Here is a 72,089-nt window from a genome sequence, read left to right on the forward strand (position 1 = left end):
TCCTTTCACAACCTTCATGGACTCTCATGAGAGTCAACAATCCCTTCAACAATAGTGGGGTTGTCACCTTGTTTATCTTGTCATTACTATTGCATTAGCCATAGGTTATAGAGTGTTATCATTCATTGAGGTTAATACATTGTATTTCATAAGGATTAGTTTTATTTCAATTAGGAAGGCTAATGTTGAAACCTAGACCATCAAATTCACTAAAAGTAATCCAAGTAAGGAGAGAATGCTCATACAAAATGAACGCCAAGGTTATTAACATATAAATGAAACTCAAGAAATAATAAGAACTTTTAAATTTAATTAGAGTAGTCCAAATAAGGAGTCATACAAAATGAAGCATCAAGATTATTAACATACAAATAACACTCAAACAACAATATGACTTATCAATTGTCATTTGGGGTGTTGTAGTGTCATAAATTTTACATCTTCATTAGTGTGTCCAATTTCACACTCTTAGCTCAAATTTTAGTATTTCCCTTTTCTCTATGCATTATATGACCTTTATCATAATTAATTAATATTTAATTCAATATGGTGGTTTTTATTCCACTTTATTACACCATCACACTATTATTTGGCCCCTTGACTCTAGGTGTGCCCTTTATCCCTTTTTATCCCAATTTATCGTAATCCTACACCAATTTCAACTTTCAAACCGTATTTCACATACCTATGCATTATGGTTTGAGCCACAAAACTAGAATCAGAATTAGAACTTCGTTATATTGCATTCCTTGAAAGTCAAAAAAGTTTTGTTGGGACCAGGGTGACCTACCACTCTAGTCCCACACTTTTTTCCCTAAATTTCAGGAGGATAAATTGGTAGTCTTACCTAATTCAAATTCTTCTCTGTATGAAAATATATCAAGTCTGTGTCAGCCTACAGGTTATTTCAATTATGAAATCCCTATATAAGGCATCCTTCTCAATTCATTTTCATAATCTAGGATCATCTTATCTTATGCTAACATTATCATCCAATTCAAGAGTAATTTTTCTTCCTCAAGAGTAGATAGATGATTCAAGGAGCAAAAAACTACATCAAGGCATCTTCCATATTATTTCCAATTATGATTTCATGATGGATTTTATGTGATTTATCATGTTATTGGATCAACACATGGAGAACTTATCCTAAGAACATTGCATCACCTATTGAAGGTATAATCATCTACATTCAGGCATTTCAATTTTAGATCTATCTTGCCCTCAAAAGAAAATCTTTCCAATTTAATTCATGTTCAATTTTTATTTCAATCAGGGTTAATTCCAGACTTGGGGTTTGACCTAAGGCAAACCCCTATCCACAACCCCTTTTCTTTCGTCTTGTGTGCAGCTATAGGTACCCAATGGAGCCAAAAGACCTTAAACAACATCAAGAGCTCAGTACAGACCCAATCCCAAAATTTGGACCTAGTTTTCAAGGACCAAGGTGTTGAAGCATCCTTGTCCTAGGACCAAGGCACTAGGGCACCTTGGTCCTCAAAAATTTTCAGTAGTTTTCAAGGGTGGATTCCAGACATCTTCAGCTTCTAGATCTTTCAACAAAACCTCAACCTCGGAAGACCAAGGCATTTTGGCCCCCTGGCCCTACCATATCAGCATCAAATTTTAGTCATGGTTGCACAGTCAAATTATCCTCCTATTTATGTGTCTATTCTTCTAGTTCTATAGTTGGTCTATCTATTACAGTAGCTTTAACATTCATTTTCCTCCATACCTTAGCCATAGTTTTGCATTACTTTAACATACCTCCATAATTCATTCACTTTTGATAAGAGTGAAGGAATAGATACCCTAGAAGTGTCACTTGACTCTCTTTTACAAGAGTTAGTCAAATATGACCACTCCTCTAGCTGATTTTGTATTTCAATGTTGGTATGAAAGTTGATATTGGTATTATGTTCTACCCAATTCCATAAGGAGGTTATCAAATGTGCCTATCAACATAATGTATGCAAATACTATCAAGGCAGTTATAAACAAACAATGTTGTCCAACCCTATCCTTAACATCATAATTCAATAAATATCAATATGATGGGAAATTTTGGAGCTTAAAGTTAATCATGTATCTATAGGGTGGTCAAATGCATGGTGATATCAATTTTAATATACTCCAAGGACAATCATAGAATCTAAGAATACTATAAGGGAAATGGTGGATACCCATTTATGTCACGAGGTTGTATAGATAGAAAGTACACTTACATCCCTAAATAAGATTGTCAAAAAACCCTACCAGATACCATAATAATATCCTCATAGTTCTTGGGGTTGTCACCATGTTAACTAAAGAAAAATAGATTCATTGGGGTAGCCTATAAGTACTTTTACAGTTGATCTTCCTAGAAAGTTGATGCCTCACTATTCTCATGGTAAGAATTGAGCACAACTATTAAAGGTAGGGATTATTTAATTATAATTATTGATTAGACTTCATAACAGTTTGTAACATCTATTTAATGTAATAATTGAGAAAAAAATAATCTTCCAATGCAATAGCATAAAATAATGAACATATTGTTAGAATTCAAGTAGACTGGAGCAACTAAACAATATCAATATAATGCAGATTACAATGCAAAAAGAACAAGAATTCACAAAAACATGTTTTTTTAACATGGTTTAACCAATATGGGCTACATCCATAAAGTAACAACTGTCCAAATTTCTACTATTATCCAGCAAAAAACATATTACAATCTTGTAATAGAAAATATTCTATTGAGTGCTATATCAAAGCACTCATACAGGCTCAAATATACTGGCTTTCACATTCCACAACTACTTATTTATCAATCCTTTTTTATAGTTTAAAAAGTTAAGTTTACATTCCAAACTAACAACTAATTCTTTTATTAAATAATAGGGTCAAAACAAGATTGTCAAAGTCACCAAAATTGAGCAATTGCAACATACCAACACATACCAACACCATTTTAAATCAATGGAGCTTTTTTTTCAATACCATTTACTTTGTTTGTACTTTCAATGCATTTTTTACATTAAATGAAAAAAGAATATTACAATACGAAGGCAACCAACAAGATGCCAAGAAAAGAAGGAATAACATTACAATAATCCAACAAAATATAGCAAAAGATTGCATGAAACACTCCTAAAGACTAAAATAGAATTAGATTCCAAACTTTATCATCCACTAGAGTTATTTTCATCATATAATATCTTCTTTATGTAGCTGAATATTTTTCCATTGATTTTGTCCAAGTGATTGTTGATATTCATGTTTTCTTTGGGAACTCCTTGTAGCTAAGAACATAGAGAATAGTTTGAAAAATAATAGTAAAATCTTAGCAATTTTTCTTTTTGATAAACATTATGGTTTGAAAATATAGTGTGCCTCAAATTTCCCATATATGAAATAAAAATGTTCACCTCATAGAATGAACAAAAATAATATTTTGTAGACCCACGTCAAAATGGCTTCTTTCAAACATAAAACATAATAATAAAAAATAGCAAGAAGATAAGTTTAAAAAAGCATTCCATTTATTTTTTTCCCACAAATAGTCCCAAAATATGTGTTTCAAACTTTCAATGTAGGATTTTTAAGCCAAAATTTGAAATCTAGATTGATCATAAGAGCATTTTGGTCCAATTGTTGGGCCCATTCTATTATTACCCAAGCAAAGATGAGGTTACTTTTCACCTAGAAACCTAGTTTCTTCAACTTGATAATCTCTTTCACAACCAATTCAATTTTTCCATCTATTGATTTAGCAATAATTTTGTAGGAAGTGTTAAGCAAAGTGATGGGACACAAGCTATAAATAGGGCCCTCATATTTTTATTTCAAAAGGAGTTTAATGAACCATGTATTTATACTATGGCCCAAAGAACCTTCCTCCAAATCCTCTTAGTGTACCATATATAAATCATCTTTAATATAATGTCACATTGTTTGAAGGCACTCCATTGAAAGCTTGTCAACCCTAGGACTTCTATTAGAGGGCATAAAAAACAACAACATTCTCTAAGTCTTCCATGGAAATACCATAATATGTAAACCAAGTATAATCAATCTTCATGTGGATAAGATCTACATTCATGTCTTCCAAAATTGATTGAGCATCTTGCCAATGAGGATATTCTTTAAAAATTTCCTCATAATAGTTCTAAAATAAAACTTTAATCTCTTTTATATTGGTATAAAAATGTCCATTATCATCTTGAATAGATCCAATAAACTCCTTCCTATGCTTATAGTTATGATATTTGAATAAGTATATGGAGCCTATATTGCCCTCCTTAACCTATTGTGACATAGCCTTGATTTTAGCTCCCTACCCCCTATAAATATCCATTTTATAAATTTGAGTTTCTAAGGCAGCCATCGAATTTTGAAAATTGATATTATTTGGATTAGAACTTTGTAATTTTCTAGTGTGTTCAAGCTTCCCTTGAAGGGAATTTTGTTTACATTTTCATTGCCATGCCATTCTCTTACCAAAGACTTGTAAGAAATCAACACATAGAGAAATAGAATAGTTCCACCATTCTCTACATTAATCCCCTTCGTTTAGCTTGAGAAAGGAACTAAAAAGCCAAATAAATGAGAAACATTAAGCTTGTAAGGAAACATAGAAACCTCTCTATTATTTTCAGCCACTATAATAGTACAAATAATATGGAAATGGTTTGAAAGAGTGCAAGAGTAATCGACTTTGACAAAAATCCTAGAGAGGTCTTAAAAAACAAAAAGATTAGGGGATATATAGAATAAACTAGGTCTATTGAGCTACCTTCCATACCCACATCTAAAATTTGACCAAATATATAAATTATCGTCATTTACAACCATTTTTTTATAAACAAGATCTAACACCAATTGTATTATGATGAAATAAACATTAATCAAATTCTTTTTTATTCAACTTGACTAAGCCAACTATGATCAGTATGGTGTTCCACTATATGAAAGTCTCCTCCTATAACCTAATTAGCATTGGGAAGGTATTTAGAAATCCATCCCCACAACTCACATTTGTCTTTAGCAAAATTTGAAGCATATACCAATCAAAAACCCATAAAAACCATGACCCCAACATAGTTGTGAAAAGGGTACTCACCTTTATCAATTAAAAAAATTGTAGACCCAAGGAGAAAATCAATGACCGCCCTTGCCTTCTCTATGGTATGTATGAAGAAAAAGAAGCATCTTTTTGCACATTAGATAAAGAAGAAGCAATATAGAGGTTATTGATTTTAATCTCCTAGAGAAACAAAATATAAAGTTTTCAATTAGCAATAGCATCCCTTATACCATATTTACGATGAGGGAGAGACATCCCTCTTCATTACCAATCAAAAATTTGTAATTCATGGTAAAGATGAGATAAAAAGATTTATCTTCTTTTGAGAAAGCTCTAAACTAATTAGCCAATGTGATAGATGGATTAGAGGTACCAAAATATTTTATAGTAGAAGGGGACCTAGGGGCTAAAGCACAATTTTGTGTCGCACTTGAGGCCAATTCAATAAGTTCAGTTGAACTTAGTTCGCTCGAACCTATGTGGTAGTCGCGTGGCGCCTAAATGGCACAACAAGTTTGGTTGAAATTAGTTCGGTCGAACCAATTTTCAAAGAAATTGGTTAGGTCAAACCTAGTTTGACCGAACCTGTCTATGTGTCATGCGATGTGGCAACCAAATCACCATTTCCTCTGCATTTCCAAAACTTACCATTTCTGTTGTATTTTTCTTCGGGCAGAATATTTTTTTACAAAAATCAAAAAATACCCTTTTGTAGATCTCGAAGTCAGGAAACTAGACATATAATTTTATTTTATTTTTAAATTGATTAATCTTACTATTTTTTATTTTTTTAAACATTGCAAGTATGTTTTTAAAGTTCGGAAAGAGGCTGATTTGAAATTTTTTTAAAAAAATTAAATGATATTAAAAACATTTACAAAATATATTTTTCACTAGATGAGAGAATCTTTTCCAAAAGGGTATAATTTGTTTTTTGATAATGATAAATTTAATAGACAAAAGGTGATGCCAAATGAAAAATACTAAATTCAACTATGTTGGACTTAAAAATTTTATTACGAGAAAATTATACATCAAAATTTAATTTTTCTTTTTTTAGCACTGCATATATGTGTCATCTATTTGGAAAAATAAAATCAGGAAAAATAAGTTTGTTTTCATTTCTTTGGTGAGGCCAACTAGAGCCCCTAATTTTCAACATTTTTCATCAATAAAAAATCTCTCTTTGAATATATAAAGAAAATATAAATTTAAAAAATAACAAACATAAATTTCATTAATATTTCTAAATTTCATCAATTTACATCATTTTGAAATTCAATTTAGAAATGTCACTTTTATGCGGTTGAAGTTAAAAAGTTTGAGTGGTGTTGGCCACTTCCTTTATAAAAGTGTGACACAGGTTTATGCTTTTACCCCTAGACCTTTGCTTCATAGAAGGAGAAGGTGAAGTAAAAGAACAACCCACTATACTTATTGTTTTGGTTGGAGGAGGATTGATGAAAGCCTTGGGACAAAGTAAAATCATCCTGACTTACAATAGATCTTGAAGGTTTCTTTCTTTTTCTTACAACTTTCCATCTATCCCTCATCATAAAATCTTTGAAAGATGAGTTATTATGATTGGAGGATTATTATTATTTTGAGTTTTTGAAGGGGGTTCTATCATTTTTTGTGAATAAGAACTCTTAGGCAATGCAAAACAAATAAACTAGTTATTAGTTTTTTGTTGGTTGAAAGATGTTAAAACATGAGATTATACTAATTTGTTTCTTTTGGTAGGATAATCTCTAATCAAATGGACTTCTTGTTAATAATAAAAATAAGAATTAGATTTGTTCAAATATACACTGGTTGATAAAGCTCAAACCCAAGTCCAATAAGTTTAATATTTTCATGCAAGTGGTGGTTTAAATCCATTTCCACATAAACCCTAGTTAGCACGATTAGATGGGACAATTTGTTTGATTTATTCTTGCACCAAAGAACCTTTCCAAGTTGTGAGATATTTTACCACAAGAAAGACCTAAAATAATGGTTCAAAAATGGAAGTTCCACCCACATGGGATAATGAGATCTAGAAGGGTCTTTCAAGTAAAAATCTAAGGTCCAACCTTGTAAATAGTAGACTTGTCACATATAACCCAAGTACCATAGTGCAGAATTGCTTGAGTATGGTCAACTAATTTAAATTTGCAATACACATATCCTTTGCCTGACCCCCTCAAGGCTTCAATTTTTCAAACCTTGTTTTCCTAGTTTAACTTTTTCCACTTGTAGAAGCCTAATTTAGATAGAATGCCTGTAAAAAAATAAAATAACATCTATTATGTTGACACTCAACAATATAGTCCAAATATCATCAGGAACATAAATTCTAATGTTTTACCCATTTTCTCACTACTTTGTTCTTCCATTAGATTGATCTTGCCATCATTTTAGATCTATTGGGTTGAAAGATTTTTTTAGAGCCAACCCTACATTCTCTACATTGTTCTTAGTTTTCTTTGCATTAAGGTTATGCTTCACACCTTCTTTCTTACTTGGACCCCCTCCAGAATTTGTAGCTTCTAACTTGAATCTTGTCCTAAAGAACTAAGGCAATGGCTTCAATAGCAACAACATGAAAAACACGGCTAGTGTTAAAGATATGGGCAAATGTTTCTTTGCTCTCTCCCATATGCTCACTCCAAAATACTTCTCTTTTGTATACTTTCAATGCCTTATTTTTTTCTTTGATATCCAACCACCAAAAATTTTAGCAACAATATTAGTGTTATGTAACTAGAAATAAGATATTATAAGGTATTTAGGTGGATGGAGATGAAAGGTGGTATTTCTATGAAGGCTTACTCGACTTCTGATATTAATCGCTCAACTCATGTGAAAATTGTCGTAATTAATTATAGTAGGAGCTAAGTAGACCTTCATTAGGATTTGGCCTTCCATTGTATCATTAGGAGGTGTAAATAAAAGAAGATGATTATCATTGTAAGGGATATATGTGTGAAGTATGATAATGTATATAGGATCTCTTGGTGATATAGCATGAAGTAAATTTCTCTATAAGGAGTATTGTATGGTGTTACCCTACTTCAAGGGTTTATTATATTTTTGTATATATTGGATATTAGGGCATCTAGACGGGCATAAGCATCTCTTGTGTTATATGATATATATCTTTTGCAATATATTATTTCTATTATTATATATGTGGTTCTTATCAATTAATACCTTCTGCTAAAAAATCAATGTCATCTTTTCATGAATATTCCTACTTTATTTTATATTAAAATTAAAATAGTGTGATATTTCAAAATGTCTTTTTATCACTATTCTCATGTTAAACACATATTTTAAACAAATAAATTGCCAACAATTACTTTCCTTTCCACAAATAGCTAACATCTAGGGAGATGCCTTAGTAGTTAAGCATCCTAACTTTGCACTTCTCAAAATCATATGTGGCATTTCAAATCTCTCTCATTATTTTTTATAGTAGCTTACTTTGCAAAGCCCTTGCTTATAACTAAGATTTTAGGTCTACATCATAAAATATTAAGCCACAATAACATGTCTTTTTGTTGAGGTGTCTAAACAGATCTTTAAAAATAGGCTCATAGTTTTATATTAAGTTATAATAGTTGTGTATTAAGTCATAGTTTGTTGGTGGGCTAATATGATATCACATGGTTTGTTACTTTTAAGATTTAAAGAATATATTTCATTCAATTATAAGTACTCATATTCAACACTAACAACTTTGAAGTCAAAACTACTAATGCTATACTATTAAAAATGTTGGACCTTAAATTCACAAATACATATCATAACTATTGGACCATGTTTAATTGATCATGTCCCCTAAATATTTTATAAATATTTATGTATACAATCCTCCTCCTAATTGGAAATGTTACATATTTGTATAAGGCACAATTTTTTTTAATGAAAAAATGCTAATTGCATAGGACACAAATTTTTGGAACAAAAATTATTGTAAGGGGAAAAAGGGTTATAAAAATGTTAACACATTATGTATAAATTTGAGCACAAACTTTAGGACCTTCCATATCTCTACAAGATCAAACATGAAAATAGAATAGAAAAATTATTCAGAACAACATAAAATACCACACATTGGACACCAAAAATCCCCATATCAGACATAGCCTAGTGGCTTAAGGTCTATGTGACCTTAAACACGGTCCTTCTCCTCGACATCTAGGTAAAAGGGGCTAGTTGAGGAAACATAAAAGGAGGGTGAGAATGTAGAGGAAATAAAAGAGCAGGATGTGATGGATGTCAATGGTACACAGCCTAGAAGGTCTAATGGCCTTGCGGGCCAATCTAAGACCAGTGACAAGGAGGTTGTGGTTGAAGCCCTGTTCATGAGGGGGGAAATCTACAAATTAATTTTGGGTTGTGGGACCAACCATGCACAATATGATGAATTGTGCCTTGTAAGTTTAAAAATAGACTATCGCCATTATCTATCAAAAAGAAATCGAGGTATGCATATAATCATATACATGTTTAGAAAAAAGAAATGTCTATATTGGTTCAAATTTCTTATCATTTATTTTGATCACATACTCCAAGATCTTAAGAATGCACTCCAAACTCCTTCGAATAAATCTACATCTTAAACATCTAAGAATTTGAGTTCCTTCATTCTCAATCATATCAAAGAGTCATGATAGTACTAATCTTCGTTTATCTCCCAACTTCACATATCAATAATACACTCATAAAAGATAATACATAAATATCTCTTTAAAAAATGATTAAATATAATATTCATTAAAAATAACTAATATTATAACTCTCCATAAAATTTGTCTATCCATTTAAAATTAAAAATATTCATTTATATATTACTAATAGCAAACCCTTACACATTAGATTATGATTACTAATTTAAATTATTGTTTTGTTTGGATTGGTATTTTTTGTTTAGTCGTAGAGGTGGTGAAATGTCTAAAGTTTATGCCACCGCATGGTTTCATTTGTTCAATGTCAATTTAATATAGGTGGAGGATAAACATTACTTGATGATGAGGCCAACAATTTAATTAAAACAAACACGTGATGTGATACCTAGATTAAAGTGCGTTCACACGTACTTTCGATTCTAAGAATATGTTTTCGTGTCTTCCAATAAATGTCAACCAAAGATGCAATGTATAATTATTTTTTTAATTTTAGATAAGAAATCAAAGATGTAAGTTTTGTTATCTTCATTATGGTAGTTAGCATCATTATTACTACTTCATTTACAAGAATTATAACTTACTATATTTTTTATTTGTGGTTAGGAGTCACTATAAACCACCTCTTTTTAATGAAATTCAATTAGAGTGAGGGAGACCCCCATGACATAGGATTTGAATCATCAACCACACATCAACAAGCACTCAAGAGTTGATCTTTAATCTACTAGTCATGTCTAATAAATTAAATTTTAATAGATATGAGAGTATATATAATCAATTTAATTTAAAGTTGTAATTAATTATATGAGAATTTTTATAAGTTGGACATTAATATAAATAAATGTATATTATTTATTTTAGTATTTGATTTATAATTGTTTATTATTTCGATTATAATTTATCAATTGTGACTTAAAATTGTATGTTTTGGGATTTATTGGAAGGAAATGATAAAATTTCGATTGGGTTGTTCTTAGAATTTGGAGATGACTGATTTCATGGCATAAAATTAACTTGGATTGAATATGTGATGCACCCTATTGAACTGGTTCAACATTCGAATGACAAATGAGACTAATCTAAAGGTGTGGGGCCTTGTAGATGAGATTAGACCTCTCGAGAAGGTCGACTACCTCGCTAATCTAGATGCAAAGTGTTGATCCAACTCAACATTAACAATATCCAAAATCCTAATCCTATTATACCGATTTTTACGAGGAGAGGGAAAGAAGGAATGCATAAATGGAAAAGGTGATGCACCAAGTATTAGAAGTGTTTCTTTCAGTCCACAATAGCATAAAGAATCAATAAGAAATTCCAAGATAACCTAAATGGTTCTCTGCTATTCCATTTCCTAGAGGTGTGTGAGGAGGTTTAGATACAAATTAAGAGGGGAGACTAAATCCATAATTAGCCTTACAAACCTAGTTTACATAACACACAAACATAGGAAATGACAAACAATCATTCATACACAAAGGTAAGAAGGTTTTACACAAAATGCATAAATTGAAAAGAGGTGGAAGTGGCAAATTTTTATTGATACAGAGGCATGAGATGTTTTACAGTTGTATAATATACAAAATTGCATGTAATATGTTATAGAAACGAAAGGAAGAACCCTTTACAACAATCACAAGTTGTTATTTATTATTATGTAGGGTGCAAGATAGAGAAAGGGCATATGGTAGGGGATAAAACCATACCCCACATCTTGCTAATGAGTTTCAAACATGTATACTTCGAAAATTCAAACTAGAGGCATGATAAAATATTCTTGACACCATAATGATGCATCAACATTGATGAATCCATGAATGAAGTGTAGAAAATCTAGCAAAATTTACTAACCATTAGGATGCATGGATTTGACAACCATTAGGATGCATTAGCTTAGTCAAGCGAAACTTTGGTCAAAATATGGATAACTTCAGTTGACCTTGAGATTCCTACAAGATCTTTGAGACCCTAAAATTCTTGCTAGATCTTGGAGACCCTATAATTCTCACAAGATCCTAGGAAAATGCTCCCAACTAACTAGGAATGTCCAACCATACTTACCTTTTACTTCCACTCCTCCTTTCTCCACACTTGGAAATGGTTCCTCTTGCATAATAAGACTTGGACTTGTATTGAGAACCTATCGAAGGTTCCAAAGGTTCCTAGAACCTTTAAATCCTCCAATTACTTCCTCTTCTACTCCTTTATCTTTTATCTTTTTTATTTTAATCCTTGGTGTTTTCAACCTCATGTAGTTAATTCAATAAAAAAAACCTTTAACTCGCCTTTTGCTTGGATTTAAATCCCTACAAAAAGTTTCAGAGGTTCCCCTTCTTCTTATGGTGCTTGTCCATTATTTATCTCCTTTTTCCTTAACTATTGAGGCCAAGGGACTCATTAGGAACATATCAGAGGTTCTAAAGGATCTTGGAGTCTTCAAATCCTCCAATCCTCTTCTTTATTGTTCTTAAATTTTTTGATCCTTTATCTTCTTTTCTTTCTATTTGGTTCCTCTTAAATTATTCATCTCGCTCCTTATCTTTGATCTTCCTTAGGCACTTAGGTCAAAGGTTCACCTAAAACCAAGAACCAATCGAATTTTCCATCAGTTCCTAGAACCATAAGAACTTTTAACAAATCTCCATGTTTGTTTCTTCTTTTATTATTCTCTCTTTGGTAACCTTCTTTGCTTTGGCACCTCTTAGTGGGAATTCTTGAAGTTCTAGGAATCCATGTAACTCTCAATTTTCTTCTTATGATTTGTTCTTTGTTCTTAGAATATTGCTTTGATGCTTCCCTATTTTCCTGATTAAAAATTCTCCCAGAACAAAGAATCAGCGAAGTTTCTTATGATTTTGGGAACCTTAAGAAGTTTTGATGCCTTTCTTCTTTTCTTTTATCTTTAGTCCTCTTTGCATTGCCACCTTCTTTACATTATATTTTATTTTGGAGGAAAAGTCAGGAGCATGAACCTTGTCGAGGTTCCCATGGTAACTTCAACAACTTGTCTTTTGTTTTGTGTCATTTTTTCCTTTATTACCTTCTATTTTCCTTGATGAGTTCCCTTTAGCATTTGACCCCTTTTTTCTTACCTTTTGATAGAGGATGAGGTACAAAATCAAACTTGTTAGACATTCCTATGGTTCTAGGAACCATAAGAAGCTTTGAAAACTTTCTTCTCTTCTTTTGCTTCCACCTCTTACCCTAAATATTTTTTGTCAGGGGTTCCCATGATTTTAGGAACCATGGGAAGCAATGACACCACATGAAAATTTACTAAGCCATGAGGTCTAGGTCAAAGGAAGATGAGTGTCCAAGAACCAATCGAAGGTTCCTATTATTTGGAGAACCTGGCCAAAGGCTAATAAGGTTCCAAGGACCAACCAAAGCTCTGAATGCCTATAACTTGGTCATTTCTCACCTAAATTTCCCCCAAACTTGAACTAGGAATACCCTTTTGGGTGCTCTACAAGATGGGAACCTCAATAAACCCTTACATTTAGCCAATTTTAGGATTTTTGAATTTGGGAATCAACTAAGGACAACAAAAAGGAAAAAACCACCACCAAGAGCACTTTTGTAAAATAACCCACATAAAATTCTTAGATCAATTATAATAAGTGGGGAATAAAAGGGTACACTAAGTGACAATAATGTTAATAAAATCTTCAAGGACTTGCTAAGTAGGGATCATATTATCCTCAATCAAAACCCTAAATAAACCAACTAAATGACTTATGAATAAATATTTAAGACAATAATAAACCATACAATTTGTCAATTTCTCACTAAGTATGCAAGGAGTAATGTCGTAGTGAATGCTTAAATATGCTTCTTGAATGAGAGATAGCTTATAGATTCATAACGTGTTAAATGAATGAGGGGATGTCCTTTTATAAAACACCCTAGAATACAATTTGAAATGTTTCATACTTTAAGTTGGCACACAAGAACTAGTTGAAGGGAGATGACATGGGAAAAATTGAAATTTGAAATTAAAAAGGTTGGGGTTCATTTTGCATTGTGATTTGTATTATAAAAACATATGTGAAAACATGTCACTTGTGTTGGTACTCCAATCCGCTTTTATTAATTTCTAAGAAGTAGTGATTTTCTATGATCAAAACCACCGAGTAAAGACCAACAAATGAGAAATGGACAAATCTTCATTGCACTTTAGGCTAAATACAAAACCTAGGGGGCCTATCCCTATAAGTACACATTAGGCTCTATATGGAATGTAATAAGTTTATCAAGTGAAAATTAGATAAAGTGTTCAATAAATATAGCGAGAATTATATGAATATTACAAATTCATAAGCATATCTCAAGTAGGTCCCTACTGCTCGGGTGTGAATAATATATGTGACATAATAATTAGGCTTTTGAATGTTCTCCATTTTTTATGTAAGAATTTGGCTAGGGAAGTAAGGGTAAATCATTGCTAATTCCTTGGAATGTAGAGTTTGAAAAACTATTTCACAACCCTATACTAAGAAGGTTAACATTGAGGTTTAATTATCAAAACTCATTGCCTTATAAAGGTTGTCATTTACTGACAACAACATAAACCTACAAATGTCATCTAATCACAAAATCATCCTTAGTTATCCCTTAATAATAATTCAACTCCCATTTACTACTTTGAAACATTTCTTGTCTTCCTTGATTCTGTACTAACTAAAATGCCAACTCTTACAAGAAATGTGTAAGCAAATATTTTTAGTCTTCCTTGAAAGTATTCTTATTTTCAAGAACAAACTAAAACAAAGGAAATAACTAGGTTGAAAAACCCTCATTTATATATAATAGTTGAATAAAATCATTCATAGCAATCGAGACAAAAATATCATATCTTTATTCCTTTAGAAAATGACTTACATTAGGTGAATGTGAGACTTTCCCACATATTTCTCTTCTAACAACTCTCAAATTTCAATGTCCCCATCAGTTATGGAACTCCCAACCCTTAAAAATGTATATGAACTTCTTTTATACGACAACCCTATAGGGAACCATAACCCTAGACGCTTAGTCTTTTGCATGCCCAAAATAGGATACCAATATTTTAACTACTTGCAAACTAAAGATGAGCCATTGAGAAGAATATCAAGGGTTGTTTTGCCATATAGGATCTCCATAATCATTTATACCAAACAATACATAGACATTTACTTTGAAATGATTAATTTTGTGCAACATTCAAGGAATTTTTTAGTTGGAATTGATTGGCTTTTTCTAGGCATATGCTAGAAAATCCATTGGTGGGATTCTATGGTTCATTGAAGTTTTTTTTAATTATTAATGTTATGCTATTTTTTCAAACTCTGTAGATATGTCACTTCTTATCTTCTTTTCTCCTTGTAATGAATTTTATTCATTTGCTATGATCATTCAAGTTGAATCAACCTTCAAATCCATCGTGACAAACTGTGTAGTTAATTTTCATTATTTATTCTTTTTGGGGGTTTTGGAGTTTCTTGGAACATGCTTAAGGAAAGGAAAAATAGGGACCTTAGAACATGCTTGAGGAAATGTGAAAATTTAGGGACTTTGGAAATGTCCAAGGAAATAGGGGAAACCAAGGACCTCGGATCATGCTTATATTATTTCAAGGGACTTTATATCTTATCTTCTTTTAACTATACAAATTATTAATTACTATTGACTATTTAAAACCTTCCACTATTAGGGGAGAGGGGCCAATAGTTGTGCGACCTAACTTTGTGAGCATGTAGTGGGTACACAATTTTTGTAGGATCTTTATTATTTAGAAATAGGATATGGAATTCAAAGGCCATTTTAATTTCTTCAAAAATTAGTCATTACCCTATAAAAATATAAGAACCAACTCAACCACCCAACCTAAATAAAGGCTCTTCAACTTATCCAAGATAGAAGAAGACTCAATGAACCAAATAAAAATGGACTCTTGTAAACGAACCAACATAAAAAGGGGGCCCTTCACTTATCCAATATAACTAAATAAATAAATCAACCAACCTAATAAAGGTGGACTCCCCAATACAATCAATCAAAGAGGACTCCTTTAGTAGTTAACCCCTTCATTACTATTTGACAACTCATCTAGCTAAGATTATTACTTCTCATAAAAAATTGTGTGGTTTTTTAATAACTATTTATTTTTTAACTTTATATTATAAATGATAATAATATAGTATTCATAAAAAATGGTCATAGAGAGAAACACACACAAAGTCTATCTAGACCAAGTCCAAAACAAACATGAAAAATAAAGTCTAACATGGAATGGAGAAATGACCAACTCCAAAGAGGAGAACTTTCTTGAGTTGGGCTAGACAAAAGCATCACCACGCTTGTGAGAAGAGGCATGAGGTAGAATGGAATACTAGGACTAACCACCATAGAAATAATTCTCTCTACAAATTAGAGACATAAAACCATGGGATCCATGAGAGTGGAGGCTTCTATCACACATGGTAGGATAGATTTATCCATGCTAATTCTCTTGAGAGGGAGAGGAGTGATCAAATGAAACTCTAGCAATAGTGCAAGGGGCATTCCCAAAATGGTCCAATAGCTCTTAAAGATTCACAACTTTAAGTGAAAATATACTAACTTGCACCTAAATTTGCATAGGAACATTAGAACAAAGCATGACTTTAATATATAAAGAAAAATGAGAATCAATAAAATAATATAGAAAGGATCTATATTTCTATCTTTGAGAGCATTAAAGAGAATTTTCACCTTGATAGAAAGACAAATATGGGTATAATTGAGTGGGAGATAAGACCAATCTCCAAGGAAAACCACATGCCAAGAAAATGGAGTAGATATAAAAAGGCTTGAAGAAATCATGAATCCAATTCCAAGATTCCTAAGATTTGGGGCAAAACATAAAAGGTGCTCAAGAAGTTCTTTTTCTATCCAAATAATAGACAATAAGGATTTGGAATAATAATATGAGCCAAATGACCACTTAGAGGAAGCCCAAGGTAAGCAATGCACTAGGAAAAGTGGGCCAATTTAGGCTCTAGAACCAATGGCCAAATGCATTTGAATTCATGATATTAGATCTCAATAAAGGATTGAAGCTACCACCTAATATTTTATTTGATCCACCATAGGAAGATGGGGAGACAACCACAAATATTAATTATAATTCTTGCAATTCTAAAACAGTGTATATGGGTACCATTTCTATTCCTCCCGAGTCTTATGAAGCATCTGGGGGGAACAACATCAAACACAAATTGAATAGTCTATTGGTCTTAGTTAGAAAGCTTGAAATTCAATTTGAATTCAAGTCAAGAAAGAAAATTTTTGGTGGCTCTATTGATGAAATTCAACAACACAGACACCTCTCTTAAATAATGTCAAGGCATTGATCTATGGGACTTTAGCCAATGGGTGGTCCTAAAAAGAGAGAATCAAAGACCACCAAATATATTGTTGATTAATAGAAAGGTTGTTAGTGAATATAATTCTTCACCCAATGAAGCCAAGGTTTGATAGCTTATTGGTCTTTCCAAATACACTTGATACCAAAAGCTCCCTAAATCTTGACAATTTCCCACATGGTGAGAAGAGTAGTGAATTTCATGCTCTTCCAAATCAGATGACATGTAAACACTCTAGAACTAGTATAATGCTTGATGAGAATATTCTAAGCTTCATTTCCCTCTAATAATTTTTTAAATCATTTAGCAAATAGGTCAATGCCTTATCTATGGATGGAAATGAATATTAGACCCCTATAGTTCTGAGATATGCAACATAAATTTTAGGTCACATAATGTAAGCCTTGATGCCCTTCATTAGAAGCCTAGAGAAAACCTATGAGGATTTTTTAATTGACAAAATTAAATCCATGGACGGAACCTAGTAAGAAGAGTAATACACATGCATGTCATCTAATTTTTTTAAACCTAAGTGGAATTTACTAGCCAAACAAAGAGGCTTGGTAATCCAAGAACTAAATTTTTTTAATTCTATCAATCACACCTTGCCATAGTATAGAGGGTGAGGCCTAAAAACCAAAGGATATACTAAGAAAAATGAAACACTTCCTCATGGTCAATCCACTTCCAACCAAAATAGTCAAGTCAAATAATTTTGGGAAGAAAAGATTGTCAATATAACTCAGTCTTTTGCCATTAAATGCTTGAACCAAAAGCTTGAGAAAAGATATCTGAGTATTAAAGGGCTTGTGTGACATAATTTTCTTCTTCAATAAGATTGGGAAAAGAGTTATAAAAAATATGTCCACTAACCAACTATTGGGAAGATTTAGGATGGGTTATCCTATTAACTATAGATTGTGAGATCACATGAGCTAGGAGGTAAGAAAAATGTTTAGCAACAAGAATATAAATCCCTAGGGCAAGAGGCCAACCTTGATAAATGGAATTGTGAATCCCAAAAGGAAAATATTGTTGGCTACAAATAGTGATGCAAGTTTAAGCTTCCACAAACAAAATCTCCATAGATTGGATGAAATGGGGTTCAAACCCAAGTGCTTGAAGCATGACAAGGATAAACAACCATTCAATGCAGAAATAGGGTGGGATTTTGAAGTGGCAAGCCCATTCTATTCATTCCTAAACATAATATTATCCAAAATAAATACTAATTTAATGGAACTTGTTTATTTAGGATGAAGAAGTTGAGAAAACATAGGGAGGAGCTTGAGAACCAAATATTTGGTGATGGTTTTGTAAGAAATTTTCAACAAAGTGATTGACCACCAATTACTAATTTCTTCATAATCACTAACTTTAGGTATCAATTTAACATTCTCGTTGTTGATTAAATTTCTTAAGAAATTGAAATGAAATGGTTTAATATAGACCAAGTTATGCAGGTCATCTCATATAGTAGCCCAAAAGGATTTATAAAATTCACAAGGGAACTTGTGTAGGCTTGGAGCCTTGTCATTCGACATTGAGAAGACAACTTTCTTTAGTTTCTTTGGTAAGAAGTTGGTCATAAAGAATTTGCTAGGAATTGGAAACTTGGTAAGGGACCACATTGATGCATTGTTGTAAAGTAAAAAATTGAGTTGGAGTATACACTTAGGCAATAATAAATTACACTTAATGCCAGATGATAACTTAAATAATATCAAAAAGCTCTTTCAAGAGCCATTCCCCTTCTCTAATATATTTGATGGATTGGGAATAACGACAAGCACATAAGGCCTGGAAAAAATCCTTCAAAACTCTATCACCAATATTAAACTAGTGAAGCCTAGCCTTGATTTAAGTCCCCTTGTATGAGAACCTACAACTTGTTTTGTGTGGTGAAGGTAGGCCATATGAAGCTGGGTGATAAAATCAAATGGATACTGTAGACACTCAAAATTGGTCATCACTCCTGCCTCACTAACCTAATTTTTAACATGTCTTCTATGTCACATTTGATCTTCATCATATGTTGACATTGTGTCATTCTTCTAGTTTGAGTTCATTTTGAATCTAACCCTAATCGGTCTTGTTCATTTGCATTTGGTCCTAAATCATTATGATTGGCATTTTATCATTTTCAAATCATTCGAAATGATCTCATCTTGACAATTAGAATTAATTCCCTCTTTGTTGATAATTAATTAGTCATTAATTATCAACCTCTTTATCAATCAATTTCAATCGGTCCTCTATGACACTCTATTTGCCTTTCATGACACTTTATCAATCGATCTTATCAGTCTCTTATCAAAATCATTATCAATCTTAGGTCTTTTTTGATCTTTGTCCTATTTTGTTGTCAACCTCAGTCAATTGTCATTATTTTTTATCAATTATTAGCCAATCAATCATCAGTATTAGGACCTAATTCAACAATCGAATTGGTATCTTAAATTATTCAAATCATTTTCCCTAGGTTAATTAATTAAATAATTAATCAATCCCCTTTTTTAACTAACATGTCCTCCCTTTTGAATAAATAAATGAATATGTATTTATTCTTTCACCTTTTTCCTACAATTAATATTTTATATATTAATTGGCTAATTTGATTTATTAGTGGAATTAATAATTTTAAATTATTAATTCCACCTCATTCAAGTTTAAATGGAATATTTGGAGTGCAAATAGAAACTTCCTTTTTTTTTTTGATTTAACTCATTTTTCTCTTCACTTCTAATGGCAATTTCCCTTTTAACTCATTCTTGCACAAAATCTCAACCGTCGGATTGAGTTGATCTCATTCATTGATTCAAAATGCTCTTTTCTATAAATTGAGCTCTCATTGCTCATTTTCGACAACCACACTTTGAGTATCCTTATGCTGCAATTTTCATCTTGTCATCTTGCTTGCTTTCACTTGCATGTGCAATCTTGTAGATGAGATCCACAAAAATCCCATTTGAAGGTGAAAGAAGGACAATGGAGAACCATGGAGGAGGCACTTTGCGATTGGTTTGTGTTTTATTTCAATGCTTTGTCTTCATATCTTTATTTATTGAATTAGGATTTCATTTCATAAGCTTGTTAGTTTTTGTGGGTAACTAATTGTATGCTTTGATGTCTTTTCCTGAATTCCTAGTTACATTTTCTGGTGAACCTGACGTGAACTGACTGGTTTTCTATTTTTTTTAGAGCTTTTGAGGTGTTTTACAGGTCCAATTTGTAGAAAAGGAGCCTTTTTTAGGAGTTTCAAGCCTTATGTGCCTATGTGAGGTACTTTTGCGCCTATGTGAAGTACTTTTGTGCTTGTGTGAAGTGCTTTTGTGCCTATGTGAAGTTCTTTTGCACCTGTGTGAAGTACTTTTGCACCTGTGTGGCCTAGACTTGCGCCCGTGTAGCCTAGAATTGCGCCTGTACAAAGGCAAATGCTAAGGTATAAATCTTAATTTTTTAATGCAGATCATGTCAATTACTTTTTGTCCTACTGATTATTTGTGCAGCAACTTGGCGAACATTGGTGAAGACTTAATCACAAACTACTAACGCATTTGGTGCAGGACGCAGTCAAAGAATTCTATCAAAAACTGAGTGTTTGTGATTTCTAGGATAGCTCACACTTCAATTTCTTAAAGTTAATGAACAAGTGCTTGCTTTGTTTTCAAAGATAATTTGTGTGTGTTAATCCTTCAATTTCTTAAGGTTAATGAACAAGTGCTTGCTTTGTTTTCAAAGATAATTTGTGTGTGTTAATCCTTAGAGGGAATGCCTCTCGAGTAGCCTATAAGTTCGAGTGAGAGGGAACGACCCAAGTGGTAATAGGCTAAAGCCAAGCCCTTCCAAACCATTATATAAATAAATGTGTTTGTGACAAAACTTGCAAGCGACGGGTGTTACATGATGTCATAATGGTGTTATGTCTCCCTCAATGTTTGTGTGGCACGTGAAACCCTATAGAGTGTAACCTCTGCATGTTGGAAGGCCTCCTTTAACAGAGTGGAAAACGTTGTTGATTATGACCACCCGAATGGATGCCTTGATTAAAAACTCTTTTTTTAAGAATCCAAAAACCTCCTAGTTGTTGGTACAAGAGGTTGAACCACTGATGACATCTCACGTCCTTATGATTCTTACTAGAGATACAAAGTTCGCCATGGGGAGTTATACTTAGATGCCCCAGAGAAGTGAGTGTCGTGGAGTTGAGCCAATGGGGTCAAGCATCTAAGTATCCACTTTGAGAAAGTGTAGTTGGGGAAACCCAAGTGAGATCCAACAATAACTGTCCTTGCCAACCATAGGATTCATTATTGAAGGTGCATGATTGTCTTGTGTCAAAGTCAAACAAACACTTTGTCTTCCATGTTTGTCAAAAGGTGAACAAGAACAATTCTCACAAGTGGTCATAAACAACCTTGATTTTTCAAAGTTCAAACCAAGAGTCAAAATTTTGTCCAAGTATTCATCCAACATTTGGACATGACTTGTAAAAATATTGGATACCCTTGTTTCAAAATTCATGTCACTTAGGGTTAGGTTTGCATAGTTCAAACTTAGGTCTTAGGACATATTGTCATTACCCTTCATTTTAGTACATTTCATTGCAAGCATCCTGATTTCATTTTTCTAAGTCTTCATTGAATTATCATCATTCCAAAATTAGGTCTTGGCTTAGGTTGCATTTTACATTTCCAAAGTCATTGGTCCTCACATATCCCTATCACATTGGCTTTTTCATTGCATAGTCCAAACCCTAGGTCTTGTCTTAGGTTAACATTATCAAACATTTGCATCCATATCCTCGGTTCATATCATTTTTTCATATCATATCATATTCCTAGATCATATCATATTTTGAGATCATATTCATATCATATCCTTAGGTCATTTTCATTATCATTGTCCTCTTGCATATTAGTCTTAAAATTAGATTTGTCAAACTTGCAAAATCAAAACTTTAGATTAAACCCTAAGATGTTGTTAGGAAGTCTTGACCTTGTCCAACATTTTTTGTCCAAATCTTGTACTTCTATCAACATCATTTTGTCAAACCTAGCTTAGTATCCAAGTGTATAGGTGAGACATTGTCATCATCCTATCATCATTTTGTCATTTGTCCTTTTGTCAATTAAGGTCTTGACTTCATTTTAATTTCCCAAGGTTGAGTCTTTAGGTTTGCATTCCAAGAGTTTGTCCAAACCTTGAAAAGTCAAAAAAAATAAAATAATATATATATAGGTTGCATTCTTATCGTAGATTGCATTATCATTTACTAAGATTGCATTTAGTTGCATATCATTGTAATTACAAAAATTCAAAAAGACCAAAAACATAAGTTACATTGTCAATCACCTACGTTGCATTAGTTGCATACATCATCCTTAAAATCAAAAATACCAAAAGCGTTGCACAGTGATATGCCTACTGAAATGAGATCCCAAGTTTCTTATGAGACCATATCGCAATTAAACAATCAATAATGTCAACCCAATCTATACATGTCTCAAAGATTGGATCAAACTTTTTATGATGAAACAAGTCTCCAAATACAAAAACTAGAGGAGAAACTACTTCGAGAAAAAAGAGATCTTGGAACAAAAAGTGAAAAACCATGAAAAGATTAGGTCCCAAATGTCCAAACTATTTCAAAAATTTCAAGATCCAAATCCAAATATTGAGCCCATTGATGTAAAAGCTCTCATTGAACGATCAGACACACCATCTCTCCTCGCACAAATAGAGATGATGAAACAATTTCAAGCAACGAGCACAAACTTGAACCAAGCCCAAAATCAAACCTTGTTCGACCAAATCCCAAGTCAAAATTTATTCGATCAAACTCTATTCAATCAAATGATGAATCAACAACCAATGGTCCAACATTTCAAACCAACACAACCAATCATCCAACAACAAATAATCATCTAGCATACACAACCAATGATCCAACAACAATAAATGATCCAACATACAGAACCAATGGTCCAACATTTCCAACCAACACAATCAATCATGGCACAAATTCAACAATGTGTTCAGCCAAACACACAATGTCAACAATTTGTCCAACCAACTATGGAGTACCAACAACAAAATCAGTCAACAAATCAATATCAACAACTACAACCAAACATTCAAAAATAAAAGTTGCAACTAACATTAGGTCAAATTTCAAACATGTAAAACCAATTCAACCAAGTCCAAAATCCAATCTCATTCAACCAAAAACCAATTCAAGATCAAAGTGTAACACCAAATCAAAACCAAAAACTTTTCAAACAAATCTAAAATCAAAACCTCACAAGGATTCAAATGTGTCTCCAAAGAAAGGTATTACAAATCTCTTAAAGAGAGTCCTAAGTGATTTTTCTGAGAAAGATTAAAATAATGCACCTATGTCTAGCAATGGCTCACTCCCACATGAACAAATTGACTTTCCAATGGTCTCTATTCCTACACCTTTTAAGGCTTCTCAAGAACCTCCCATATCATCTCCTAAAGCTTCATATGAGAAATTTCCACCATCGCCTCCAAATGAACATCAAATAATGCATCGTCTATAACAGAAATACATGCTAATCTATGTCTTTATACAAATCCCTTGTACTATTTGGAAATGCAATATTTAATGCCACCAGATGCTTCTCTTTTAGAGAGTCTCATTCAAAGTCCATCTCCCTCATGTCAAAGTATTTATTCCTTGCCAAAATCTCACACGCATATTCAGAGTATGTCAAGAGGATGATTCAAAGCACGAAGATCAAGATCCTAAAACCTTACCATTCCATCCAATTGTTGACCAGGATCCCATCTTCCCAGACACTCATGATGATTCCCCTATTCTTGTCCATCCTATCCAAAGTCTTGTCGACACTCTATTCCCTAAGCAAGACCGTGATGTCCTAGTCCATCCTATCCCAAATGATCCCCTTCCACATCAAGAACACAATGTCCTTTTAAATCCCTTTGACATTCCACTTCTTAAGCAAGATCAAGCTATCCCTTCCATCCTTTCCGATGATCCCTTTGAAAGTCAAGAGCATAGCACCTTTAAAGAGGAATTCAATGATCTTCCTCCTTGTTAAGATCAAAGTATCCTTTAGCTTCATGTCCTCCACAAGATCCCCTTGTTCCTCCATCTTCATGTCCTGATCCTCCATATACACTCCAAGATCTCATTTATTTTGATGATCCCATTATTCCTTCTATTCCATCTCATTAAGATCCTGTCATTGATCCTGATCCCCCTCATGAGTCTAACATGTTGACACAAGATGTTCATGAATCCCCTTTGGGCCATTTTGATCCACTTCATGATCTCATTATTTCCATCATATCATATCCACCTCATAATGGACTTGCGTCTTCTTCCCAAAGAAAAGAGTATCCTACGGGTCATAAAGGAAAAGGGGTAGACCTTCATAAGAAGGAACCCCTCCATATTAAATAAAATCCTAATGGTCATGGCCTCAGTGACATTCCTCAAGATTTTGGTATCCCTACTAAACCTAAATCCAAACATATGCCTTCCCCTTCATCCCTTCCATCCATTTTAGGTCTTCATATCCCTTCTTCCCTTATGCAAGGTCAACAAAGGCACACATCTTCAAGAACCTTCCACCTATCTGAAGACCTTCATATCATTCCTATCCATCCATGCATTCGTTTCCTTCTCCAAGCAATTTGGATGCCAATCATAAAAGTCGTAAGTCCAAAAATCTACATGTATTCAAGGATCAACATGTCCCATCTAATCAACATGTCAAAACAAAGCAAAATATAATCTAAAAAGAAAAAGAAGTATCCAAAAGGCCACAAAGGCCCATTTCTCAAAAAGAAAAGTCAAAAGCTATATGGGTTCAAGGAACCACACAAAAATGAAAAATTAAAAACCATGTGGATCCCTAAGCAGCTCGTTGAAGCACAATGATCTAAAGAAAAATCCAACTTGGCATCCAAAATTGCTACTCCTCCATCCAAATATTTCAAATATATTCATCCATCACCTCCTTCATCCATTTTGGGTCCTTATGTCCCAAATTCCATGGCCTTTCCTCTATCAAAATCTCAAAATTTGAGATCCACTTTCCCTTCATTAGTTCACTACCCCTCAAGGTGTGTTTCAATGTTGATCTTGCCAACATTTTTATCTACTCAAGCCCAATTCCTCCAATACCCTATCCATTATCCAATGCATATTTTCCATCCTTTTGTCCCTCTAATCCAATCTTTTGCATAAATATTTGCCTTAGTCCCATTTCATTTCCATGTCATTATCCTGCCAATGTCTTTGAGCATATTTTTAATAGTCATGGTCCATTTTAATGGCTACAATACAAAAAACAAGATGCTTGAGTCCTTCTTCCATTCCCTCTCATGTGTCCATTTTCTACCAAAAGTCAAAAATATAAAAAAAAATTGAAAAAAATAAAAAATGTCAAAAATAGTAAAGAAAATTAATTAGCCCTCTAGTGAAAACCTGGCAAACAGGCACTTTGGCAAGTACCATGGTGAAAACCTAGAAAACAGGCACAACGTGTAGCCAGGTCATCGATCCATCGTCTATCATGATTCCCTATGTACATAGCACAAATTTTTACCATGCCTATCCATTTTGATTTGACCCAGTGTCCTTCTCCAAGCTTGTGATTGGTCATCATCAATTCCTTTCTCATTTGATTGCCAATCTTTGTACATTTATTTTATGTCCTGGTCACGGATACACATTTTGGACCTTAATTGGGGGCAAATCCCTTGTCATGATCAATTGACGGAGTTATCATAGTGAACAGCTCGGAGGCTATGGCATGTACATAACTTATAAAGTCTTGAAAAAATCCCTAAAAATCAAATAAAGTCTTGAAAAATAAATAAATAAAAACAATCATAAAATATCCTAAAATAATTCCACAAAAATTCATAAAATGACCTGAAATAATCCAAAAACATCATAAAATGTCCTAAAAAGGCACAAAAAAATAATTCAAAAACCCTAAAAATTTGAAAACATAAAAAATCCAAAAACAATCACTTTCATTTCATTTCACCAATAAACTAGCCCCTTTGTACATAGACAAACATTTGAGTGGAGGTTAGACAGAAAACATGATAAACATTGCGCTTAAACAAATCATGTATCAACAAATAAATTGTTCAACCAACCTATCATTCAAACTGATCGAACTTGTCTTATCCATCAATCAACATTAAGATTATCAGTCCTTTGTCAACATTATCATGGATCTTATACAAGGTGTGGTACACTCGAGACCAGACTGTGTCCTATCTTAAGACAAGGTACTACATTCCCTAAAACCAGACAACATGATTGTCCTTTAAACACAACATTCTCACTTTTGGCAATGAAGATCAAGATGTTTGTTTGACTTGTTTGAACTTGTAAATCTTATCTTTCTTTGATTTATCTTTGATCATGTTCCTATGCTACTCAATGATGTCATAAAGTGATTTAGAGTAGTCGAGATGGCTCATGATTGTTTTTGTTTTGTTTTCTATTTGTGGAGCGTTTCATAAACTTTTGGGGCACGTATGTCTTGGGTGTCTGTGATAAGTGTGTCCGCTTTGTGAACGCTGCACATACCAAGTGACCCTTGACACACGTCTTGTCTTAGGTTATTTTTTTACTCACTCCTTGTCTACAACGTGTATGTTTTATGCAAAGGGATTGCATTATCGCCCTGGCCTTCATTGCCATGGTGTGCCACATCCGTTTTACCATATCAAATAAAGGTTCTCACCTACTATTTGCATTTGTGAAAGCAAGGTTTCATCACACTAATCATTCTTCACTTCTCACTTGCATTTCTTTTGGCTAACATTTCTTCTATCCCATCAATCCTTCTATCTATTCATCAAATCAATCATTCTCGTGCTATCTATTCTATCTGATCAATCGAGAATTTCTTCATTTGGTATTAATCAACCCTTTTTTTGCAATCCATTAACATTCTTCCCTTCTTATTAACGTTTTTCTCTTTCATCATATTTTCTCTTTCTAACATTTCTTCTCTTCTTTCGAGAGATCATTCATTTATTTCATGCATAAACAATCTCTCAAGGGGGCATCCCACCTCTGTCTCTCGATCTACTGGGGCATGATCTTTTTAATTATTCTTTGAAACAACACTCATAATCACATTGTCTCAAAGAGGGGAAAAATGTAGACAATCAAAATTGGTCATCACTCCTACGTCACTAACCTAATTTTTAACATGTCTTCTTTGTCATGTTTGATCTTCATCATATGTTGACATTGTGTCATTCTTCTAGTTTCAGTTCATTTTGAATCCAACCCTAATCGGACTTGTTCATTTGTATTTGGTCCTAAATCATTATGATTGGCATTTTATCATTTGAATTAGTCTCATCTTGACAATTAGACTCAATTCCCTCTTTGTTGATAATTAATCAATCATTAATTATCAACCTCTTTATAAATCAATTTCAATCGGTCCTCTATGACACTCTATCTGCCTTTCATGGCACTTTATCAATCGATCTTATTAGTCTCTTATCAAAATCATTATCAATCTTAGGTCTTTTTCGATCTCCATCCTATTTTGTTGTCAACCTCAGTCAATTGTCATTAATTTTTATCAATTATTAGCCAAACAATCATCACTATTAGGACCCAATTCAACAATCGGGTTGGTATCTTAAATTATTCAAATCATTTCCCCTAGGTTGATTAATTAAATAATTAATCAATCTCCTTTTTTTACTAACATGTCCTCCCTTTTGAATAAATAAATGAATATTTATTTATTCTTTCACCTTTTTCCTACAATTAATATTTTTATATATTAATTGGCTAATTTGATTTATTAGTGGAATTAATAATTTTAAATTATTAATTGCACCTCATTCGAGTTTAAATGGAATATTTGGAGTGCAAATAGAAACTTCCATTTTCTTTTTGATTTAACTCCTTTTTCTCTTTGCTTCTAATGGCAATTTCCCTTTTAATTCATTCTTACACAAAATCTCAACCGTCGGATTGAGTTGATCTCATTCGTTGATTCAAAATGCTCTTTTCTATAAATTGAGCTCTCATTTCTCATTTTCGACAACCACAATTTGAGTATCCTTATGCTGCAATTTTCATCTTGTCATCTTGCTTGCTTTCACTTGCATGTGCAATCTTGTAGGTGAGATCCACAAAAATCCCTTTTCAAGGTGAAAGAAGGACAATGGAGAACCATGGAGGAGGCACTTTGTGATTGGTTTGTGTTTTATTTTAGTGCTTTGTCTTCATGTCTTTATTGATTGAATTAGGATTTCATTTCATAAGCTTGTTAGTTTTCGTGGTTAACTAATTGTGTGCTTTGATGTCTTTTCCTGAATTCCTAGTGACAGGTACAATTCTAAAGTGGTAATGTATTGACAAAGGTCAAAGGCGATGGGATTACAAGACAAACAACAAAAGTATACTAACTAACACCCATAAATATGAAGGAAACGAGAAGTATATGTTATGTGACCATCTTTCCACCAAGATATCAACTCAAACCTATACATGGGGCATGGTTCTGAATTCTAGACATATTGAATGTGAGTTGATGTGGCTTTGTGATTGAGAAATGATGTATTAAAGAAAAATTATGTCTTCATAATCTTGGGCTTAACAACTTTACATTCAATACAAAACAATATTGGAAAGTGGTTTGAAAGGATAATTCATAGCAAAGGCTCCACTAGCAAGAATAACAACTAACAAAAGTAAAAATATATTGAGCTAACATCATGGGATGATCTAGCTACTTCCAAACTCTATTAGGCCTAACTTGTAAATTACTCCAAGTGTATCATGTCATATGATGTTGGTGGCAACAAATATTGGGATCAAAGAGCCCCATTTATTGCACATGAAAAACTATAGATCTCTTAAATAATAGTTTTCCAATGTATAGGCAAGGCCCCACATTCATTATAGGCCATTACAAAACCCAAGTGGTGGTTTCTTTAGAGGAAAGATTTCTCAACAACATCATTTGAAGCATAAACATTTATAACATCAAAAGAATGATTATTAATGTTGAAAAGAGTCCATAACGCACAATTGGTGAGGTTACATCCTTGTTCAACTAAATATTGATGGTGTGTAGGAGATAAAAAGGTGACAACACCACCTTAATCCACCTCATAATGAGTACATAGAACGTGATCATAAGGTCAAAATACATGGCAAGTTGTAAAAAACAAAAATGCAAAAACTTTGACCTCTTATAAATAGAGAAATCTAAACTTGGGAATCGCAAATGAACATAATGAACATAATGAACAACGTATTTCTATGGGAGGTTTGTTAGACTTTGAACATTTCAAAAAATACAATTCATAAATGAGTGTCAAGAGGCATCTCCTTTTTATCCAACTCGTCTAGTGTAGAATAACTATTCTACAAAATAACTTCATTCACTTCAAAACTCCATATTTTGAAGTGGATACTTTCTACCATTTTGTTGGCTTAAATTCTCCTTTCTCTCGTTGCCCTGGCAAACTATGAGACCTCTCTATTCAACAAGAGGAGGGGAAGCATTTTGGGCATTGATGGCAGTCAATCGAAGCAAGGTTGACGTCGTGAGTGGAGTTCAAACAACTTTCAGCTCACCAAATGTCTCCATGGGGGAGGAGGGTACTAATTTACCTAAATTTAGAGGTTTGAGACACTTTTTGAATCCTAGTTCCCATAGTTGGAAGGTAGAGGAGAAGGCTTGATGATACTAGAGTTTTTGGCTTTGTGGCTAATTAAACTAGACTTACCTTCCTCTTCTTTCAAAGTTGGCAAGTTAGAAGAGGGTTGTGTAGAGGCCTTTTGGTGTGGGGAAACCAAAGGGCAATCTTGAATCTTGTGTTATGAGCATTGACATCAATATCATGTGTTTGAGAGGTTGATATAAATGATGCATTGGGTGCATCTAGCTTGAACAACTTGGATATCAATAAAGTCATTAAGGTCCTTGGATAAATCTACCTCAACACAAACCTATCGTTGGGGATGAGCTGAACAAAATCATTTTGGTTCGACACAACCTACCAAGCTTAAAGAAGAGACTATTAGGCTCAAGAAGTTCTAGCATGAAAAGGGTAAACTAGGGAACTCAACCCAAACATAGATTTGAAAAGACTTGTTATTAGAGACAACAAAGTCTTGAATACATAATTTGAAAACAATAAATGAGAAACACATGAACTAAGGGCCATGAATGAGCATAACCTAAACATAATAAACTTCAACAAACTGAAAAAGAAAAACAACGACAAGATGGATCCCATGTAGAGTTTGGGCCTTGTTGACATTAATCTTTGAGAATGCTTTCATGGCCTTGTTGACATTAATCTTTGAGAATGCTTTCAAAGAAGACCTTATCCATAAATATCCAATCTAAATAAAAGTCTTTAATCAACGATATGCGTTATCAAATTTTGAAATTAGATAAGACATACCTCATGAAAAACAAATTTCTGATGCCTTGTGGGCCGGGGTGAGTTTTTTCTGAAGTGGCCAACAGTAGATTCAATTACCACTTCGTTATTTTTCTTCGAATCAGACATTTAATCAGTCAACTGTAGTAGAATCTTACGACAAAAAACTGATCCGAAAACTATAGGTACATCCTATACCCCACGATGGGCTAGAAAACGTGTTTGCTTGTTACACCGCGCAAGAATTTCACGGTAGGTGGAGTATGGGAGAAGGGAGGAATGAAGTAGCAAATGGAACATCTGGTTAGCCTGGAATCATTATCTTTTGTAAAATGAGAAAGTATATTAGAATGCCCAAAGTCTCAGAATTCGGACAGGATTTGTTTTTGTTCTGCACTAGACATATACACAATAGACGTGCATTGAATATAGGCGTTGAAGAATAGATATAGATTGAATATAGGCTTGAAGTGCAGAAGTGATATTCAGCCATTGAAGTACCATGGGAAATACACTGAGGCGTTTGTATGAGGAATGCTACAGTCCTAGACCTGAAGGGGGTCATGGAGTGAGTCCTGGTACAGCTGGTTTCGATGCATTGGCTCGTGATCTCTTTCAATTTGAGAACACTGGCCAGGTATTCTTAAGAATTGAGAGCAGAGATCTTGTTTTCTGCTCTGTATTTTGCTTTGTTTTGTTTTTGTTAAGCTGTCATTTTCTCTTAATAACAACCTGATTGCCCACAAGATGAAATTATGCCATGCCTATGGTTTTGTATTAGTTTTGCGATTTGGGTACGTTTTTGGCTATTTGCTTCCTATTTTCCCTTGGTTTTTTGTGTTTTGGATATTCAATTATGTTAATTATCATTTTGTGATCAATTTGAGAGCTGTTTTTTCAAGTTTTATCTTCGGATCTGAGGCCTTTCCACTCCCTTTTTTCTCTTACTTGTTTTATGTATGAATAATATAATGGTGCATATTAATCCAAAACAAGTTTTGTCTAATGTTCTGATAGAGTAAGAACGCGTTGACATTTCCTTATTGATTTTTTTGTTCAGAATTACATTTTACGAGTTAATTTTGATATTGGGGCTTGTTTATTGTTTAAGGTGCCAGAAGGATTAAGCCAGCACCTAGAGGCTTCAAAGAAAACACAGGCTACATGGTATGGTATCGTTCTGCTTCTCAGAAGTTAATAGTATACATTGATATGAATAGGTGCAATGTGATCACAGTGTTTTTATCATTTTCAAACTTTGAATAAAAAAGTAATGAAGTTTAAGCATCTCAGGTCAAACTCAGATCTGCTGTTTCCAGGTAGAACCATTTAATTTCTAAAAACTTAAGAAAAAAACTCTGTATAGTTGTTTGTATTAGCGAATCCCTTTCGCATTTTCTCATCTTTCATCCTCCTTGGGCCTCTGGCTCTAGCAAATCTATTGTCTCCCTGCAGTTGCACAGAGGTAAGGAAACCCTCTTTCTGGCTATTTACCCAGTGGTGATTTGTTAGGCCAGTGGATTTTTCCATTCACATGGCTGGGCTGCTTCCTCCTGCAATCATAGTTATCTATAGGTCACTGGACTTGTCCAGCATTCTGTCTCATGTGTGTATCCTTTACTGGAAATTTCAGCAGCAGCTAACCTTTGAACTAGGATGTCCGGAAAAGTATGGGATAGTATTTGAAGCCTGAGCCTTAACAACAACAAAAGCTCATAGTTCACGAACTGTAAAATCCTGTTCTTTCCTCTCTCAATAGATTTCTACCATCTAATTTTGCACTGCTTGGCAATTGATTTCGGTATATCCTTTCCCTAATTCTGATCATCTGCCGGAATTCTATCTGAAAGCTTTCATTTTTGAGTACACATTATTGTCCATAAATTAGTTTTTAATAAATAAACAACAGGAAGCTTTACTCTTCGCTTGAGTTTGGTTCCTTTTACTATTACAGCTTACAAAAATCTTCTAGGTCTTTCAACCTTCTCATTTGGAGATGTGAATTTTTAAAACTCAAACCAGACTTGGAAGAATAAGTTTCTTGGATAGCATCAATGATTTCAGCTTGTGAGAGTAAACATTTTATGCCCTTTATGGTGGTTGAAATTCTACCACAACTGACATTACACTCAGATCTAATCATCAAAGCAACTCTCAAGCCATTGCCAATGACGTTCTTTTATCCAGCTCTCAAATGGGCATGGAAAGCTTACTTGGCACTTGGCAGATAGAGGTTACACTGTTGGGTTTTTACCCTTTAGAGGGATGAGATGACTCCTGCAATTAGCCTCCGGCAAACAGTGTATATTCCTGATGGAGAGTTTCTCTATAGTCAAACTTTGAATTTGTGTGTCCTTTTTTAAGTGATGTTTAGTGTTAAAGCCTCGAGATTCACCGGCACAAAACTAGCATTTTCTCATAAACTCACAAATGTCACGCACACAGAAATTTCCTTGTTTCACTTGCTTTTTTTGTAACTTTCTGCTCATTTAAATCTTTGATTCAACGTATCTTGTTCAATAGAATCTCCACTTACATAACTGTATGCTTATTTCAAAAGGTATAATAAAATCCAAGCAGCATGGAAGGAGGAGCCTCCTAAGAATGCTGAACAAGCAGCAACACTTATTGTCAGAGCATTACACAAACATCACAAGGTCAATGTTGAGGTATATCTCTAAGTCTAAGGCTCAGCGGCCTTCATCAACGTAAATTTTTCCCTCTTTAGCCTTTTTCTGATTTGTCTAAACAAAGTACAAATGAGCAAGAGATTCCCTTATTTTGTAGGGTCTCTTGGCATTTTATGGGCTTCCATACCCTGCTGCATCTGTACAAATTCCAGAACAGACTCTACAAAAATGGCCAGTAGGGGTGAAATTTGAACTGCACAGTCTTCAAGTAAGACATGAATTGAGTTTGTCTTCCTGTCTGTCTTCCCTTGTGTTTCATATACTAATATGTTAGCCACAACAGGTAGATGCGAGGGCTGTTGCAGATGGTGATACAATCACAGTATATGTGGATACAAAGAAGCCCAGAGAATCTTCAGAGGTTCCAGTCTCAGTGCAGAAAGCAGCAATGGAAAGGCGTGAAGCTCGAACAAGGAGGGATTATGTGAGAGCTGATGCATTACAGAATCAAATTGCAGATGCAGGATATAGGTTTGGTTCCAATGTCTTACAAAACTGCAAAGTTTCCTGTATGATTTTCTTCATGAATGTCTCTTCCTTGTGTTATACCATATCAAGTATCTTCCCTCTTGCAGGAACAATTGAAGATGGTTTTGATGCCATTGTATAGTTTAATTTTCTCATCTTCTAAATTTACCAACTAACATATATCAATCAAGCAATGTACATGACTTTTTGATTATCTGTAGAACAGAAAGTTTAAACTTGCTTGCCCTTAAAATGCCATTAATCAGAATCTCATGAATCCTCCTTTATTTTAGTTTTAAGGTTAAAGGTATTGCAGCAATTAACAATTTTTCTATTTTCCAACAGGGTATTTGATGGAGCCAGAAATGGTGACGATATCCTATCTCGCAAATATCGAATTCGATTAAGGTTGATGTTCATGGGGTTTTAGAGTTTTGTATTTCTTAATGTATCTGACCCAAGGAGTGCGGGATGATGGCCTTTTTCTTCATTCCTTGGCACATGAGTTATAATGGCAGTTCTAAATGTAAGTCCTCCGTGATTGCAGGGGAGTGGATGCACCAGAGAGCAAAATGCCTTATGGCAAGGAGGCAAAGGAAGCATTACTCAATCTAATTGAAGGGAAAAGTTTGCACATACTAGTCTATGAGCAAGATCGATATGGTCGCTCTGTAGGAGATGTTTACTGCGGAAATATCTTTGTTCAGGTGAAGAATGGAGCAATTTTCAACTTTACAATAGTTTATTGCCAAGCAATTGCTTTTCTGTTTCAAAATGTGTTTGGATGTAGCTACCTTAAAAGTTTCAGGAAAACAATGTTTTAGGTCAGAATTGTGACTTATCATCAAGAGTGGAAGTTAACATTTAAAAATATATTTTTCATCAAAGAAAACCAATATTTTACACTAATTTTAATAATTAAAACAATTTTTTACACTAATTTTAATGATTTGTTCTCTCTTTGTTTGTTTTTTTGACTCTATCATTAGGAAGTACTTCTGAAAAGGGGATTTGCATGGCACTATTCACAATATGATCAGCGTCCAGAGTTTGCCGAGGCAAGGAAAATTGTTCTCAAATAATTTGTGTCTTGAAGAATTGATTACCATAAATTTTTCATTTTTAACTTATTTTGAATTTGCCAATTATGGTCATTAATATGAATTTTTATTTGATTTTACAGTGGCAAAAAGAGGCCCAAGCTGCCCGTGTTGGGCTATGGGCTTCGTCCAACCCACAAAAGCCATGGGAGTGGAGGAAAGACAAACGGGAAGGTGTCCCCATTGCAACTTTTGCTTGAGACCCCATTTCAGCGGTCTCATCATCGTTACTTTCGAGGATGGAATAGAGAGAAACCGTAAAACAGTGAAAGGGAAATTCAGTTTTGCCTTTCATGAACTTGTGGAGCCCTTGAGCTTGTTTGAACATTAAAACATCATTGTTTCTTCAATTCCAAGGAAAGGAATATATGGTTACATATATTTTGTAAAATCTTGTTTACATTAATGTTTCAGATCATTCAGTGGTCTATCGTCATGATGCAAACAGGTGTTTGCATTGTCAAATCATAAATGTGTACACAACTACTTACTAACTTTTACAAATAAGAAAAATGATTGGGCAAAAATATTTCATTATAACATTTTTAAAAATATAAAAATAAGTCTAAGGTAATTATGTAAGAATACAAAATCATTTATTTATATATATATATATATATATAAAAGTTGATATGTGAACAATCTTTATTAATATTAATAAAGAAGAAACTCATATTTTAGGTTTATTAATAGTTCAATTTGAGGGTGGGTGTTCTTTTAAGTTTATTATCGTGATATTCACGATTGAGGGTAGTGAACTTTCACCAAAATATATTTTTAAGGTCAAATTCAACCTTTAAAGAATAATTGATTTTCTCACTATCATTATAGTTATATGGTCCTCATATATTATTATGTTATTTATACAAAACGACTTCCACTAGCTCCCATAGTTGATTTCTCTATTCCTCTATAAATAGCGAGATGTCCTTCTCTAAGCAAGTCCTCGCCATAGGAAATTTGTAATTCTTTTCATCCCAAGGATGTCCTCTAGAGCTTTAATGGTGAAGGCTCCACCAATGTTATCGTTGCTTTTGGCCACATCATACTCCTCGAAAGTTAGGGCCTCACATCTATACTTCTATTGAATATAATTTATTATTATCATTTTAGCAAACCTCTTGTCCCAAAAAGATGTAGATGGTGTTTAACAAAATAATTTCTATAAATTGTTCATCGTGCATGTATTTCATGCCTTTGCACTAAGTTGTTTCCAATAATTAGTCAAAGTGCCTCAAGTGCATGTGATGAGCCAATTCAAAAAATTGCTCTAATTGTTTGGGGATAGATAACTCTCTATAGTCATAAAATAGCTTGGATAGAGAAATTTTGGGAGGCATATTTGAGGTTGAGTAATAAGAAGATACTATCATATTACAACTCCCCAATTTGGCACGATTATTTTCTATTGATCTTTTTAAGGTTTCTCTCACGTGAGAATTTATTTCCAAGACACAAACTCGGTTCTTCTTATAGTAAAGATTTTATTTCTAATTATTCCTACAAGTTGATGTCAATCCAAGCATTTGAATTGTCATGCATTATAATTTCACTAATTTGTTTGATGGCATTGCTTGCCAACATGTCTACAATTTCATTTTTGGGAGCACTCTTGTTATGAGGCTATCGGTAACTCTATTGGTCGTTTCTTCAAGGTTGATGAAGCTATGTCCTCAATGAACCACACTAACTTTTCTCGCATTCTTGTGGACATTGACATCTCCTCTCCTCTCTAAGGAGATGTGGTTCTTATGGTGGGGGATAGGCCTTGGTCACAACTGTTGTATTTTGAAGGCCTCCCCTTCCGCTATAGGAGATGCTTCTCTACAAGTCATCTTGCTTCGGACTACTCTATTTCACGCCACAAAGGTGTCTCTACCTGGTGGAAGAATGCTACTATTGATCACTTAACAGTTAATGCTCTTGACTTTACGTCTGTTGGCTCCTTTCATGAGGATGATGTTGATGTCGTGCCCCTCATAGCTATTGATGCTCATGTTGCTCCTTTTGAGGTCCCCGCTCCTACTTCTCATGCTCTACAGCCACGCTCTTTTGTTGTTGTTTCGTCACAACATGTTGTTGCTCTTAAATAGCCCCCTGTTGTTCTATTGCAGCACTCTATTGACACCACTGATTGTAATCCTACGGGATCCCTTCCAATTGATCTCTCTTTTGATGGACCTAGATTGTGGTTTCTCGCAAGAGGAAGGGGAAGTCTTCTCCCCTGCCCCAACACCCCCCCCCCCTTCGTTGGGGTGTCTCTCCCTCCCTTTGATTAGGGTCTTCTTTGTTCTCCGGTTGGATAGGATTCCTTACTTGTCTGACTGTGTTTGTTTCTAATTGCCTTTGGGTTGATTTTTGTGTTGCCAACATCATCTCTCTTGATGTTTCTTGTTTTTACTATGTTAAGGGTCAGTGCCCTAGTTAACGCTACTTTACTAATCAAAAACATGTCTATGTTAGGTCCCGGAGACAACTGAGAAGGGGGGGGGGGGGGGGGTGAATCAGTTGTCAAATAAATTCAAACCAAAACAACTTAACCAACCTTAATGCTTAATACCGGTAAACCAAACTTTATGTCGGTAGACAGTTTATCAGTTAATTGTAGTACCGGTAAAGATTAATGCATGAAACAGAAAGACAATAACATCCACAACACATAACACCAATATTTGTACGTGGAAACCTTGTAAGGGGAAAAACCACGGTGGGAAACCTTACCCACAATAAGATGATACTACTGCAGATAGTATATGTATACAAATGGGATCTGCACATGCAAAAAGGCCAAGTTCCTAGAGCTCACTGCTCAAACACAAATAGGAGTCACACTAACTACAATTGGATGGTTAAATCCAATAAGAATGTACTGCTCAAAATAGCATCTTCATATGTTGGATTTGTTAGAGTAAAGTAATTAATTAACTTTGCTCTCCTCTTAAGATTTCTCTTTATGCATACATTAGTCATTTAATAATTAATATTTAATTATTAAATGCTCACACCTTAGGGTTAGGTTTTCCTTTGGTGTTGATCTCCTTTATAAGGATTGATCTCTTGTATTATTCAAATTCTTGATTCATATTTTCTCTGATAATACATCTTTTCTCTTTGTCAGAGCCAAAACCCTTGTATTTGTTCTCTCTCTTTCTCTGTGACAGGTTTCTTGCATGCAGGTTTCTTTTGGGTTCTGTGGATTTGTATTTTTCAAATCCTACATGGTATCAGAGCCAGATCTGCTGCAGCTTGTTCAGACTTTTGAAAGATTTTGAGATCCAGGTTTTGGTTGCATCAGATCTGTGTTTGTCTTCTGTTTTTTATTTTGGAATAGGGGGTATTTTTTTCGGTGCACTTTGAGCCCAAACGGACCTCACCGTTGAGCTCGTAGCGCCCAAAAACCTCTATTTCCATATAAAATTCGTCCGATTTGGACACAGTTGCACCAGGAGGCAAATTTTTTTTGGCCCCAAGGCCATACGGCCCTAGGGCACGACAACCGAGGCAAAAATTTCAAAAAAATTAAACAAAAATCATAGTTTTTGTTTAAATCGGGCGCAGCCTCTTTTGGAGGCACGCGCAGCCCGGCGGTAACCCCCGTCGCGCCCCCGCTGCACCGCCTGCCGCCCACCGCGCCGCCCACCGAGAACCCCCGCCCGAGCGCCGCCCGCCCGCAGCCAGCCCGCCGCCCGCCGCTAGCAGCGCTGCCCCCGCGCCGCCGCCCCCTGCGCCCGCCCCTGGTCGCCCAGCGGACCAGGGGCTTTTTTTTTTTAAGCCCTTGAGGGCTTAAAGGGCCTATTTGGGCTCTTTTGGAGCAGTTTTACTAAATCGGGTATAACTCGGGCATTTTAGCTCGGATTTTCGAATGAAAATAGGCGTTGGAAAGCTGGTTCCGAGCCCGATCTAAAAGATGCAGATCTTTTTTTCTGATTTTTCCGTTTTGCAGTTTTTTTTGTAAGTCGAAGTCAGAACAAGTTTTTTGCACTCCAGGAGCCATATCTTTTGCATACGGACTCCATTTTTCGAAAGCGAATAGGCGTCGGAAAGGTGGTTCTGTGCTCTTTCCAGATCTACAGTCTATTTCATCAGAAAAATCTTCAGATCAGTTGAGGCACAGTTCACAGGATGGCAGACAGACCTATTGAATCTCTCACACCGCATAATTACCACACTTGGAAGGGTCGCATGATGACTCTTCTCCAGTCAAAAGGGTTATGGTCCTGTTTGGATGAGGTTCAGCCTCAGTTGACACGTCCTTTTGAGATTATGCAGCACAGGAACAATATGGATCAGGCTATGGGATTGATGGCTTTACACATTTCCGACAGTCTCCAGTTTCATCTTGAGGGTTGTATCACTCCTCGAGCCATTTGGACCAAGTTTGAGGGACTTTTTGGTACTGTCAACGAGTTCAGAGCTTTGCAGCTTGAGGCAGAGTTAACTTCCTTGGTACCTGATTCATTTCCTTCTATTGAGGACTTTCTGATGAAGTTCAAACAACAAAGATCTATCTTGCAAGGTTGTGGTAAGACTAAGACTGATACAGAGTGCATTTTCCTGATTCTCTCTAAGCTTCGGGGTCCATTTCAGATCTTCTCTTCGACCTTCTATTCCACCATGGATGCCTTGGGTGCTCGACATGTCATGCCTTCTTTTGAGGTCTTTTGTGATCGTCTGACTCGTGAGCAAGCTAAGCTTAAGCAGTTGGATTCACTTTCAGGTTCACAGAACCAAGCATTGGTAGCCCAGCCCTCCAAAGGAAAACAGAAGCAGAAATCAAAGCCTAAGAAAGATTCAGAGGCTAGTGAGAATCCCTCCAAGCCACCACCTAAGTCTGATTCAAAACCACAATTCAATTCTAAACAGGGCAAATCTTCAAAGTCTGGTGAGTCTTCCTCCAAGACTAAGAAGAAATCAGGTGATCCTTGCAGTTTTTGTGGCAAGGAAGGACATCCCGTTTCCAGGTGTTGGAAACGTTTAGAGGCTTTGGAGGAAGCCATGCAGCAGCATAATATCAGTGCACCAAAGCCTCCTTCACAGCCCACAGGGAAAGGTCATGCTCTTTCTGCACGAGCATTGTCCTCAGCGTCCACTTGGATTCTAGATTCTGGTGCCTCTCACCATATGACACACACACAGGATTTGGTCACCGCTCTTGCTCCTACAGGCACTCGACATATTGCAGTTGGTGACTCAGCACAACTTTCCGTTCAGGGTTCTGGTACTGTTTCATTGGATGGTGGTTGTCTTCAGGATGTGCTTTTGGTTCCTGACATTTCGACAAACCTACTATCCGTTTATCAGATTTGCCACTCTGGCTCTGGTAAGATAGTTGAGTTCTCTCCACATGATGTGGTTATTCGAGATCTTCATGATCCTGACTTGGTTGTGGCTACTGGGAGTGTGGATTCTGCATCTCACTTATATAGTTTTGATGGCTTTGAGAGTTCAGACACTGTTGGTTCCTCTCTTATAGCACATGCAGATTCAGTGAGCAGGCTTTGGCATGAGCGTTTTGGTCATGTCAATTACAGATATCTACAGCAGATGAGTACACAGGCACTTGTGATTGGGCTTCCACAGATTTCTTGTACAGATGGTGTATGTCATGGTTGTGTCCTTGGCAAACATCATCGAGATCCTTTTCCTAAGGGTCGAGCCTCTCGTGCTAGGGCAGCCCTAGAGTTGGTACACAGTGATCTTATGTCCTTTCCGACTCCTTCTTTTTCAGGGGCCCGTTATGTACTCACTTTTATTGATGACTTCTCCAGACGTACATGGGTGTACTTTCTTAAGTACAAGTCTGATGTCTTTGACTCTTTCAGGAAGTTTAAGACATTTGTGGAGAAGCAATCTGGACTTTCTATCAGGAGGATACGCACAGATAATGGGGGGGAGTATGTAAATCAGGCTTTCAAAGATTTTTGCACTGAGCATGGTTTACAGCATCAGTTTACAGTTCCTTATACCCCTCAACAGAATGGTGTTGCTGAGAGAAAAAACAGAACCTTACGGGAGATGGCAAATTGTATGATACAGTCTCGAGCTATGAGTTCTTCATTTTGGGCTGAGGCAGTCAATTGTGCCAATTATATTCAGAACCGAATGCCCCATAAGGCATTATGACATATGACTCCTGAGGAGGCTTGGACCCATGTCAAGCTTGATGTTTCTACATTCCGAGTTTTTGGTAGTGAGGCTTGGGCATTTATTCCTGATGCTCAGCGGATAGCCATGGAGAGGAAGAGCCGACCACTCATATTTGTTGGCTACTGTGAGGATGTTAAGGCATACAGGTTGTTTGATCCTGATTCCAGAGAGGTCTTGTTTCGGCGGGATGTCCAGTTTGATGAGTGCTATCCTCAGATGGATTCTCCATCACCAGCTTCTCCCTCATTGCCTACTCCTTCCTCTTCATCTCTTGAGGATTACTTATCTCTTGAGGATGATGTAGATCATGATCCACCATCTCCACCACCACCAGTTGCTCCGTCTTTGCCGAAGTGGGCCCGTGATACTGTTGATGCAGCTGGTTCTTTGGCAGGTGATCCTTCAGATACTCGTCGCACTCGTGCTCAGACATCTGGTTCTAGTCTTTTGAGTCATACCCTTTCAGATGATCCTCAAAAGTTTTCAGAGGCGACAGGACACCCAGAGTGGGATAGGGCCATGGATGAGGAGTATTCTTCTTTGATGAAGAATCATACTTGGGATCTTTGTCCTCTTCCTAAGGGAAGAAAGTTGGTTCGGTGCAAGTGGGTGTATCGTACCAAGTATGCTGCAGATGGTTCTATTGATAAGTATAAGGCCCGTCTTGTTGCGAAGGGGTTTTCTCAGGTAGAGGGTATTGACTACTCTGAGACCTTTGCTCTTGTCGCCAAGATGAATTCTATACGCCTGGTACTTTCACTTGCAGCTTCACAGGGATGGACAGTGTTTCAGATGGATGTGAAGAGTGCCTTCTTGCATGGAGACCTACATGAGGAGATCTATATGGAGCAGCCTCAGGGTTTTGTGCAGGACACTTCTTTGGTTCGTAGACTTCGACGTTCATTGTATGGTCTCAAACAAGCCCCCAGGGCTTGGTATGAGAAGATGGACTCCTTCTTGCTTTCTTCGCACTTCACACGCTGTCATTCCGATCACACAGTCTATATTCAACGTCAGGAGGGTGATCTTTTGATTCTAGTGCTATATGTAGATGATCTCATCATTACAGGTAGCTCATCCTCCATGATTCAGAGTGTTCAGAGAGCTTTGATGGAGCAGTTTGAGATGACCGATCTTGGTCTCTTGCACTTCTTTCTGGGTCTACAGGTTATTCAGTCTTCGGATGGGATTTCCATTTTTCAGGAGAAGTATGCTCTTGATATGCTTCAGCGATTTGGCATGCTTGATTGCAAGTCTGCCCCCACTCCATTTCAGTCAGGTGTTGTTTTGTCTTCCACTTGCTCTACTCCTTCAGTAGACCCCACTTTATACAGGCAGTTGGTTGGCAGTCTGTTGTACTTGACACATTCTCGTCCTGATCTTTCCTTTGCGGTTGGCCTTGTCTCTCGGTTCTCCCATGATCCTCATGAGAGCCATTGGCAAGCAGCCAAACGTATTTTGAGATATATTCGGGGCACCACACAATATGGCATTCACTACTCTTCAGGATCCCCTCATATCATTGGCTTCACTGACTCCGATTGGGCTGGTGATGTCAATGATCGGAAGTCTACTTCTGGCTTCGTTTTTTGCCTTGGTTCTGGTCCTATCACATGGTCTTGCAAGAAGCAATCTGCTATTGCATTATCATCTACAGAGGCTGAGTACCGTGCAGCAGTGTTAGCCAGTCAGGAGGTTTTATGGCTTCGGCAATCGATGACAGAGTTTGGGTTTCCTCCAGATTGTCCCACTATTCTTTGGTGTGACAACCAGAGTGCCATTCACATTTCTCGCAACCCAGTGGAGCATCAGCGGACAAAGCATATTGAAATCCACATGCACTTCATCAGACAGTTGATTCAGGATGGTTCTCTCATCTTGGAGTATATTCCTACAGAGGAGCAGGTTGCAGACATCTTCACTAAACCTTTGGCATCTCCGCGCTATCTTCAGTTGCGCTCAATGCTTGGGGTGAAGGAAGTTGTCCTTGGGGGGTCTCAGTGAGGCCTTCCTTCCTTCATGTTCCTTCATGTTTTCTTTTCAGCATGATTCTTTATCTCTTTTTGGAGAGGAGTTTTTTCCCACTGGGTTTTCTCCTTTACTCCGCTTTATAGAGATTTTCTTGTATTCGAGTACCTCATCAGGCCTTGTTGCCGGGACCCTCTTTTGCATTGTAGTTCCTTTGCTTTCTTCTGCATTGTTTGTAGCTGCATTGTAGCTCATCTTAAGGGGGGGTGTTAGAGTAAAGTAATTAATTAACTTTGCTCTCCTCTTAAGATTTCTCTTTATGCATACATTAGTCATTTAATAATTAATATTTAATTATTAAATGCTCACACCTTAGGGTTAGGTTTTCCTTTTGGTGTTGATCTCCTTTATAAGGATTGATCTCTTGTATTATTCAAATTCTTGATTCATATTTTCTCTGATAATACATCTTTTCTCTTTGTCAGAGCCAAAACCCTTGTATTTGTTCTCTCTCTTTCTCTGTGACAGGTTTCTTGCATGCAGGTTTCTTTTGAGTTCTGTGAATTTGTATTTTTCAAATCCTACAGGATTCAGTACCGGTGTAGTTCTGATTGTCTTTACAAAAACCTTGCTTCACCTTCAAATGATGTCTGTGTGTATAGCTCTACTTAATCTTGCATATACCTTCTTACAATTCCTTATCCCAATCGCATATCGATCTTATAAATAAGATCTTACATATATACCATAACCTAAGACCAATTTTAGTAGGTCGGCTCTAAAAGATATTATAATAAAACAATTACAAGTAAATCAATAACCGATGCAATAATTGATTCAACATGTCGACTTAATGCATTTACAATAACAACAAAATCATCTCCAAAATGTGTCTTGCTGATCTGGAATAGATAATCCTGTTGGTGTATAACCTGGACCTATTTGTCGGTAACAGCAAATATGCAAATACGAATATACCAATGAACAAATCTCCAAGTCAAAGCATCAAAACGATGTCTTCGAGATAACCAGATGTTTTCCATGTCATTTCAAGTGTCGGTGAACAATATATCCTGCCAGTGTACCAGATATCGGTGACTGTGCATAAAGTCACTTGCTTGTCGGTGAACATTTGTCAATCCTCCAAAGTGCCAGAGTTGATAAGTGTTGATAGGTGTTGACATCAATGACAAAACCATACCAAAATACCAACAATCTCCCTCTTTGGCATTGATGGCAACACAAGATGGAAAAATCATCAAAGTGCCAAAACAGAAATGCCAAAAACCAATAAATCAATAATCTCCCAAAAGAAATCACAACCAGAAATCAAAATTCAGATACAGAGAGTAATCAATCTCTCCCCCTGAGAGTAACATGTGTTTTCCTTATGTTTTTCCATATCAATCTCTCTTCCTTTGACATCAAATGCCAAAGCCAATACAAAAGCCAGGTTCAAGTACAAAATACCAACCAATTTAGTATGCCAACTACTCCCCCTGAGAAGTAGCTCTCCTCATCAAAGCCGGAGTAAAAGATTTCTCTGTTAATTCTGCTAGTTGATGACAAACATCAACTGTCTAAGTCTCTATCGGTGGGGGTATGACCCCAAGTTGGTCTCTGAGATATTCAAAAGTCTCCTTAGGCAAAGGCTTAGTGAAAATATCTGCAATCTGCTCTTTAGTATTCACATAAACCAGTTTTACTTCTTTTGCTTCAACGTTCTCTTTCAGAAAATTCAATTTGATAGAAACATGTTTAGTTTTAGAATGTAGTACTGGATTCTTAGATATATCAATTGTTGCAGTGTTGTCACAATAGATAGTTATAGGTTCCTTGCATTTTACCTTTATGTCCTTCAACATTTGCTTAAGCCATAATACATGTGTACAGTTAGTTGTTGCTGCAACATATTTTGATTCTGTTGTTGATAAGGATGTACAACTTTGTTTCTTACTCAACCAAGAAATTAATCTGCTTCCAAGAAAAAATGCTCCGCCGGTGTTGCTTTTTCTGTCATCCACATCTCCTGCCCAATTTGCATCTGTGTATGCACATAATTCAAATTTTTCATCTCTAGGATACCATAAACCAAGATTTGTAGTGCCTTGTAAGTACCGGAAAATCCTTTTTACTATTGATTCATGATCTTCTCTAGGATTACTCTGAAATCTTGAAACAATACATACTGCATTCATAATATCAGGTCTTGTTTGTGTCAAATACAGTAGGCCTCCTATCATAGATTTGTATCTAGCAGGATTATCAGGTGTAGATTCATCCCTTAGTGATAATTTGTCATTTGTAGTCATAGGTGTGCTTATCGGTTTAGAGTTTTCCATCCCAAATTTCTTTAGTAACTCTTTCAAGTACTTGGATTGATTCAAGAATATACCTCTATCAATCTGTGAAATTTGCAATCCTAAAAAGAATTTTATCTCTCCAATCATAGACATTTCAAATTCATGTTGCATTTCAATAGAAAAGTCTTTACATAATCCATCTTCTCCTCCAAAGATTATATCATCAACAAAAACCAATCTTCAAAAGATGTTTATCCAATCTAGCATACCAAGCTCTTGGAGCTTGCTTCAACCCATACAAAGCTTTCCTTAACCTGCAAACGATATCTTTGTTATCTGTTAAAGAAAATCCATCATGTTGCTCAATGTAAACTTCTTCTTCAAGATCTCCATTCAAAAATGCACATTTAATATCCATTTGATATACTTTGTAGTTCTTGTGTGCTGCAAAATCCAAGAATAATCTAACTGCCTCAATTCTAGCTACCGGTGCAAAGGTTTCATTATAATCAATTCCTTCTTCCTAAGAATATCCCTTACACACTAGTCTTGCTTTATTTCTGATTACCTTACCATCTTCATTAAGTTTGTTTCTAAATACCCATTTTGTTCCAATCACATTTTTGTCTTTAGGCCGGGGAACTAATGTCCATGTGTTATTCTTCCCAATTTGTTCTAGTTCCTCTTCCATAGCTTTAATCCAATGTTTATCTTCACATGCCTCATTAATTGATGATGGTTCAATTTGAGAAATAAGACATACCTCTTCATTTGCCAGTCTTCCTCTTGTCATAACTCATTGATACTTGTTCCCAATTATCTGATTTTTCAGAGTGGTTCAATCTTACATACTGGGGTGTCTTCGTTTGTTGTTGTTCCTCAATTACAATAGAATTTTCAGATGATACCGGTGTAACTGGATCTTCATTCTGTACCTATGGATTCAATGTAGATTCATTTGTCAGTATCTTTGTTTCCGGTTCAGAGTCTATATACCTTGAAGTTCCTCTAAACTGTTCATCAATCTTCACATTTGTACTCTCAACAATTTTTTGCAATCTTTTGTTAAAACATCTATATACCTTGCTCTTAGATGAATAACCAAGAAATATTCCTTCATCACTTCTAGGATCAAATTTTCCAATATACTCATCTCTTCTAATATAGCATTTACTTTCAAATATTCTAAAATATTTAAGAGTAGGAGTAATACCAAACTATAGTTCATGAGGGGTCTTACCAGTTTCACCTTTGATGTGAACTTTGTTGAATGTATAGACCGATGTGCTTATTGCCTCTCTCCAATATACATGTGGTAGATTTGCTTCAGATAACATACTTCTAGCTACATCCAAGATAGTTCTATTTTTCCTATCTACAACTCCATTCTGTTGTGGTGTCCGAGGTGTTGATAACTGTCTTCTGATTCCATTCACTTCATAGAATGTATTAAATTCCTTAGATGTGAATTCACCTCCTTGATCTGATCGCAAACATTTGATTTTCTTGTCGGTTTCATTTTCTACCATTGCTTTGAATAGTTTGAACTTCCCAAGTGCTTCTAATTTTTCTCTGAGAAAAGTAACCCAACACATTCTAGAATAGTCATCAATGATTAGCATGAAATATATATCACCTTGTAAGCTTTTAGTTCTAGCTGGACCACATAAATCAGTGTGAATTAAGTCGAGCATTATTGGATTTTTCTAGAATAATTTTAAAAGATGCTCTAACTTGTTTTCCAAATTGACATTCCTTACATACCGGATTGTGAGGCTTAACAATTTTAGGTAAATCTCTAACTGCCTTAGTAGTACTGATTCTTACCATGCAATCAAAATTTACATGACAGAGTCTCTTATGTCATAGCCAACTTTCATCAATATGTGAAATCAAGCATGTCTTTTCACTGTTATTCAAATGAAAGATATTTCCTCTAGTTTGATTATCGGTTGCAATTTCCAAACCAGTTATGTTCATAATTTTGCATTTTCCATTCTTGTATTGTAATTGAAATCATTTTTCAACTAATTGACCAACACTCAAAATATTATGCTTTAAACCTTCTACATAGTAAACATTGTCAGTATTATGCTTACCATCAAGAGATATAGTACCTTTTCCTTTGATCAAACAAGCTTTATCATCTCCACATCTTACCAAACCTCCATTATATTCCTGAAAGTTCAACAATTTACATTTATCACCAGTCATATGATGTGAACATGCTGAATCAATTATCCATTCATCCTTAACTTCAACTTTAGCTATCAGGGCCTGCTCTACCGGTTGAACAGTAGGTGTCGGTTGATCTTCTGTTATAGCAACAAAAACCCATCCATTGTTTGTCAGATCTTCATCAGAATCATCAGTGACTCCTTCATCAACAAGATAACAAGATTTATCTTTATTCTTCTTAAATTTGTATCTCTGATATTCAGGGTTAGGCTTGTATGTTCTTCTAGCTTCTTCTCTTAGTCTAGCATGTCTATCAGGGCATCTTGAAGCCATATGACCAATCTTATTACAGTTAAAAAATTTAAAGGGTGTTTTACCTTCATACTTACTTCCAACTGGACCTTTAGGCATTTTCCTTGCAAATAGTGCTTCAAGTTCTTCAAGTTCTTCATTTTCTCTTCTGCTTTCCTCAAGTTCTCTTGCATAAAAGGCTTTCCAATCAGATTTTTCAAAAGATGGTGCAGATGATGTTGATACCTTAAAAGCTAAATCTATCTTTATAGTAGCAATAGGACCAAATTCCTCAATTTCAAAAGCTGAAAGTTTTCCAATCAATGTATCCCTAGTTACTGATGTATTAGGCATTTTTCTCAACTCATTTATAGCAGTAACTTTCATTTTATATGCCAATGGCAATCCTCTCAAAACTTTTGAAACAATTTCATCTTCACTTAAGGTTCCTTCACAACATTTAATACCCAAAACAATTTCATTTACTCTTTCCATAAAAGCAGAAATCCTTTCCTCTTCTTCCATTTTCAAATTTTCATACCTGACCTGGAAGCTTTCAAGTTTTGCAATTATTTTCTTCATCTTTTCCTAAGGTAGGTGGATTAGGCTGACCGGATGTAGGAGCTGTATAGTCATTCTTTGTAACATCCCAGATGTCCTTTCCAATGCATTTTAGATGTGCCTCCATTTTGATCTTCCATATGCCATAGTTGGTTCCATCAAGTTTAGGATTGTCCTTCCTGAAATAGTTAGTAGACATTGGATCTCCCCAAGCTGTTAAACTTCTACAAAAAGAGGACTAGGCTCTGATACCAATTGTTAGGTCCCAGAGACAACTGAGAGGGGGGGTGAATCAGTTGTCAAATAAATTCAAACCACAACTTAACCAACCTTAATGCTTAATACCGGTAAACCAAACTTTATGTCGATAGACAGTTTATCAATTAATTGCAGTATCGGTAAAGATTAATGCATGAAACAGAAAGACAATAACATCCACAACACATAACACCAATATTTGTACGTGGCAACCCTGTAAGGGGAAAAACCACAGTGGGAAACCTTACCCACAATCAGATGATACTACTGCAAATAGTATATGTATACAAATGGGGTCTGCACATGCAGAAAGGCCAAGCACTTAGAGCTCACTTCTCAAACACAAATAGGAGTCACACTGACTACAATTGGATGGTTAAATCCAATAAGAATGTACTACTCAAAATAGCATCTTCATATGTTGGATTCAGTACCGGTGTAGTTCTGATTGTCTATACAAAAACCTTGTTTCACCTTCAAATGATGTCTGCATGTATAGCTCTGCTTAATCTCACATATACCTTCTTATAATTCCTTATCCCAATCGCATATCGATCTTACATATATACCATAACCTAAGACCAATTTTAGTAGGTCGACTCTAAAAGATATTACAATAAAACAATTACAAGTAAATCAATAACCGATGCAATATCCCATTCAACATGTCGGCTTAATACATTTACAATAACAACAAAATCATCTCCAAAGCATGTCGTGCTGATTTGGAATAGATAATCTTGCCGGTGTATAACCTGGACCTATTTGCCAATAATAGCAAATATGCAAATACGAATATACCAATGAACAAATCTCCAAGTCAAAGTGTCCAAACGATGTCTGCGACATAACCAGATGTTTTCCATGTCATTCCAAGTGCCGGTGAACAATATATCCTGCCAGTGTACCAGATACCGGTGACTGTGCATAAATTCACTTGCTTGCCGGTGAACATTTGCCAATCCTCCAAAGTGACAGAGTTGATAAGTGTTGATAAGTGTTGACATCAATGACAAAACCATACCAGAATACCAACAGTCTACAATTTAATTATCTTCCGTAAAGCAATGTTGAACTAAATAATTACCTATTTTATCCAAGATTTTCCAAATATGTGTTATGGTAGTTCTAAGTTTCCAATTTGAGTTGTTTCTCTTTAGCATTACTTTAATGGTGATCAATGAATCATTTTCAATATCAACATCAAGTATGTGTTTATTTTTCCATATGTTTTGCCTTATCAATAGTACCCAAGATTCAATTCCTTATTTGTTCTTGGTGATAATGTTGTAGAGGTTATACATTTAATTGCCACTCTATTCTTGAATTGTGCAGCTAGCACTAAAAACTCATGGATCGCCCCAAGAGGCTCTTTCAAAATTAAGTTTCAATCTCTAACTCGCTTAGGGATGGAAACCACTTTGTTTTTTAATACCAGTGTCCTCCTTGCAATTCACTCTATAGTCCCGTGAATTGGGAGTATCATAATTGATTTCCATTTTTAAAAAATGATCTCATCCCATTTTGTAAAGGTTTGTGACCTACAATTTGATCATTCTACTCTCAACATTATTACCCTCATTTATCGCAACTGTAATATTTTCATTACTTCATCAACTCCCAATTCTTTTTGGTTGAAGATTTTGTGTCGATACTTAAATAGCTCTAAAAGATCATTTGGCATTACACCTTATTAGCACAATCATTTATAAATTCAACACCAACATCTTTATACAGAGTCATGCATTGGGAGGAGATGGTCCACAATTTCCTCCACATTTCCACATAGTATAAACCTTGAAGGGCCTTGAATTCCAAATAGTTTTAAGTATTTCTCCTATAAGGATCCTATTACATTGTTGTCATGGAAATGTACCTACTTTTGGAAGGCATAAGTGATTCTAACATAAATTTGTTGCTTAGCCAGAATAGTTTTCTATATAATTAAAGAACTTATTTACAAAATATACATTGATCAAAAAAAAAATTACAAAATATACACCAATTTTAGCATCAACCCAAATAATTCTTTCATATTTCCCATTAATAAAGGTTTTTTGTTTCTCAAGTTCCTCTTTCGAAATTTTCTTATAAATATAAAGAGGTTGATGCTTTTGAAGTCTTTCCATTCTCATTCTTCCCCTATATGTTTCAAGATTTTTTTCAAATAGTAAACTACTCTACCTCCCCATACTTTGTTCAAAATTTCCTTATAGCCTCCTAAATTTAGGATATCTACAAGAGGGGATAGTTATTCCATGAATCTTCCTAGAACATGGTGCTTCTCCCATTGATATTGACCATATTAGATGTTTGAACTAGTGACTTGCATGGTAGGATAAAACTCCAAATGTGTAAACTTCCTAGCAAGTTTTCTATAGTTAGAATTATTGATGGCTCCTTCAAATCTAAGCATTCTTTATATGAAAATTGGATTTGTTTAGATGTCACATTGTCGTAATATTTTCATATCTACTTAGCCCCAAGAGTTGAGTTTTGATTTTGATTGTTCAAAATCCTACACCTCCAACATATTTATCTTTGCAAATAGTGTCTTAACCAATCAATGAGATTATTCTTAGATCATTGGAAGCTTACCACATAATTCATCATGAGTTGTAGACAAGATATCATATATATGGGAATGGTTGAAATCACTACATTGATCATCATAAGTTGTCTTGGTAATGCAAGTCATTTTCCTTTCAATGACTCCACTTTTAGTTTACTTCAATTGATGGTGTCTTCCCATAGCATCATTCTTATTGCTTCCACGAATAATGGTATCCCAAGGTATTTTTGGAAATTTTCCTAATGTTGAACTCTAGGAGTGTGGATAATGTTGAATGATTCTAGAGGCCCCATTTTAATAATGGCTATTGATTTCATTGGTGAAATCATTGAATGATCAAGTGGTGGTTTTAAGTGGATCCTTGTTATTGATTATGTCACCAAATGGATTGAAGTCATCCAAACTAGAAAAGAAAATAGTAAAGTAGTAATAGATTTTTAATGGAGCATATTGTCTTGATATTTGAAGTCTGGAATATGATGATAATAGATAATGCTATGTGCTTCAGATCTATAGAATTTGTTGATTTTTGTTTGGATTGTGAGATAAATTTATCATATTCATCTCTTTATCATCCACAAGGAAATGGACAAGCAAATTCTAGTAATAAGAGTTTGATGAGTATCATAAATAGGATGATAGGAAATAACAAGTAGTCTTTGGATTCAATTCAAAATTGAAATTGGCCCTACGAACTAATAGGGTTACACTTAAGAAGTCTACGAGAAAGTCCCCATTTGATTTGGTATATGACATGAATTCAATGAATAATCTATTATCAATTTACAAGTTCATACAAGAGCATAATGAAGATGTTGAAGATGCAATGATTTACAAGATTAGCGAACTAACTAAATTGGATGAATCTAGAAGACAAGCCCAAGCAATAAATTTTAAGAAACAAAAATAGATTAAATATCTCCTTGACAAAAGGGATTAGGTCAATAAATTCAAGCTGGTGATCTAATGTTAATGTGGAATGCAAGATCACAAGCAAGACAAGGGAAAGAATGGAAAGCTTGATCTTTTTTTGTTGGGTCCATTTGCCATTGTAAACACTCATGGAGTAAATCCATACTTTCAAAAAGTCTTGCTAGAGACTTTTAGAAATTTTGAGTGCATGGGCAATTCTTGAAGCATTATGGGCAATTCCTGAAGTATTATTTATCTTGAATTCCTTTCTATCCTCCATACACATTTGTATCGTTTCTTTGTTTTGTGTTGTCTTATGTAGCTATGAGTGTTTGTGACTCATGGTGAAGCGTGTTTTACTTTTCTATTTGGTTTGTCCATGTTTTGTAGTATTCATCTCAAAGTTTTTTGAACTAGCATCATGTGTTCGTTCTCAAACTTGTATTTCAACATCTTCTAAATATCAAATAGATTTTAAGTTGGATAACGTTGAAAAAGATTGGCCAATGAATATGAAACACATTTTGTAATCAATTTCCTTTGCACTTTAGGCTCTACAAAATCTAGGTGGTTTCTCTTTTATGACATCAACTAAGATATGCATCCATGATCACTAAATGATATATTGGTAGATAAATTACCATGCATTTTTTACGAGGATTTGTGAGATGTGCTTTAAGATAGCTAATCCCTTGTAATCGATTGAACCTATGCATGAGAAGATAAATAATTATTAATAAATTATAGGTGTCTTGATATTTATCATTATGAATCAATTCTAAGATTATATGAGATATATTAATCAAAACAATGCTTGATTAGCACGATAGAGTCATATATCATGCAAATTATTTCCTCACAACAATTTAAACACATTTTGATGGCTGATTAAACATCATTAACTTGTGATCTACAAATAGCTAACAATATGGTCATACTTGATGATCTAATTGCAATAAGGATATCATCATCACTTTCATGTAAGCATTTACTCCATTCATTAAATAGAAATCTATTAATGAAAATGACATAGTGCAAGAAATTCGAAATGGAGAACTTGATAATCTTTGATTTGATTATTCAAAAGAATATTGTATTAAAATTAGGAGACCATAACATATTGAACCTCATATTTTCATATGGCTTCAATAAGAATGTGCAGTGTTATTATAGACAAAATTTACACACTTTGCATACCATACCTTAAAATACACAAAATATTGAACATCCCACCTAAAATTACAACTCTCGTAACCCCTTACAAAGAACCCTGGGTCCCCTTTTAGAGAAAGAATGAGTATGAGTATGTAAGCTCGAGGAGCACTTGACACTTGTCATAGTTTACATGTGAAAACAAAAATTATGTTGAGAGAGAATGGGTATAAAAAAAACATATTCCTTCTTGCAATCATAGTTAAATAGCCCTAATAGAGTTGTTAGAGAACATGTGAACATGATATGATGCTAGAGACAAATTTTATGACCCTAATGACCTGGCAAGATTAAACTAGCCATGATATTTCTCTAGCCATGACACACGCATCTCTTTTATGGCTCATCGAAAATCTAGAAACTTAGCTACCTTGTTCATATGTGTTATGTATTTATCCAACACCTAAGGTTGCTTTAGTTTCTTTGATAAATTTATCCAAATTGGATTCCAAATTTATCAACTTGTCATTACTATTATTCAATAAAATCGAATCAAGCTCATCACTTGTAAAAAATTGAGACATAAAGAGAAGGCAAAATGTTATTGAAGTCAAACTTTCATTGATCAAATGCCTTGATGCCTCCATTTTTTATCCAATAATTGAGGCATTGAAGCCTCTTTGAACACTTCAAAAGAATTCAACTTACCCTTAAGTTGAATATCTAGTCTGATCTGATAAGCAAATATATCACTTACCCAAGCACTTCTTGAGTGCTTGCTAGTTTCACAGGGTAGTGAGATCAAATTTTACATGCATGTATATCTCTCTCATTATTGATACCCTTGGGATCCATTAGCTCAACATGTCTTTCAAATTCTCCTCATTTTGTAAGTAACCAATGTATGGCTTCCTCAATTATTATATCCAACCCATGTATCATTCAATCTGCATGAAATACATGCCAACCTATGGCCAAACAAGTCTTGAACAAGATTGATCATCTTCTTTTTCCCTCTTCTTTAGTAACTTTTTGTGCTTCGTTGCTCTATTTTTTATCTCCTTTGTTCTCGTTGTAAATGTCTTTATCTTGGAAAGCCACATCAATAGAGCTTGATTAAATGGTGGTAGGCTCAAAAGTAATGCTTAAAGAAGGATGGAGCAAAGATTGCACCTTATTGCAATCTTGTATCAATTTTACATGATTCCTTTGCAACTTGTCAAAATCTACTTGTAGTTTCTTAGATCTTGGTTCATTGAACAATGCACCGCTTAAACTATAGATGCAATTGGGGGACAATCATTTCTACAAGTCTCCTAATAATGAGAAATTTTTGCAAGCTTGTTGATATCTCTAATAACTTGAGGCTTTTTTTGTCTCTAAAGTGATTGCCCATATTGCCATTATTTCAAACTTGGAGCTAAATCCAAATCTAGAATATAATTCATTTTCTTGTTTCTCAAATGTTAACAATTCTTTTGTATCATGCCTCCTAATGGTATTCAGTACAACTGAAAAGACAATGTCCCAACCTGACAATAGTAAACAACCACTTTCTTGCACTATTCTCCTTCCTTCCTTATGAGTAATATTGTTGACATGAAATTCAACTTCTTCCATAACCTGCATCTCCTCATTTGTAACGTCTCCTTTTTCTTTATTTAGTTTCTCGAAGAAAGTCTCCATTTACTTGGTTAAAAAGTCTTTGAATTCTTTGTGCTTAACAAACTCATTGTTTAACAAAAATTCAATACAAGAAATGGCTCTTACATCATTTACCACATCACCTCTAGCCCTGAGAACAAGTAACATCTTGTCCTGGGGAGCATTATCAACTTGTACTCTCCATGGGGAAGTTAAAACTTGATTTACTTCTTCAATGTCTAGCACATTTCCCCCCACCTCCTTTGTTTCTGCACAATCCCATGAATAATCCACCAAACATTGAGCACCACTTGGTTGTCTCGATACCATCTATGGAGTAATAGTTGTTGCTAGTACCTCATTATTGAATAGGTTGTTCGGCTACTTGTTGTGTTTGCTCTTTGTTTTGCCCTTGAGTTGTTGATGGAGCTTTGAAAGCAAGAGTACCAAATTTTCCAAGCATTATTTGCATCTTGAGAACAAGATTCACAATTTCCATATATGCCCCTTTATAGCTTGGATTAGCTTTGCTTTCTCCTATAAGGATAACACACCATTTTTCCTTCCTTTCCTTCGCTTTTGCATCGAAGCTACAATTCCTAATTAAGTCCTCATTTTAATTAAACTTGTGATATAAATTGAATTTCCCCACCCTTACTTTGGTTTGATCTATGAAATGCTTGAGGTTACAATTTCTCTTCTTATCCATCTCCATCCTATATTTCTACAATTTAGATGCTAATGAATCCAATCCCTCCTGGTAGTGATCAAAAAGTCAAATTAGATGCAGGCAAAAAGGATCACTTATTATGAGTCCTCAAATATAATCATCTCTCATTCAGATGGGTTATTGAAACCCTTAACTGTGTTACGTCAACTATGTAAAAATAATTACAAGGCTCTCGACCTTGGAATTGGTCAAGAGCATCGATGGAGTCAGGTCTGTAAGTTGTAATGTTATTAAAAAACTCCATTAAATGCTATGTATTGCACTCAATAGCCTAGTACAGGTCGAGGTTGATGATTACTCTATTTCTTAATTCCTACAATTAATCAAGCTCAATCATCGTTATACATTGAGTAAATAGAATGTATCTTGGCTATTAATTGTTTATTATAATATATATATTAATCAGCATATACGATAAAGCGTCTCTATGATTACACTGTACTAGTTGACTGGCTTGTATAGCTAGCAAAGAATAGCTTGAAGATTAAAACAAGATATTTTGTAAAGATTGTTGACATGTGCAAGGATGCATATACATTGACATATAATATACATAGAAGGTTAACTCTAATATGTTGATAGCAATGTGCAAGATGTTTAGCGACGACCTACAATCTAAAGATCACATAGGTCACATAGCAGATAGGGAGTATTTTAAATATAAATAGAAAGATAAAATGGTTGTACAAGAGAAGGATGTCAAACCAGGCATGCCACACAAACTTGAGGTGGAGGGAAGTGAAGGATCATGCCTTGTTGAGCTAAAAATGGCCACTACAGCAAACAACTAGGTAAGAGCAACACATATGGATATGCTGTGCGAATACCAAGCTCTATTCCTTGAGTGATCAAAAGGTTTCCTTGGAGTGATCAAAAGGTTAAGGGATTGCACCCTTCTATTGGAAAAATGTAGGAAGTTAACTCAAGATAACTCAAGATTTTGCGCCAGATAGGAAATGTCCATATTGACTGAAGAAATATATGTATTAACAGACCATGATGTTCCAAGCCAATTAAGAAGTGCTTACACTGATTGAATACAAATATATCTATGAATATAATAGAAAAGATTGATAAGATGCTTGAAGTGGGTGTTACTTTTCTAGTAGATAAATGGATGAATTTAAATTTATGGACTATACTGCACTAAATAAAACATGCATACTAATCTCAAAGTGTTGCGAGACATGAAATTTAAACACTCAAGAATTTTTAGATACCATCAAATGCAAATTAGAGATGTGAGCAAAAAAAAGGACTAAATTTTCCATAGAATGGGTTACCAAAATATGATAAGAATATGGTGAACTCTTTAGCAGCTGTTCCGGTAATTGAAGGTTCTAATAACATAGATGCAAATGGTTTGCCCTTTAATCCTGGAGATCTAGATTAAGCCTTAGGGAATTTTTTAAATACGTTAATTTATTTTGTAAGGACCCCAATCTGATCTATACAAAGCTACTCCAATTACAACATTGTCTATGGCTGACGTATTTTGGCTCATGCTAATTAAAAATATTTCACCAGCAAGTTTTGCTAGATCCCACTTAATAAAGCCTTTGGTAGTTAATCCAAATTCATCATAGAATGGGTTAGCTTTGCCTATTATGTCATGTCATTTGATTTGAAGAACATGTTGGCAATATTTTCTAGTATTAACGATAGCACATCGAAAGGACTTCATCAATTTTGTGGGTATATCTATAGATGATTGGATAGTGTATGGTATGGTATCAAATCGTACTAGACTCACCGCACCTATGTCTGAAAATGTGTTAATTGCTTTGTATTGCTTTGAATTAACGAAGAGCAACCCCTTGACCCCTTTTAAGAAGGCTTTTATAGGGCAAATATCATTTGCAAGTATGGGCCGATGGTTGATCATGATCTACATCATTGTGAGGTTCTGGAGACGCAATGCGAAGTACATGCTTTTATTGAGCATAATAAGACATGACAAGAAGTTTATCAAAATTTATACAAGTGTTTCAGTCTCTTCAGGATTAACCACATTAAGATGAACAATTCCATAACACAAATCAATATCAAAATGGAATTTCGAAAACAGAAAATGGTAAAACAGTAGGCCTGTGCACCTGTATTTTAGTTCCAAAATTAGGACACTACTTCACATAGAGACATGATCAAACAAGGTCAGGTCAGTTGCCAAGTATTCCAGTAAATTCAGTGTTTATGGTACTGTTGCTAAGATGGTCACAGAAATGGGAGTTGATCATAACAATGATCGCTTAACAATTATCTGTCATTTTTGCTACTTGTCTAAAAAAAATTAGACATCTTCATTAATATTTCCTTTGTTTCGACTTCGCTCTATCTACTGTGACCGATATTTAAGAAAAATAGCATAATGCATACATCACATGTTAATTATCCAAAACAAGTATATTGAAGTAATAATTATACACACCACTCCCATTCACAGGTAACAGCAAGACCCAGTTTCAACTCCAGCAGAAAGGAATGGTAATAACATAGCTTATGGGCTTACAATGCCAGCAACATTGTTATCCCAATAGTAAGTGCCAGAACTGTGCCAGAAATCAGGCCAAAATATACTGGAAAAGATATATCAAAATAAATATTTCAAAAACCAAAACAAATGGTTCCAGTATTTCATTGAACTCAACATTTAACCTTCTTCCTTAGTACTACAAAATGTAGATAGAGCTTTCAGGAAGCCATTCTCAAATTAAAAAGTGCAAAATCAAAGCTTTACAGCCTTGTCAATCGCATGATGTGTTTCCAACTTTCAAAAGAAAAAAGGGCCGGTGTAACGACAACAAATACAACATAAAGCACCTTAAAGGAATAATGTGAAACAATATGAAGACACAAGCAAAATTGTGTTTCTCCAATAATATTTCCTTTCTCAACGCTTTTTTGACACACCAACAGTTTTCCCCCTACGACCAGTGGTCTTTGTATGTTGCCCACGCACTCGCAGACCCCAATAGTGACGAAGACCACGATGATTCCTGCACAAGGGATTGTAAAAATTACTAACCACTATTAACAAGTTAACTTTGCATTGCATAGCGCTTCAGATTTTTGTTCTTTTTGGGCACATTCATCATTAAGTTGGGACAAATTTGGAAGACGAGACAATTAGAAAGCTACTTAAAAGTTAAAACAACCATCTTCTGTTATACCTTTATTCCGATGAGACAATACCATTCTTTTTACCAATTTAATTTACAAAGAAAATTAACTAGCAAACTTAAGGATATTAAAACACTATGATCCCATATGGACGTTAATATATACTTAAAAGCCATCCATTCAAATACCCAAAAAAAGAAAAGTTCGCCATGTTGATGTGTGTGTCATTCAGGAATGATGTACAAATAAGCCAGAAAATTGAAAAACCAATCTGCAACAAATAACTGAGCAACAGATTCAGGCTAAATTAGAACACGATATAAGCGCTACATACTTTAGTAGGCATGGAGATGAACCCTATTAGATTATTAACTCATTAAGGTATTCACCAAGGTAATGTTCCATAAACATGAAAAGTCAGTTAAGACTGGATTATAATTGTAACAAATAGAATACAACAAAAGAGTGTGAGCAAAACTATACGAGGAATAGAAGCAGTAGGGCATAGGTTTTTAACAATAGCTGCAACTAGAAGCATGAGATTTCCACAGTCCATATCAATGTTGCTAAGTAATTTCTGGATTTGACTGTGTGAATTCTTGATATTACCAACGTTTAGGATCAAACTCCATGTCCTACTCACTTCTCTTGCTATCACCCTGATGATGGATCATGGAGTTTGACCCAATATGTTGGTAATATTAACTTTAAGAATTCACAGAGTCAAATCCAGAAATTTGTTAGCAATAGATGCAACTGTAACATATAAACATTTCAAGTTCAGAGTCACTCATGGAAACTCTCATGGCTTAAGTCAAAATGTGAACACGGGTCAAGAATATATGGTCAAAGATACTTAAATCTGTTTCAGACCCTGGAAATTTTTATTGAAAGAAATGTCATTGAAATTTCCAGGCAATTTAAACCATTGCTTCATGATACTTTATAAAGTATTTGTTTAGTGCAATGATATTTGCTCAAAAAAACATCCATGAATAAATTTATTCAGAAAACCTGAAAAAATAAATTTATCAAAGTTTTTTATTAAAACAATTAAATTTCTAAGATTTTTAACCTTTTTGTTTTCTCCAATCATCATTTGTTATTTGCATGATTTCTTATTCAAGGCTTTTGTTAAGAAATTTTGTATTGAGGCTTTTTGCTTAGGGCGATTCACTCTTTAGAGCCTAGGTGATAGATTGTTAAGGTTCTTTTATATTTGTTGTACAGCAATGTCACTAGAGCACCACTACTGAATTGATATTAATTCTGCCATGAACTCTGACGATTCTGCTGATGTATTGTGCTTTACTGCACTGTTATTCATTCCTCCTCGGCTACAAAGCTGCCGTATTCTTCATTCTTGCCATGTTAATTGAATATTAATATTATAATCATAATATAGTCATATCATATTACTTTATAATAATATAGTATAATTATTTATGTTCTATACTTTATTTTCATAGTTTTATTTTAACTATGAATTTTGAATGTTAATAAAACTTTATTTAATACGAATATAATTTTTTTATTATAATATCAACATTTGCAGTATTAAATTTTATTTCTTTTATCGTTGACTGGATAACAAGATTGACAATATTTTAAATGTCTCGTATAATATGTGATCATTTGCAATATTTTTATGGTTTTTAAATAAATATAACCAAAAAATCCATATTTATATTCTAAAAACTTAATCAATTTTGTTTTCCTGATTTTTATTAGCTAACAAACTTGTTCTGAATTTTTTTGTTGCTAAACTTGAACACAAACACAAACCTTGTGCCCACAAGATAATTCTCTACATAAACACCTTTAGCCACCCGCCAATTGTAAACTATACTGTTCTTAAACATATTAATTATTTCCTTCCGATTGGCTAATGTATTTTACTTGGCATAGATGACTTATATCATACTTTATCAAGCTAAGTTCATACAAGCTTTCAGCTGTAATAATTGATAAAATTCTTGTTCCGAAAGTACACAAGATAGTTTATCATTATTCACTGACGTTCCAAACAGAAAGTGCTAAAAACCTACCTAATATATTAACTAATTTAAAATTGATGAAAACAAGGACGTAAACCTGAGTCATGAAAAGATGAGATCCCGAACTGTAAATTCATGTACATCATCAGAGAATGGAAATTTAAAATATAAACAACCAGACATTTTTTCATAGCATCATCTATGAAAAGGTTAACAGTTGGCATTCTGTGTAAAAAGGACATGGGTTTAATAATGAAGGATAGTGTGTATAATTTGAGATGTGATAGTTAAAGCCACCTAAAATTCCCTATGTTGATTGTATTGTTCACTTGAATATTACAGACGGACTACCCACTACAACAGGTTAAAAAGTGAGGCATCGAATTTTGTCGGTGCCTTGAGGCATTTATTTTTTTAAACAGCACACAACCTGCCAGGGTTTCAGAAAAATTTCTTGTTATGCATTCTGTAAGTCATTCTAGCTTACAGAATGCAGTTTCTAAGATACAGGGAAATAGCATTCCACAATGTGAACCCTGAAGAAGCTAAACAAATATACAAGCAGTTACAACTAGCAAACAAGGCGACAGGCAATTCACTTCCTTCAACACCTCTATCTTGCTAAAAGAAGCCTAAAACACCAGAAACGGCAACCAAACTCTCAATATACAGAAAAACAAAAGTTCGTGAAAGTTAGCCTTACCTGATCTTCTTCAAGCGTTCCAAGTCATCCCTGAGTTTCATGTCAAGGGCATTGGATACCACCTGAGAGAACCGACCATCCTTATGATCCTTCTTTCTATTCAAAAACCAGTCAGGGATCTTGAATTGCCGTGGATTTGCCACAATCACCATCAGATTCTCAAGTTCCTGGGCAGAAAGCTCACCAGCTCTGCACCCAAAAAATCACTTAGTTTCCACGTCTTTGAAAGACCACCCATAAAATCCAATGGAAGTTAAACGTCAAGAAGTAGATGAAAATTAAAGCCTGGAATTAAACCAACAAATACACTAAACACATCTTATAAAGTGCAAAGTCTTACCTCTTGCTCATGTCAACATCAGCTTTTTTACAAACAATATTGGCAAAACGCCTACCAATACCCTTAATGGAGGTCAGGGCAAACATGATCTTCTGTCGCCCATCAACGTTAGTGTTGAGAACACGAAGAATATGTTGAAATTCTTCATTCGCAATAAGAGACTGAAAAACAATAACAGATCCAGCAATAATGTAAATCACTTATAATAAAACAATATAAGAAATAACGAAGAAAATCAATAAATAATGAAATTCTCAAAGAGGTACATTTTTGTAGATAATTTTTTTTGAAGTTATAGAATAAAGAATGTGCAGGAGACAGATTCCAAGTAAACTATTTTTCTGTCAAACCATAGTCCAGTAGCAAGATACAGCAAGAGCCTTGATGATTACCCCAATTCAAGCCTAGCAGTACATATTAACCTTGTTGAGTGGCCGGGGCAGGGAGATAATCCAAGGCATAGAAGAAATCGTTTGGGGAAAAAATTGGCAAACCAAAAGTATCAGATTTTTTGAAAAACTCAAGAAAAAAATCGGATTTTATAAATTGTAGAAAAATACACAATAACTACTACTGTTTTAAACTTAAGGGCATTCCATAGCATAGAGATATAGAGAGCAAATTAAAATGGAGTTTAACCCATGAATTGTAGAAAGTAGATTTTTGTTGTTTATATTCAAGTTGCTAATCATATAGAGGCAAATATTCAGTTAACTTTTCAAGAGGGCAGTTGTCTAAGTCTGAGATCAAATATATATATATATATAAAAGCTAAGTCTATGAAGTAACTAAGATCACAATTTATCAGACAGCGATCCAGCTACTATTAGGAATTTAATGAAAGTGGAAGCCATTTTGAAGTGATCCAAGACTTTCATTGTGATTGAGGCAAGGAGATTTGTAGGGGCAGCTCAATATTTGAGAAATCATATCAAATCATATTCCACAATTGCAATGCTTTTATATTCCCTAATGTCAAGTGGTAAGTCCTTTATATAAGGTAGAATTCAACAAAAGACATTTGTTTAGTTTAAGGAAAAGATTACTAAACCATCGGTTTGGCAATACCTAGCTTGCAATTAATAGTTTGGGTGGAGACAAATGTTAATGATTATATGCAGGAGGCTGTTTTATTACAAGGATGTAAGCTTTGTTTGTTGTCATTCAGATTTATTTCATGGAGCACTTTGGATATTTTGCTCTTACGATGAACTGTATGTCTTTGTCTGAGCAAAAATTAAAATATATTAATTAAAAATTATATTAATAGTCAACAATAGCTTAAATTTTGTAACTATATTATAGTATTAATTATAAATTATAGGGGTTCTCCCCTTCCCTCTTAAGTAATATTAATTATATACTTGTTCGCATCAAAATCCATGGGGCGGGGTATGCAGAAAGCTCAGATCGTATCGAAGCCACAATTTAGAGAAGATTTGTCAACTGCTTCAACACTATCTCACATGCCCCCCCACAATTTAGGATAATTAAGGCCCTTTCAAAGTTGGTTGAAGACTGCCAAAGCTCCTCCCAATCCTCTATTTAGGGTTCCTCAGAGGTCGGAAAAAAACTAAGGGTCAAAATAATAAACTATTTCCACGTTGATTCCACAATGAATCTGATTCTGTCCTGAAATCGGCCTTATTCCTGAGCAATTCAGTAATTTTGCAAGTTTTTCTAGAGTTTCACAGGTTTTTCAATGATTTTTTCATGTTTTTTTTTGCCATTCATTGAGAATTTTAACAAGATTTTAATTCGATTTAAATGTCAAAGTGTTGAAAATTGGGCGAACGATTGGTCAATAAATTTTTTTTGAATTGAATTTTATTTGGGAATAAATTGGCTGGCTCCATGATTCACAATTAATCGGATATAATTGTAAATTTTCACAGATTATTGCTTCTTTGGTCCAAGGCATATTTGGAAGAATAAAAAAACCCTCTTATGGACTTCTAAGCCTCGTTAAATCTAAGCTTTGTGATAAATTAAAATTTACAATTTACTGAGCAAATAAAGTAGATAGATTGGTAGATAGACAACTTATTCGGCAAAGAGAATAGATATATAGATAATTTGACGAGCACAGCTTTTTTTATAGATGGATAGATAGATTGCCATACCAAACAGTCTATGGTCATACAAGGATCACAGTATCTATGATACAAAAAACTATTGAAAGAAAAGAAAATGGCAGCTAATTTCAGAATATGCTGCTTTTTGGTGAAGGTTTCTCCTCCTACCGTAAAATTTAATTTAGAAAAAAAGTTTCCAAGCAAAAAATTTCCTAAAAGATGACAATCAGAATATTTGTCATGAAAAAAGCTGTATTGAGTTTCTTAACAAAATTGAGTGATCTGTTGGCCTCATTACAACAAAATTAGTTCCCAAAAAATTGCCTATTAAAAACTATATGCCACTATCACTTTTTACTTAGGAATCGTCTCAAGCCAAAATTCAAAGAATGCGTTTAACTTCAGGTCTGATCACAGACTAACGATTAAAATAGTTTTCCTAATAGGATGTAATCTAGCATACATATACTAAACAAAACAAATGTAGTTAATTTGTATACATAATCCAAATGCCTAAGAAAGTCTGTCTTTTCAATTGAAAAACCCACCAACTATTGTAGAAAATAACAGTACACAGAATTTGACGAACATACAACCAATGAAGAGATAGAAAATTTGTCAATATATCTTCAAACAAGCATGCAACCCCCCTCCACCCAATAAAAAACAGAAATCGTATGATCTTTCAATAAATTCCCCTAGCATCAATAACTATACAGCGTTTTCTTTTATATAATAAGACTGATACTCATTACGAGCAATCCACGCGATAATAAATATAATACAAAAAATTGCCGAAAAATACCTCTAAAAAGCTTCCACAAAAACAATCCTAACGTCTAAACCTTACAAAGTCGACATTTTCTTCAGAAGACTCAAGATGCAATTCTTTTTCTATGAAATCTTCAGATCCATGTATTTTTCAATTGATCACAGAACTACACTAAAATTCTTCAGGTTGTAAAGAAAAAAGGGCAAAAGGAGAATAATAATAATAATAATAATAACATAGACTGAGTTGTTAGCAAACATGGCAGAGGTTTGTGAGAAAAGGAAACAGAATTTGAAAGATTTTTTACCATTGTCGCTAAAGCTTTCGGCGTCTTCAAGCACCCTGCAACTCTGTTAACGGCAACAATAGAAGGTTTGACATATAATAAACCCTAAAAATCAATATCTGTGCAGGAAAACCCTAATCTTACGATGTGGTGAGTTTAAAGACCCGTAAGTTGATAATTTCGTTTTCCTATAGGTAGTCAAAATTAAAAGTAAAGAGGTGAAAAGCAAAGGTAATTAGATGGTGTTTGTAAGAGTGAATTATTAGGGTTTTTTTAAAATGTATTAAATTATGAAGTCTTTTTTAAGTATCAAATTATATGATATTTTATTGAGATTTTATCACATAGCTTTTATCAATCTTTATTAATTAATGTTGTTAAATTTCTACAATCCATGTAAATATTCAATTTGTGATTTCTGGATTTGATTGTGTATAAGATTTTATATCAACATTTCAAATCACACTTTGTGATCTTATTGTGTATTAGATTTTTACATCAACATTTCAAATCACAATCATGATGGACACTTTGTGATCTTATTGTGTATGAGATTTTTACATCAACATTTCAAATCACACTCTATGATCCATCATGAGTGTGATTTGAAACGTTGATGTAAATATCTCATACACAATCAAATCCAAAAATAGCAAATTGAATAATCTTAATCAACTCATATTTCATGAGTGTGGTTTACAAGAACTTATCTCTCTTAAGTGAATGTTTTGATTGACATTCATTGCATCTAGGTGATGTGCATAGTGGTGAACATCGAGGCTTCCCGAGAAGTCACCCATCCGAGTACTACTTTGACTCAAGCGCACTTAACCCCAAGATCTATTAGGTCCCGAGAAGGACAACTGAGAGGGGGGGGTGTGAATCAGTTGTGAACCAGTTGTCAATAAATTGTAATCCAAATGCAAATTATTCCAATTTAAACTTAATGTCGGTAAACCAAACTTAAGTGTCAGTAAAACAGTTTAACAGATATAGCAGTATCGGTTTAACTTAATGCATGAAACATAAAGAGAAACAACATCCACAACACATAGCACAGAGATTTTGACGTGGAAACCCGGTAAGGGAAAAACCACGGTGGGAAACCTTACCCACAATCAGATGATACTACTGCAGATAGCATGTGTATACAAATGGGGTATGCACATGTAGAAAGGCCAACTGCCTAGAGCTCACTGCTCAATCACAAATTAGGAGTCACACTGACTACACAATTGGATGGTTAAATCCAATGATAATGTACTCCTCAAAATAGCATCTCCAATGCTAGATTCAGTACTGGTTAATCTCTAAACACGAGTGTCAAAACACCTTCATAACCTTCCTTCAACCTTCAAATAATGTCTGCGTGATTCGCACAAGGATCTACTTATTTTCGCTCTTCAATAATCGAACACACTCATACCATAACCATATCTCCGATCTTCAATAAGATCTTACAATCATTTATACAAAACCTAAGACCAAATGAATAGGTCAGCTCACTAAAGATATTATAGTTAAATCAATTACAAATAAGTCTTGATGCGATACAACATGTCGGCTCAATACATTTACCAATTAATAAATCATCTCCATGATGTGTCGTGCTAATCTGGAATAGAAAACACGTATCGGTCCATAACCTAGACTTATCTGTCGATAAAGGCAAATCTGTCAACCTGATTAGACCAATAAGCAAAACACCAAAACCAAACTTCTAATCCATGTCCTCGACATAACCAAATGATCTCCAGATGATAACAAGTCATCATCGTTGTCGGTGAACAATATAACCTGTTGGTGAACACATACCGGTGACTGTGCATAAGACACTAACCATACTAGTGAACATAATGTAAACCTCCAAGGAGACAAGTGTTGACATCAATGACTAGACCAATGCAACACATGACAAAGTCATCCATAATACCAACAAGATCAAACCCACTAAAGTTGCTACCCCATTTGCAAAACCTTGTAGGACTGTTATATGTCGTGAATCATTTATTATAAATCTCCCCCAATTCATTCATTTACATTTAGGTGGTTCTTTCATAGTCAATTTAAAATATTGACTCAAAACCATTAAATTGAGCATTGATAAAACATCATATAAGTTGATGTATTGCAAAAACACCACCTAAATATAAAAAATAAGGTAGTTTTTGCGGGTTATTATTTCATGATGTGGGGGAATAAAATATGTTTACATAAATAAGGTTACTCAAATAAATGTAGCCATAATCACATAATTAAACTAGGTTTGGTTAGGAGATAGGTTGGTAAATGAATAATAAATATAATAATTAAATAGGAGGTAGTTGCACTCAATCTTGGTAATAATGCTAGAGAATTAATAATGTCACACAAAATCTAGTTACTATGATACATAAAATTAATGCTCTTGATTTGATAATTGACTTAAGTTTTGAATAGTATCGAAAAAAGTGTGAGTCAAGTTTGAGTCCCATGGGATTGAACGGGAACACTATGGTAGTGTCCTAGTGTGCAAAAAATAACTATGGCCCATGAGAATGATTTTTAAAAAAGTTACAATGATCTCTTTACCTTTGTCATGTCTATGTCTAATTCTATCAAGGTGGTGTTTACAAACGCAATAGATTGTTAAATCACTAAGGTAAGTTCTCCTAGTTCACCGCACTATTTGGGCCAACTTGAGCAAATGATTGAAGATAGAATGGGTTGACTTGTTACAAGACTTTTTTCCATGAAATAAACTTCCAACTAAAATGTAAAATGTACTTAATAAAAATTAAAATAGTTATGAAAGGGTGTGACTCTTCAGATTACCCTTGGGGTATTATTAAAACCTATAAAATAAAATAGAGAAACATAGAGAGATGGAGAAAGATACAGGAGAATCAAAGGGCATAAAAGAGGGAAGATTGGGTCATTGGCTGGGCATTGAGCATTGGACAAGGGGGCACATTGTGTGTGTCCAACTTGAGTACAACATACGCTCAGGATTAACTTGGCTAGGGCTATGTATTTTTGTTGTGAGGCATGTTTGGTTCTATGTAAGAACCGATTCCTCCTAGAGTGTTTCCTTGTCATGGAGAGCCTAGACCTGTGATCCTTCCCTTGAGTGTCATGCAACATCTTTGTCATTTCATAAAATGCAAATATTTATTTTGTAGTTAATATTATAAATGCCCATTTGATTAAATTGTTGTTGTACAAATGTTATTTACTGTATTTTAAACTTTTATCAAATTTAAATTGCATTTATGAGCAAATACATTTATTATTTATATCAAATATTTTACTTTGGAAGTGCGTTGAAACAAACTTCAAACAACAATTTTAGTTAAAATCATTGTGTGATTAGCTCTATTTTAATTAGTGCAGATCTATAATATTTCTTTATTCATTGAGTATGTTTACACCTCAAAAAAGGCTCATTTTCCAACAACTATTGATATATAAAAGTACACGAAAGTTTAGCAAGTAGTAAAGCCCACACAGGAAGTTAGTTGCCAGCATAAAATATCAAAAATATATATGGATGCACCTTTTATTAGCATGCATGCGAGCCCATAACTAGGAATAAGAAAGATTCCATGTTGAAGTTAGGTGACCACTGTATATACCTAAAAATGGTCTGAAGACAATTAATTAAACAAGCAATTATTTAATTAATCCCCTTTCCCAATTTAATTGAATTCGCTAGCAATTTGATTAAATTCCCCCATTCGCCTGCTTATTAATAAATCTAAGGATTTATTCAATAGGTTCATTTCAATAGTCCCCTTTGATTAATTAATCTTAAATAATTAATCCCCCATTTAATTCATTTCTAATCCCCTAATAATTAAAACAAATCAATTCATGAATTGTTGAAAGTTAATTATCCCTTTCCTATTATTTGGATTTTTAAATTCAAATTACCCACATGCCTCCTAACTTCTAACCACCTAACCTAACCATCCCCTAACCTAACCCATTCCACCTAACCCTGGGTTTAACTAACCCTATCCTAACTTGCACATCCTAACCTCCTTATCCTAACCTCCTATGGGGTGGATATTCTCCCCTCGAGACACATGGCACTTAGGCCACATGTCTCCTCCCTTGGACACTTGCCCTCTTATGAGCAAGGCTCCTTAACACTTGTCACCACAGAGATGACAAGTGTCCCTCCCTCCAACCTCTTCTCCAACCTCCTCCAATTTGATCCTTGATATCTTCAGATTCAATCTTGATCATTGATTCCTGTCACCTCACCCCTGGCCTTGGAAATCCTATAAATATCCCCCATTTTGGAGCACAAAGGATACCATCTCATTTTCATCTCATGCATTGTTACTATAGGCGGATCCCATCCCATCTCATGTCATCTTAAGCATTGTTATTATAGGCATATCATTTAAGCATTGTTATTATAGGCAATTGCATCTTAGATCTAGCTTAATTTGATCATCTTATAGCATAATTGTTGAATCATGTAGCATAATCAATCTCTCGTCTAGCTTAATTGCATCATCATTTAGCATAATCGTGCATATCATTAGCATAATTAGCTTCTTGGATCAATCTAGCTTAATCATGCATTCATTTAGCTTGCACATCATATCATTTTAAATCCTCCATCTAGGTGTAGTCAACTCACTGGGATTGCTCATCTAGATCTGAGAGCAAATCCACACTCGCATCTCTTAGGAGGTGATAGGTCGCTTTGTCATGGTTTATCTTTCATTTGATTTCAATTTGCTAACCATGCTTGGAATGATCTATTGAGTGCTTGTGTTGCAGCTGCAGGTATCCTACTTCACACGCATGACATTTTGGCGCCCACCGTGGGGCGGGAAATCTAATTTCTTGGCTTCTCTCATCATCAAATCTTCAATCTTACGAGTTTCTGGTCGGGCCTATTTCAGAATCTCGTACGAGTACCTTTACAGTATTGTATGAGTTTCTTTGTGCACTCGTACGAGTATGTGGGAATACTCATACTAGCAGGTGAGAATACTCATATAATTTTTTGTTTCCGTGTTTTCAAAATAGATTGCATTTTAGGGGTTTTGTGCTTCAATTTGGCTATTACTAATGGTAACCCTTGCCAGTTTGTAAGTTTTCTAGCATCCTAACTAGTTTTTGCAGGATGATTGTCGAATATTACACTTGCCAAAGATTCAATTCATCAAAACAACATGTTTACTAATGTATTTGTTTTGCAAGTTGCCTAATGAAGCTCAACAAAACTTTGTGTCTTCTTAAAGTTTTCTAGGCACACTTAATTTGCTATTGGTTAATGAACATCTTGTTTTCTATGCTTGAGAAGTTGTCTAAAAGGTAGGAGAGTATGCTCTTGTCTATTTGGACAATCAAAATCCCAACCCTTGAAGTGCTTCTATGTTTGAGATTTGAATACCTTTAGCGGGCCTGTCATGGTGGGAAAAAGTAATCACCCTTTGAGAACAACCCAAGTGAGTACAACTAGACCTAAGCTTTCCGACTCACTCTAAAAAATAGGCCTCTTGGGATTAAAGTCTCAGAGGATGGGATTATTTGAGTTTTCTCTTTTGAGATCTCTCATATCGAACATTTAGTAGGTCCTCATGGTCTCAATCACGCTTGCGTGACTACATCTTGTTTCGGTACCTTGTTGGGCTATAGACCTCAATCACGCTTGTGCGACTGCAAGGGGTAATTCCAAACAGAAATCCTTACTACGAACCCTAAGATAGAAGCTACCTGATTCACGAGCCGAAAGAGGGATAATCTTTGTGAAAGAGAGATAGTAACTCTCCCAAGACATTTGCCATATCGTGCCCCCATTAGCACTTGGAATCAGATAATACGGCGTTGAGAATCCATTGTGTGAGACTCAACGGCCGTATTCTGATTAGCTATTGGGTGTGTACCTAAGTTTGCAAGAAAAGGTTTTCTCTCTCAGCCAACTTCCTTAGGATTTAGCATGTCGTGCTTGAGGTCACTTATCACATCGCGTGTTTGCTGTGTTTTCATCCCTGAAACAGAAACTCAGACATCTAAAATTGGAAAACATAATCAAAACATAAAACATCATTGATCAAAAAGTTGTTAAAGTCAAAATTTTATCTTTGCTCTGTCCTCAGTCATACGAGTTGTCTAGTTTGTCGTACAAGAAAGCTAGTTTATCATTCTATTTTGTATTAATTGTCGTACGAGTCAAATCAACAGAAGATTTTGTGTTATCAGTTGTCATCTGGTTCTTTGGAAATTGGCGTACAAGAAATCTAGTTTATCATTCTATTCAATGTTAATTATCGTACGAGTCAGATTAGCAAAATATTTTGTGTTTACAGTTGTTGTTTGGTTCTGTGGGAAGTGTCGTATGAGATTCTGCCTTTATCGTATGGGTCTGTATGAATCATCATCTGGGATTGTTTAAACTATTGTATGAATTTTTGTCTTTGTCAGTCCAGAGTTGTCTTATTGCATGTCTTTTTTAGATGTGTCATGTTTGCTTGGTCAAATTACAATGAGCATAAACACCTGATATCAATCATTTTGTGCTTAGGTTGTCTTCTTGGTTTGCTTGGTTAAGTAATCTTCTATCAAATTGGATTCTAGAACTAGACACCCCAATATTTTCAAATATTCACCTTAAACAAGCTCAAGATCTAACATATCAAAGTGCATCATCACCTTCTTTGATAAATCGATCACTCAAAACACAGTTTCTCATCAGCATCTATCATCGTCTATCATGAAACTAAAACGTCTGGTCAAGATAACCTTGTTCCACATCATAGGATATATCGTTCCTATTGGACTTGGTTTTTATCGAAATCATCATCATTGCACTCCAAATTGAAGATCGAAAAACTTACAAATCTACATATAATTGAATTATCTTTTCATGTCATATCACTCTATCATATCTACGTTGATAGTTTGTCACTTATCGAAACACTGTTTAGACAATCAAATCCTTGCACAATATTCAACACACGTGTATGCCCGTTTTAACTAGAGTGCATAGACGAAAGATCGCAAAAATGGAAATAGAAACATTTGAAATAGCTAAAGATCATAGAAACATGGCATACCAAAGCAAAATACAAGGAGAAGACATAACAGGTCAACATATCAGAGAAATCAAACAAGTTCAAAATCAAAAGGGTTAAAATGCATCTCCAAAGAAAGGTGGCTCTTTTATGTAACTCTTGAAGAGATCCCTAAGAGATTTTTCTGAGAAAGATCAAAATCGCGCACCTATGTCTAGCAATGGC

At 34.7% G+C, this 72,089-nt stretch overlaps 2 protein-coding genes across 2 annotated transcripts; one reads left to right on the forward strand and one right to left on the reverse strand.

The window, feature by feature from the left end:
• Positions 1-30,723: 30,723 nt before the first annotated feature.
• Positions 30,724-35,275, forward strand: LOC131038982 (uncharacterized 38.1 kDa protein). Its single transcript, XM_057971614.2, has 9 exons — positions 30,724-31,218; positions 31,693-31,748; positions 33,142-33,250; positions 33,369-33,479; positions 33,555-33,742; positions 34,085-34,147; positions 34,287-34,446; positions 34,729-34,797; positions 34,923-35,275. Exons 1-9 carry the CDS (start codon positions 31,084-31,086, stop codon positions 35,037-35,039), a joined length of 1,008 nt encoding a protein of 335 aa, XP_057827597.1. The 5' UTR covers positions 30,724-31,083; the 3' UTR covers positions 35,040-35,275.
• A 22,854-nt stretch (positions 35,276-58,129) lies between these two features.
• Positions 58,130-65,082, reverse strand: LOC131038971 (small ribosomal subunit protein uS13z/uS13y/uS13x). Its single transcript, XM_057971600.1, has 4 exons — positions 64,870-65,082; positions 61,716-61,876; positions 61,376-61,564; positions 58,130-58,551 (listed from the first exon to the last, which is right to left on the reverse strand). The coding sequence occupies exons 1-4, from the start codon at positions 64,870-64,872 to the stop codon at positions 58,446-58,448; spliced, it is 459 nt and encodes a 152-aa protein (XP_057827583.1). The 5' UTR covers positions 64,873-65,082; the 3' UTR covers positions 58,130-58,445.
• Positions 65,083-72,089: the final 7,007 nt, after the last annotated feature.

Source organism: Cryptomeria japonica, chromosome 7 (genome assembly GCF_030272615.1).
Source record: "Cryptomeria japonica chromosome 7, Sugi_1.0, whole genome shotgun sequence".
Classification (NCBI taxonomy): Eukaryota; Viridiplantae; Streptophyta; class Pinopsida; order Cupressales; family Cupressaceae; genus Cryptomeria; species Cryptomeria japonica.

Coding starts and splice junctions, on each gene's coding strand:
- LOC131038971 (XM_057971600.1), bottom strand. Junction 61,565..61,715: donor GATGTTGACATGAGCAAGAG/GTAAGACTTTGC, acceptor TTTTGGGTGCAG/AGCTGGTGAGCTTTCTGCCC. Junction 58,552..61,375: donor GAACGCTTGAAGAAGATCAG/GTAAGGCTAACT, acceptor TCCCTTGTGCAG/GAATCATCGTGGTCTTCGTC.
- LOC131038982 (XM_057971614.2), top strand. CDS start 31,084: ATGGGAAATACACTGAGGCGTTTGTATGAGGAATGCTACAGTCCTAGA. Junction 33,251..33,368: donor ATCACAAGGTCAATGTTGAG/GTATATCTCTAA, acceptor CTTATTTTGTAG/GGTCTCTTGGCATTTTATGG. Junction 34,148..34,286: donor AAATATCGAATTCGATTAAG/GTTGATGTTCAT, acceptor CCGTGATTGCAG/GGGAGTGGATGCACCAGAGA.